The 58,335-nt window shown below is 42.8% G+C and overlaps 1 long non-coding RNA gene across 1 annotated transcript; it reads right to left on the bottom strand.

Moving 5' to 3' along the window:
- Positions 1 to 29,860: 29,860 nt before the first annotated feature.
- Positions 29,861 to 46,731, bottom strand: LOC149465914 (uncharacterized). Its single transcript, XR_016312191.1, has 2 exons — positions 46,600 to 46,731; positions 29,861 to 30,040 (listed from the first exon to the last, which is right to left on the bottom strand). It is a non-coding gene; the product is annotated as an uncharacterized LOC149465914 (long non-coding RNA).
- Between the last annotated feature and the right edge of the window lie 11,604 nt (positions 46,732 to 58,335).

Here is a 58,335-nt window from a genome sequence, read left to right as displayed (position 1 = left end):
AAATATCACACTAAAAATCTGTAATATTTAAATAAGCTTCAATTATTTTGTAATAATTAAACTAACTGGAACAATTTTGTTACAATTAAACAACATTTAAAGATTTTGTTATAACTAAATAAGCAGTTATAATTTTTTTTATAATAAATAGGTGCAATTCATATGAATAAAATGAAAGTTCTCTGATCAATATTTTACAAATGTATTTATCTTTTTAAAAAATTCATATTAGTGGTCCGGGGGATTTAAAATAATGAATTTAGTTGTCCATGTGGTCTGAAAGGTTGGCAACCTCTGGTCTAGACGCATTTTTTTAAGCTCAGCATTAAGAGGCATAAAAAAAACTCTTCTGTTTTGTGTTTTTTAAAGCATTTTTCTGGCAGAAAAAAACGCTCAATGCTCCTAAACGCTGCTAAATGCTACTACAAAAAACACTCAAAATTTGCATTTTTTTCTGCCAAGAGCACTGATGTTTTTTAAGCCAGTTTACATGGACCCCAAATGCTTGTTCACACAAGAACGCAGTGCCGGAAACCCACGTTCCATATGCTTTTCCTGCAACTCGTTCAAAATACACTGCAGTTGCGATCTTCAGCAGATGTCAATGGTAACTTTATGACATCCCTAATGCAGGTCACAAATGCAGTTTTCCTTGCATCTATTTGTTTGACATTACGTTGTATAATTGTTATGAGAAATATAGGGCTGCCACTGGTGATCTACTTCACAGTCTTCATGCACACTGGACGTTTTGATAACGTTGGTAACGTTAGCTCTGTAAAGTCATGTTACAAAAACGTGTGTTTTTCATCTTTTTTTAGCGTTTTTGCATTAGCATTTAGCGGCGTTTTTCCGTGTTTGCATTATATAGTGTTTTTTTTACCCAAAAAAAGTTTTTTTGGGTCAAAAAACATCCAAAAATGCCTGTTTGTGGTGGTTACCGCATTTTACCATGTTTTGCAGTGTTTTTCAGCATTAGAGCGTTTCTACAGCTAAAATACTCCTCCAGAAACCCACTAGTTCCTGGGTTTTTTTTCCAGCTAAAAAATGTCCCAGCCAAAAAACGCTGATTACAGTGTGTGCACGGACACATAGGATAACATGCTGGGGGGTTTACTGGCTGTAGAAAAAAATGGCAAAAGCCAAAAACAGCAGCTGTAAAAATGTCCAGTGTGCATGAGGACTGATAATGCTAGACATATTAAATTCAATGTTTCCAAGCATGTAAATCAGGAGCAAGGCTTAGTTTACAGCTATGCAGATGTGACTGTGCATTCACATTTGTGGTCTGCTCTACATGCGAAAATTGTACAAAAGCAGTGCATGCCTTTTTTCTATAAATCACACTGCACCAAATCGCACTGGTACCATGCATTTGGAATGCAATTTTGCCTGTGTTATAGCAGGGTAAGAATGAAAAGCACCGCCATGTGCCTGCAAAGGGGATGCACGTTTTTAGTGCATTGCAGGATTGTGCATGATTTAGCATGCATTTCTTCAACATACAAATGTTAACCTTGCCTAAGGCTACATTCACACAAGCCTGCACAGTAAAATGCAGCATTTTAACTTGTAGGCCAATTCAAACTCGGCTCCAGCAGGGAGCGGTGTGATGCACATTTCACCAGATCACCCTGCTTGTTTTTTTTCTTTTTTTTTCAACTTTATTTTTAGTGTCACATAGTGACACTTCAGTCATGTCACTGCTCAGCAGCATGATATGTGGTTCCATCCAGTGCAGACATTCTGCATTTTTCTGCACTGCAGGGTACAGCATATCACACCAGCATGTTAGTGTGAATGGGGCTTATAGAAAATATATGTTTTCTATGTGCCCTAGCTGGACCCCATGTTTATCCACTGCATAAAAATGCTGGTCACTACACATATTGTGAACTCCAACTTCTTCTGTTAGGCCTCATTCACATCTCAGGGGTGTGGCAAGACACCTGCGGCCATGATTCCAAATATTCTGATCAGTAGCATCCTTTCAGCCTGTACAACTCCATGACAAACCGAAAGGAGCCAGAGTGGTCTGCAGCTGTAAGAATGTATCCACACATCCAGCGATTACCTGAGGATAGGGACAGATGACGAGCTGTTTGCATCCAGGGTCAGATGTCTGCTACCGCTGATTGGAACTCCTGGGATCCTGGCTGCAGATATATGCAGTCTATTTGCCATACTATGGGTGATTTAGGATAGGAATAAGGCCTTAAGCCAGCCATGCATAGATCGAAATTCGACCAGTTCAGCAAGGACCAGCCGAATTTGAACCCATGTATGAACACCCTGGTTGTACATAAGTAGATCTATTGACCAATCTCAGTAAACCACCCTGTCGGGTTTTTTCCGAGTGATCAGTGACACCAGCTATAACCTACAACACTGATCTTTGTGATCTGATGGTGGGGAATGCTCCCCGCTGTGAGAAAACAACATCACAACAGGAGTGATTGGCCCATCCACCTCGAATATGTGTATGGGGGAATCAGCACATTTTTTTTTGCTCAACCACCAGGTTGAGTGAAAAAAATATGTATAATGTATGAGCTACCTTAGTTACTGGCCTAGGTGTGAGGAAGTGTGAATGACATTAGCATCTCTCAATCTAAAGTCTTCCCCCTCCAGGTGGATAAGGAACCAAAGATTTTACAGGGATTTGGGTCAATAGCTCCATCTATATACTAGTTTGTAGAGTTTGTGACCGTCTGGGTGCGTCTCTTAAGGCAGCCTTATATACAGAGGTGCCAGCAAAGGGGGTAGGGGCATTTTATGCATTCTGATTGAATTTAGGGCCACTCCACAGCCCCCTTTTACTGGATAGAGTGGTGTGGGGAAAGACCCCCTGTCAGGTTTTTATATCTGTCCATGTCCTCGTTAGGAAGGTTCACTCTCTTGCAATGTCACTGGGAATGAAAGTTAGGGTAAATGTAAAAAATAAACAAAAAACAGCTTGAGGGACATAACTTAAAATAACTTACAATCAGTAGAATGTATCCCTTTTTCTGATTCCTTTTCTGTTATTATACTGTAAATCTTCCTCCGTCCATGCCCAACTCACCCCCATACTCTTTTGGTGTGGGGGAGGGGGTTCATACAACTAACTAGTAGCTGTCACAGCCTCTAAGCAAGAGTGCCCAACTATCCTGCCCTTTCTGCTCAGCTCCGCCATTCATGGAAGCTGTACTACACCTCCTATGAATGGAACATGATCTATGAATGGAGCGGGTGGAACTATCAATCATCTTCCCATCTTCCATTCTGTTTCATTCTCTACTAACAGAAGAAGAATCAGCACAAGGGACACAACCTACTGACCGTAAGGTATGTCCCTTGTACTGATTTTTCAGTTTTTTATTTTAGCTACATGTTGGGGTGGATTTACTAAAGGCAAATAAACTGTTCACTTTGCAAATGCCTTTACTAAATCAACCTCTTAGGCTTTATTAGCAATCCAACCTAAAATGCATGGTGCTAGAGTATTAATATTTTCCTGCATACAGCTGCCCATTGGAATGAAAGGGCTGTTCTAAACGTGATGCACAAAAACACGCATGCACCATCGCACCTGCATAGGTGTGAAAAGAGCTGAAGGCAAAGGGAATCTCCTTAATGAGATAGAGAGGAAAAAAAATAAACTGACAACCAGGGGCGGACTGACAACTCATGGGGCCCCTGGGCAATAGGGGATCATTGGACCCCTATGTCCTTGCCCAAACTCAAAAAAGCCTATGAAAAAGGTACCAGGGGCATCTCATGGGGCCCCCTACTGACCCCGGGTCCTCAGGCAGTGCCCGAGTTTTCAAATGGTCAGTCCACCCCTGCTGACAACAGTTTTATTTCTCCTCTATTCATCCCAAATAGAGAAAAAAATTCCTTCAGATATACTGTACTTTAAATAAAAGGACAATTGTCTCCTGTTTGTTTGTTTGTTTGTATCTACAATAATGTTGATTCTAGTCCAGTACTGTTATGTGGTGTAGAAATGACATTAGTAGCAACATGCACGTTAGGTATTTGCCGTCTGAGTATTTCAGGAGCTCAGCCTCCAACTGTCAAACTATTGTCATGACTGAGCTGTGTTGTGGTTTAAATATCATGAGAAGACGTCAAAGAGAAGCCGGAAATACACATATTTGCAGAAATTCCTCCCGTTCTCCTATCTGGGGTAGAGCTGCCAGAAGTTTTGGTTGTTATATGTTGGTAGAGCTGTGAAAAATCCTTCTTTTGTTTGCATGTTGTGACTGAAAGAGGATGGAAACACAAAATATAACAGATCTCCTTTTTACGAGTATATTTATTCTACTGAAGTTTATTAATCTTATTTAAGTGGGCTTATCTTTAAAATCCACACTTCACATCAGTATACCACACATAGCTATTTTTAAATCACATTTACGTTTTGAGCTGATTCTTATGACCTGAAGCCAAGAAACCCCACTTCACTTGTTCTCTGGCTACCAGAAGCATTGTGGGTATTTCATGGCATTAGGGACTGCAGGGAGTCATATGTCTTCAGACAAACCCTCTCTTGTAGGCTTGCAGTAAGAGAAGACCATCAGAATGAGTTAGGAAATGCAGATAATACTGGGGTGTCGTGAAGAGGCTTTGCAGCTTACGCATGTATTTGCAAATGTGTGCAAACTAAACCCTTGGTTTTAACATGAACTGTTGGACAGGACAATTCGGTTGGCTGCAGGCTGGTTGGTAAGTTGAGCTGGGACCTTTTGTTTATTGCTGTTTGACATGCATCGCCCTTCCATGTCCTCCTTGCCCTAAAGGACAGCTATAGGTTGGTGCAGATGCCGTTTGTTTGTACTGTTGATATACTGGTGAAGGGGTGCACTGGACACCTTTGCTGCCATTGTGCTATATGCTGGGTGTCCAGTGCGCCTCTATGCCTTTAAGGAGGCTTACCTGCCCTCAGTCTATCTATTACTATACATGTGCTTCTACTAATTTATAGAGTTGGGAACTGCAGATAATACTGGGGTGCTGGGAAGAGACTGTGCAGCTTTTGCATGTATTTGCAAATGTGTGCAAACTAAACCCCTGTTTGTAACATGAACTGTTAGGATAATTTGGTTGGTTGCAGACTAGTTGGTAAGTTGGGCGGGTAATTTTCATTTGTTGTTGTTTGACACAAGAATGTACCATTGTGACTGTATCATAAATCACAATCAGCAAATATGGCTGCTCCCATGATATATGCAATATATATATACACAGTATAATGTATAGATATCTATACATCTATTTCAGGTACTTATATAGCACTGTAAATTACGCAGCGCTTTACACATATATAGCATACATTCACATCAGTCCCTAACCCTCAAGGGGGGTACAATCTAAGGTCCCTAACTTACATTCATACATACACATATTAGGGCCAATTTAGACAGGATCCAATTAACCTACCAGCATGTCTTTGGAGTGTGGGAGGAAACTGGAGCACCTGGAGGAAACCCACGCAAGCACAGGAAGAACATGCAAACTCTGTGCAGGAGGTGCCATGGTCGGGAATCCAACCCATGACCCATTTACTGCAAGGCAGACGGGCTAACCACTAAGCCACTGTGCCGCCTATCTATCTATCTATCTATCTATCTATCTATCTATCTATCTATTTATATATATATAACAGTAGACGATAATCTTCCTTTAACATAAGCAATCTCCTGCACCTGCCATCTCCAGTTGCCTAAGCATCAAAGATGTCTAAGGGTCTATTCACACAAGCCGCTGCGTTACAATGCAGTGGCTTGTGTGCGGTGTGATGTGGTGGGATAACTGCAGTGGCAATGTGCACCTGCAGTGGTATTTCATTAAAGTGCTTGTAAAGGCTCAAGGTGTTTTACCTTCATGCATTTTATGCATGAAGGTAAAAAACCTTCTGTGTGCAGCAGTGCCCCCAGATCCCTCAATACTTACCTGAGCCCCATCGAAATCCAGCGATGTGCACGACAGCCTCGCCTGCCCCAGATCTCTGCCTCCTCATTGACCATTGTCTCTCACTGCTGTCAATCACAGCCAGTAAGCCAATGGGGAGAGGGGACTGGGCCAAGCCACAACTCCGTGTGTGAATGGACACACGGAGCAGCAGGTGCCCCCATAGCAAGCTGTTTGCTATGTGGGCAACCAACAGAAAGGAGGGGCCAGGAGAACCTGCAGGAGACCCAAGAAGAGGAGGATCTGGGCTGCTCTGTGCAAAACCACTACACACAGCAGGTACGTATAGGTAAGGACCTTTAATATCGCTTTAAGTTCTCTTGGTTGCCACACAGTAGTGTGAGGCTGTGTTTTGCCTCACACTAGGCTGTGCTGGAAAAAAGTATGACCTGGGCCCTAAAAGTCACTTGCCTGCTGCTCCAGGCTCCTTTTGGCCATGGTAGCAGTCAGTATAGGTGTTGTTGAAGGTATTGAAAAATACAAAAACCTCAAATGGAAAAACTACTGGGACGTTTTAGGTACTATACCAGGGGTCTGCAACCTTTAAGACATAAAGAGCCACTTGGACCCGTTTCCGAAGGGAAAAAAAAGACTGGGAGCCGCAAAACCATTGCAACATTTAAAACAAATCCGACACTGCATATATTGTTTCTTACCTTAATGCAGTGGTGGGCAACCTTTTTTTTCAACTGAGCCAAATCTCGCCAAAACCACAATTGAAATTTATTTTGAGAGCCACATTTTTAAAACTGAAAATACATCCCCCATATAGTAATTCATCCCCCATAGTAATTCATCCCCCATAGTAATTCATCCCCCATATAGTAATTCATCCCCCATAGTAATTCATCCCCCATATAGTAATTCATCCCCCATAGTAATTCATCCCCCATATAGTAATTAATCCCCCATAGTAATTCATCCCCCATATAGTAATTCATCCCCCATATAGTAATTCATCCCCCATAGTAATTCATCCCCCATATAGTAATTCATCCCCCCTATAGTAATTCATCCCCCCTATAGTAATTCATCCCCCATAGTAATTCATCCCCCATATAGTAATTCATCCCCCATATAGTAATTCATCCCCCATAGTAATTCATCCCCCATATAGTAATTCATCCCCCATATAGTAATTCATCCCCCATATAGTAATTCATCCCCCATAGTAATTCATCCCCCATATAGTAATTCATCCCCCCTATAGTAATTCATTCCCCATATTGTGTCAATTCACTTACCTTTGCTCCGCGCGTTCCTCTCGCCGTGTTCCCGCGCCGTTCCGGTCTTCAGGGCGGACTGTGAGAGGAGAGGAGTTCGTCACGCTGCCCCGCCTACATCCTGACAGCCAATGTTTGCCACGCTCCGCGGGCCGGATTAAAAGGTCCGCCGGGCCGTAGTTTGCCCATTGCTGGGCTAGCTGCAGAGTCCTGACTTTTGGGGCGGCCGCCCGAGAGGAGGGAGAGGAGCGGGCGCCGGGCACACAGAAGAGCCGCATTAAAATGTGTAAAGAGGCCGCATGTGGCTCGCGAGCCGTGGCTTGCCGACCACTGAGCTACGGCAACCCTATTGCCTGTCACCTGGTGCGCAGTGTGCTCCGGAGCTGCAGCAAAGGTGAAAAAGAGCCGCATGCGGCTCTGGAGCCGCGGGTTGCCGACACCCGTACTATACCAACAACAAAACATACAAATGTTATAAAAGTCATAACTTTTTGCACATGATTGTAGTACAAAAATTAAGCATCAGCAGGCTCTCTAAAATCATATACCATTGCATGTTGTAACAATACAAGCATCAAGGCTGGTGTAAATTGCTCCAAAAAGATCACATCACAAAAGAAAGTACAATGTTTCAGAACCATGCAGGACCCTTTTGTCAGTCATATCACATGCCTGATGAAGGGGTCGTGCGCGGCTCCGAAACATTGCACTTTTTGTGATGTGATCTTTTTCTAATAAAAACCTCTTTGGACCATATATGTACATTTGCATATAGTGCAAGCTGACACAGTTGTACCCTTTGCCTGACGGTCAATTTGAATTTGTCTGGAAGTTGATTGAGGTTCTTTATCCACCAAACAATCCTTCATTGCAATCTTTGATCAGTTTTTCTCTTTCATCCACGACCAGGGAGATTAGCTATAAGTGCCATGGGCTGTAATCTTCTTGACAATGTTGCGCAGAGTGGACACAGGAACATTAAGATCTCTGGAGATAGACGTGTAACCTTGAGATTGTCCATGCTTTTCCACATTTTTTGTTCTCAAATCCTCAGACAATTCTTTGCTGCTCTTTGTCTTCTCCATCTCCATATGGCACACAGCAGAAAGTTTGAACCAATTGTTCACCATTTTAACTGGTTGCCGGAGTGATTTCTATATTGTCAGCACCTGTTAATTGATACAGGTGAGTTCAATTACAAATTACGGGAGCATCACAAACTTGGAATACAATTATTTCTTACAATTTTGAGAAGGTGCTAATAATTTTGCCCAGTCCATTTGGGAGGCTTTGCGTGGAATTTGTCAGATTTGGCTTTTTCTTTCTCCACTTTTTTTTTTTAAATTGCAACAATTTTCTGGGAAAAGTTGTGCATTATCTGACAGAAATGCAGCAGTGTCAATATGACTTTATGTAGCTAACTAACTCGTTTTCGAATATGATCCCTTGTTTCCCTCTATAGTTTAAGCATGAGTATGCTGTATTGTCTCCCGTTATATTGTAAAGCGCTGAAAAACTGTTGGCGCTATATAAATCCTGTATAATCATAATAATATATTATACTGAGTTTACAAGGAATCAGAAGATTCCTTCTGCTACAACTCACACTGGCCTAACTCACCAGTGTGAATATAGCCTAATAGATTCACCCCCTGTGCTGTATAAACTGTATGTAGCACCAGCTACATATAGTATACAGCACTCTGTACCGGCAGCAGTAGGGGGACTTTCTGTCTGCTTCCGGAAAACATTTGGGTCATGCTGAGCGCTGCTCAACCATTTAAATGTAGCCTTGTATTTTATCCAAATATAATATTAGCTTGGTCCAGTTGAGCTATTTAAAGTAAAACGTAAACATGGAGTTAGGCTTTAAAGTATATGTAAACCCTCACTTTGTAGAACAACCCACTGGGTTTAAAGTAGACATGAAAGGCAAAACATTTGTGCATAGATTGAAAGGAAAAACATTATGAACACCTTTACCCCCATTTTTTAAGTGATCACATACCCTCTGCTATAAACTGCATACGAAACGGGGGAGGAGAAACAGTAGCACACTGATCTTCCCAGTGAAAGGCTGTTTGTGTTGGGTGGGGAGGCAGGACAAGTCTGATCATTGGAGTAGAGCTGGCTGAGTTCCCAGCACAGCTAGAGAATTGAACATACTGGGCTCTCCTGCCTGGTGTAGTTAGTTTTTAATAGGAAAGTGGTTAGGGACTGGTAGAAACACCAGGGATTTCACACAAAAGAAGCAATACAAAGAGAATAGGATATATTTTTATACAAGCACATAGTACAGCAGGCACATATCAGGTATATGAAATGTTGGGTTTACAAATTCTTCAAAGTTTGTGTATAGCCCAGACGTTTTATTTTTAGATTTGAATAGGGTATGGAAGCATTAGAACCTCTGTCAAGTTTCGATTGCTGTCTGTGCCCTGCTGAATTACCCTCTTTATTCATGCTGGCGACTATAGTCATTGGGACAGAAAGTGATGGAAAGTCCTACATTTTACAGTTGTCACTATAACAGAAATGAAAGTGAAATCCTTCAATGGGGACATCTGTTCCTGTGACAACTATATTACAGGGGAATTCCCCTCACATGATAGCCAGTGAAGGGGAAATCTTCCCTACAGGAACAAAAGGTTAAATAAAACTACCTGTCAGGGGTGTTAAAGTGATTCTAAAGGCTTACATTTTGTTTTTGACAACAAAGATGTCTATACTCACCTGCTGTGTGCAGTGGTTTTGCACAGAGCAGCCTGGATTCTCCTTGTCTCAGGTCCCCCACTGGCTCTACTGGCCCCTCCCTCCTGTCGGATGCCCCCACAGCAAGCAGCTTGCTATGGGGGCTCCCGAGCATGCGCACTCCTCAGCCGCTGCTCTGTGTGTTCATTCACACACGGAGCCATGGCTCGGTCCCACCCCCTCTCTCTTCTCATTGGATCACTGGCTGTGATTGACAGCGGCGGGAGCCAATGGGAGTCCCGGGATAGCCAAGACTCCAGTGCACATCGCTTGATCGAGAGGGGGCTTAGATGAGTATTAGGGGAGGCTGGGGAAGATGCTGCACAGAGAAGATTTTTATACTCCATGCATCGAATGCATGAATGTAAAAAAACCTTGAGCCTTTACAACCACTTTAACTCTTCGATACTGTACCTACAGCTAAAAAAAAAGTCACAGTGCATCACTACAATGTCACAAACGATATCCATCACTACAATGTCACAAACGATATACATCACTACAATGTCACAAATGATATACATCACTACAATGTCACAAACAATATACTCTATTCAGTATCATCATTAAAGAACAAAGTATATGTAGCACAGACCCAGACCGGGCTGGATTATTCATTTTAGGTTCCATTCCCTGATAGCTACACGGTAGTTTACAGTCACTGAAGTCAGGAAACAGGCCATGCATGTCTTTTTGCAGTTTATTTACTGGTTTGAATTGGATGGGGTGAGGGTGCGCCTTGAGGTACTCCAAAATGAGCTGGCAAAAATGCAAAAGAGGAAACTAAGGCTGATCTGCTCCTTCAGAGAGCAACCACCCTTCTGAACATGAAGGGTGAATTGAACTTCAGAGCAGGAACTCCTCAACAGGAATACAGTTCTGAGGCAAACAGTAATAAGGTGGCAAGAACAGTCTAAAGGATTCTTAAGGCTAGTACTTACTGTACCCTGGTACTGTAATGTCTCCTTTAGAACCAGTCTCTGTATTTGGTGCCTGTGGCATGGATTTCCGGTACAGCTTTCTGCACTGCTTCAGGATACTCTGAATGGAGATGCCCGAGCTCTAATGGGAGCTAGGACCCTAAAACGATTTCTTCATTGCTATATCTGGCAGCCCAGGGGTGCCACAACCCTCTGGCTGGGTCTTACTCCTCCAGGAAGAAGAGACTGACGTTTTAGGCTCCAGCCTATTTATACCCCTCTCCGCCTCCTGCTGGTCACTCACTCTCCTGACCAGAGATTGGCTGGGAGCGCATGAATACGCAGGTCAGGATCAGACTCTCCCACCCACTATATCCCAGAATTCAGTGGGATAGAGGGGGGAGAAATGTAGCCTGCACCAGCAGAGCCCAAAACAGCAGAAAGCAAATAAACACTGCTCCCCTGCTACAGCTTTGCCAAAAATTAAATTAACCTAAAACACTGGAAGTCTAACCTGGAAGGTTCTACATAGATTTTCAAAAATATATATTTTTTAAGAGGAACTCATGGTTTCCAATACTCTCCTCCACCTGCCTCCTCCTATCCCCCAGAGGCCCCCCATTTTCTGCTTGCAGGTCTGATTATGTTGCTGGCACTTCCTCTTCTTCTTCCAGCGATAGCGGGGTGGGCATTCATCCAGGACTGAGTGGTACCCACATAATTAAATATGATTACTGGTCAGTCTTGAAATAACATAACAGTAAATGGACAGAATGACAGAGTGTTGTTCTGCCCCGAAGAGGACTGTCAGGACTGGAACAAGGAGGAACTGGTGGCAGCACTGAAGCATGGAGAGGGTAGGTAGAAACTGGGATTGCTGGGGGAGAGATCTAAAAAGAGAAAATTTAAAAAAATTCCCAAAGTTTCACTTTAAGAGTTCCGTTACTTGAAGTGATATTTTCATCTATGGGTTTATTTATAGATATTTATATTTTTACTGGTGTTATTCCCTGTAGTTTGTCTGCCTCTTCAGGCTGCCTGATCTGTGCTCTGGGCCAATGTCCCAGCTGACCTCCAAGGTATGTAAACCTCTACATTACACTGTATAATAATAAAAATCACATGGAAGGACTGGGCATGCTCATTCAAGAACAATGTCTGCCTACAAAGTTTATGCAACAGTCCTGTCTGTACTACGTCCGCTGCAGGATTTACATTCAAACAGGAAACAAAAAACCAAACTAGTACAAGAAGCAGAGACACAAGAGGAGGGAAAGAAAAACAGTGGTACGAATCAAATATCTAAATAACTAGTGACATCCAGCTGTAGATCCAAACCATCTGCTTGTCTTAGTTATAAATTACAGAGAATGTCCAAGCAGACCAATCAACAGGAAAATGTGGTCATTTTTCATTGTATCAAATAACACATTCATAAGAACAATTGAAGAAACATATTTAGTAGTAGAGATGTTCCAATTTATTGTGTAGAAGTGGACAGCATTGAACAGCTGCCCCCATTACTGGTGCTAAACCAGGCTATAGATGGTTTGAATTTCGGCCTGTTCAGCAGGGACCGGACATAAACCAAACCATCTATGGGCAGGCTGATTGTACCTAATTTGATTGTTGTATGACTTGGGTACAATCAGCCTGTCAAATTTTTCATGCGATTATTGCCTGCTGGGCACCACCATCTTGAATGTGAAGACAGCAGCCACAGCAAAGTCAGGGCAGTCATTCAAGTGCCACGCTATAGTGTTCCCCATACCTCCTACCCCAGCAGCTGTAGACAAGGCAATGTAGGACAGAACACAGCTATTGGCAAAAGGGGACACCATCATATATGATGGGGCCCCATACAGCTTACCTGAGAGGTAAGTTGTCAGGTAAGCCATTCCAAACAGCAGCAGGTAAGTGATGCCCACAGTTTCTAGTCCAACTCAGTGGCTTGAATGGCTATCCTCACCCCCAGTCCCCTCCTCCTCAAATCCGCAGCAAGTGGACAGCGCCCAGAGTTTTTCATTCTGCTCTAAAGTTGTCACCAGGATCCCTGTTGCCACCATTACAAACTGAGCTTTCTTTTGGTGGTAATGGATATCTCCTGATTTTTTTTATTATCAAAGGAAAACTGTCCTAAAATAGTAAAAAAAACATTTTTTTTTTAAATGTAGCTGTTTATTTCTTGCTACTATCATAACCTACCACCAAAGAACCCAAAATAAATTCCCTGCTCCTGATAACTGCAGTGATACCACATATGTGTGTATATTATTTGTTGTTTGTACCCATAGTATAGCCCAGAAACAACGTTGTGCCTTTTGCTTTTTTTATCCTACCTAAAACACACTGACACTTGCTGACACAGATACTAACTTAAAAAATGCTTTAAAAAATTGGATTTTTTTTCTGTAGTAGTCAAATTTTCCAGCAAGTTCAAAGACACACTGCAAGTGAATAATGAAAAAAAATCCACAAAAAAAGAAAAAACATTGCAAATAAGCCCAAGCGCTTTATGCACTTAAACGTGTTTGCAAAAATGTGTCTTAGATGCGTTTTTGAAGTTTCTTTTCTCCTGCTAGGTGAAAAGCGTTTACCAAAGCCCCAGTGTGCAAGGGTACCTTGAAGCAGTAGTAAACTTGGGGGAGAAAAAAAACTTTTTTTCCTGCAAGGCAATAATATACTAGCACATTATGTTAAACTTACCTTAAAACGAAGCCCTCCAGTGACACGCTGTCATCGCTGACAGGGCTTCCATCTTCACTCTTCACCTGGTCTTCCTTCCCGGTTCGTGGACTCCGGTCCTTTGAATGGACAACCTGCGATGATGTCAGTGGGTGTCATTGTTTATGGCACAGGGCTCTGAAGGAATTCCAGGAGTATTCCGTTCCTTCAGGGTACATGTGCCAGTAATGTCATCAGTGACTTTACAAGTAAATATTTCCTAAATAATGCATGTCTAGGAGTACTTATTATACAGTACATAGTTACATAGTTAGTCTGGCTGAAAAACGACAAAAGCCCATCCAGTTCAACCATTAAAAAAAAAAAAAGTTCTAAACCTATACCCACAGTTGATCCAGAGGAAGGCAAATAAACAAGCAAAGGATGATCCAATTTGCTCCTGCAAAACAATTCCTTCTTGATACCCCAAGAGGCAATGGGATATTCACTGGATTAACTTTACCTATAAATGTTAGTATCCAGTTATATTCTGTGTATCTAGGAAAGAATCCAGGCCTTTTTTAAAGCAATCCACTGAGCTGGCCAGAACCAACTCTTGAGAGAGTCTATTCCACATTTTCACAGCTCTCACTGTGAAGAAACCTTTCCGTGTTTGGAGATTAAATTTCTTTTCCTCCAGACGTAAAGAGTGCCCCTTGTCCTCTGTGATGACCTCAGGGTGAATAACTCTACACTGAGTTCACTATATGAACCACTGATGTATTTATACATGTTGATCATATCCCCCCTTAATCTCCTCTTCTCAAGAGAGAATAAATTCAGTTCCTCTAATCATTCTTCATAGCTGATCTTCTCCATGACTTTTATCAGTTTGGTTGCCCTTCTCTGCACTTTCCCCAGTTCCCCAATGTTCTTTTTGTGAATTGGTGCCCAAAATTGAACTGCATACTCCAGATGAGGTATTACTAATGATTTGTACAGGGGTAAAATTATATGTCTCTCTCTGGAGTGTATACCTCTTTTAATACAAGAGAGGATTTTGCTCGCTTTAGAAACCGCAGCTTGGCATTGCCTCCCATTATTAAGCTTGTGATCTACCAGAACTCCCAGATCCTTCTCCACCATTGATTCCCCCAGTTGTACCCCCCCCCTTAGTATGTATGAAGCATGCATATTCTTAGCCCCCCAAGATTGTAAACATATTTATCAACATTAAACCTCATTTGCCACATAGTTGCCCAATTTAACAGAGCATTGAGGTTGGCTTATAAATTGGAGACATCCTGTAAGGACGTTATTCCACTGCACAGCTTGGTGTCATCTGCAAAGACTGAAATTGTATTTATAATCCCAGACCCTATATTTTTTATTATTAGGCTTTCCTTTATGTAAAAGAATAAACAAAATAATTTACTACCACTTTAAATACTAGATTTTTCAGTTCTTTTACCTGCAGTCTGTCAGGGTCACTTGAAAGCATGGAGGTATGTGGATGGCCGCCCTCGCTCCCATTCATAATGGTGAAGCACATTGTACAGCCAATAAAATACGAGCTTGTCCTTCATGCGGCAATGCATAGAACATATTTGTTTCCCATTCCCCAGTAGTTGTTGGTAAAGATTTAATTGTATTTGATTTAATTTTTTGTGATTTATTTTTTATAGTTATAGAAATCTACCTTTTGTATATGTTTCCCTGGGGACCAGCTAGGTCACAGGCTGCTTTTAAAGGGGAAGTATCACATGACCTCTAAGGACAAGGATCAAGGATTTCCTGCTCAGTGGAAGAAGACTGTCTTATTCTGTAGCTTGTTCTGGCTTCACACACATTCCTTTCTGTGATATGGTTGTGTTTCAGCTCTCTGTAGGTCAGCAGGAAAATTTCTACAGCGTCTTTGTTTTTCCTCAAATGCATAGATACTTCCCCTTCTCAGTGTGATTAATGGTGCAGCCTTGTGACGCTGCATAACATGTTATGTAGGATGAAGTGACTAAGGATATTAGTCAGGGAAAGGTTAGGTCATGGTAAAGAACCAAGAAGGAGAGGAGCTTCTATGTCTACAAGTACTTTTCTAAACATGGAGACAAACCTTTCCTCCCCTCACTTCCCACTAACTCAGCCAAACCTTCCAGTCATCTGAAGATACTTTACATAAGTATCTAGGGCTTCAAGTGTCTAGATGTAATCAATTAAGGGCTCATTTACACCAGAAACTGCAGGTTGTTGCATGCGTGTTGATGTGGGTTTGACGCATGGTTTTATTATTATTATTATTATACAGTGTTTATATAGCGCCAAAAAGTTTGCTCAGCGCTGTAAAATATAGTGGGGGACAGTACATGAGACAATACAGTAACAAAACAATATACGAGAGGTTCGAGGGCCCTGCTCTTTCGAGCTTACAATCTAGGAGGGAGGGTATAGTGGTACAGGAGGAAGTGGCTGTGGGGGATAGAGTGATAGGAGGATTGGAGGAGATCGGCTTTAATGTGAGGGTGGGGTAGGCTTCCCTGAAGAGATGGGTTTTCAGGGTGCGCCTAAAGGTGAGGAAGGTAGGTGACAGTCTGATTGATCGGGGTAGTGAGTTCCAGAGGATGTGGGAAGTCCTGGAGAAGTCCTGCAGTCGGGCATGGGAGGAGGAGACCAGCGAGCTAGAAAGAAGGAGGTCTTGTGAGGAGCGAAGAGTACGTGTAGGGTGGTATTTGGGTATCAGGTCGGTGAGGTAGTTCGGGGCAGTATTATGAATGGCTTTGTATGTCAATGTTAGTAGTTTGAATTTAATGCGTTGGGCAATCGGGAGCCAGTGGAGGGAATGACAGAAGGGGTGGTGGATACGGAGCTGTTGGTAAGGTGGATGAGTCTGGCTGCTGACTGAAGCGGGGATACCCTGTGTTGGGGTAGGCTGGTGAGGAGGGAGTTGCAGTAGTCGAGTCGTGAGATAATAGTGAATGAGTTGTTTAGTAGAGTCTGGCGTTAGGAATGAACGTATTTTGGAGATGTTGCGGAGGTGGAGCCTGCATGAGTTTGCCAGCGATTGGACATGGGGTTGGAAGGCCAGATTTGAGTCTAGAGTGACACCTAGGACTTTGGCTTGCGGGTGGGACTGATGGTGGCGTTTTATGCATGTTTACTTGCTTTTGCAATGTGTTTTTCCTATGTATTTGCCTGATTGCATTTCTTTTGAGATCACAACCTTTTTGCGGTGTGTTTGCATGCATATACACGTGCTTGCGTGCATTTTTTAGCCTTTTCCGTGTAAAAAAAATGCAGTTTGCTATACGTGGACTGTCTATGCAGTGGGAATGCACTCAAAAGTGCATTCCACATGCCTTGGATCAATGGAGCAGGATTTGGGAGGCTGCTTCTAGGTCTTCTATTTGTGTAGCATATAAAGAAAACACTTCTAAAATATTGATGTTTTGGTATAAGACCCCTGAGGTTCTCCATGCTCGCAATCCGAGTACTTCTCCTGACTGCTGGTGATGTGGAAACTGGCACCCTTTTCCACATTTGCTGGGCCTGCCAACGCATTGCACCTTTCTGGAGAGAGGTCTTTAGCCTTTTTCAGCTACTTTTACAGGCTCCTATTTCATTTGAGCCCATCCACTTTTTACTGGGTCTACTTTTTCCAGGCCTCTCCAGACCTGCCAAGAAACTATCCTCTCATGTTTTAACAGCGGCCAGGAGAACCATTCCTATGCATTGGCTATCTCCTACACGGTCGGAATTGGTAAAGGTTATAACAGAAATTAGAAGAATGGAGTACCTCACTACTATGCAGGCTAGCTCTGTCCCCATCTTTGAAGCAGTTTGGGAACCGTAGGATCTTTCTATTTTTGATTTGTCCACTCAGTTGTCTGAAAATACTGACTAATTCACTGTTATGCACTGACATTGTCTATTCATTTGCCTTTCATCAATGAGTCTATCTTTTTTAGTTTTTTCATTTGATTTGTGATTGTTATTTTGCATTTCTATGCAACTTTGGTTGTTGTAAGCTCTTTGAAAATCAATAAAAAGTAAATTGTAAAAAAAAAAAGTGCATTCCACTGCATCTGGTGCAAATGGGCCCTAAATGAACACTCAGGGTTGGTTCACATTAATGGGGTGCGGGAAATGCACAGGAATCACTGCGTTTCTCTCATCGCACTGCATAGCAGTCGCACTGTGTTCATGCGATCTGTTTCGGGTGTCATGTACAAATTAACAACATCCCAAAAGCAGGTTGCAGAAATCAGTGTGTTTGCCTGAATCAGATTGCATGGGTATGAACACCCATACAATCTGACTCCGGTTTGGCAAAAAAATGTGCCTGCATCTTTTTTCATGCGAATGTGGAGCGATTTGAGCCATACGAAATGATGGGCTCAAATCACACAGAATCACACATGATTTGTGCAGGAGTGTGGTGTGATTCGTGTGCGAATTACATACGATGTGATAGTGTGAACCAGGGCTGAAACTAAAGCCAACCATAGACAGGTTGAATCTTGGGCCATTCAGCAGAGACTGGCCATGATTCGAACCATGTATGGGCAGGCTGAATGTACCCAATTGATCGATCAATCAATTTGGGTTCAATCAGCCTGTCGGATTTACATGCAATTATTGCTAGCAGCTATTATAGGCGCTAACAGTAATCACTGTGTTCTCCTGAGTGTGGCGGCTCCATGGGAGGGATTTCCCATCAGCACTTATTGTGCTGATGGAGAAATGGAGTGATTTTCTTTCCTGCAAGCTTTAAGGGCTGGTTCGCACTAACCCGCATGGTAAAATGCACTGTTTACTTTTTTCTTTTATTTATTTGCAGTGTCACAGTGGCATTTTAATAATGTTTTCAGTCAGCAGCATGGTGCATTGCACTGCAGTGCAGTGACATGCAGTGCTGTCCAGTACCCATTGCAGGCATGCTGCAGTTTTCTGCACTGCACATCACACCAGAATTGCGGTATAAACAGTTTTCTACGTGCCCTTGTGATAAACTGGCTTTAAGGGCTCATTCACACTGCCCCAGACAACTGACACTCAAACCGGTTTAGCATGCGGCAGCTGTCCGTTCCAACTGCAGTGAGCCAGCAGTAGGGAGCAGCGTGATGCACATTTCAGTGTACCACATGGCTGCTTTTTTTCACTTTACTTGACGATATCAAAGTGATACTTCATTAATGTTACTGTACAGCAGCGTGCAGTGTGGTGTTACTGTACTGTTACTGCCCCAGAACACTGAGAAAAAATGAAGCATGTATGCATTTTATCACAGCTCACTGTAACACAGCAGGGAGAGCAGCCAGGACTGCCGTGGGGAGGGGGGGGACCTAAAAAAAAAGGATTGGGGCTGCTCTGTACAAAACCATTGCACAGAGCAGGTAAGTATGACATGTGTGTTATTTTTTAAATATATTTTTCCTTTAAAATCACTTTAAAGCCTAAGTTTAGTCAAAAATTTAAAAAATAAATCAGCACAAGAGACATTACTTACAATCAATGTGAAGTGTCCCTGGCTTTGGTTTTAGTTGAATTCCTCTTTCCTCTGAAGCCCCCCAACCTCAGGGCCACAATCTTCCAGTGCTGTGGGGTTTACTATGAGCTGAGGAGCCTGTCATGTGCACTCATCAAGAAAAACTGTAATTATTGTAATGAGCTTGGAAAACTTTAAAGCCCCTCTCCGGGATAAAGTTGCCGCTCTCCCATGTCTCCCTCCCTGACACACTATCTGATCACTTAAGAAAAAAAAACATGGACATTTCCTATTGCATGTCCAGTGGCATGGCTCTCACAGGATCCTGAAGACTATTGACTATTATCAGCCCAGGGAAGCAGAGAGGACCAGTGGTCTTGGGCAATATCGCAGGGCTTGATCAGAGGTTCCGCACACCTAGAAACACTGGCTTCCGGTGACCAGGATGGGGGTCTTTGGTGAATATATTTGGCTACACCAGATAGGGAAAAGAACAAACACTAGTAGGATGGGTTGGAAGGGTGAGGGATGGGAGCCCAGAATGGGACTTTAATCTGGAGCTAGAACTTTCAATATCAGGAACACATGTTTATCCATCTAAATCAGGGGTCTCCAAACTATGATCAATGAGCCACATCCAACCCATGACATGATTTTACTTGGCCCACGACAAATGTCTGTGAAAAAAAACCTGTCTCATCCACCATTGTTGGTTGTTAGGACTGCCAGAATCCTAGAAACGCATGATGTGTTTCCCTTCCCCATTCAATTACAGGAGGAGCGGACTTCCTCCATCCAGACCACCTCTCAGCTTCCACCCTGCTTCTCTGCACCCTGAAAGAATAGGGGGGGACTCTGCTGGTAACACATAGATGTTGCTGCCTGTGTCTCCACCAGAGAGGTTGACTTTTGTAAAAGTAAGGAAACATTTACAATTTTTGAGTTTTCACCAAGAATGAGGAAATTGGTCAGTGACAAGTCCTAGGAATGAGCTTGCGTCTGTACAGAATCAAGTTTGGGAATCGCAGCTTATTGGACCAAGAGTGACAGCTGGCTTCCTGGTCCAGACGTGAACCTGGTTCTAAACCAAAACAAGCTCATACCTAGTGACAACTGTCAAAGGTGGGATTTGCTCTTCCTTTTAGGAACTTTCTTCCCATTTCCTATTGTCCCTGGGAGAGAAAGTGCGGCAGATTCTCCCCCAGGAACAAGCAACAATAAACACTTGACAAAGGTTCTAACTTTTCTTCACTCTATTCTACACTACATAAAGTTATGACTGTAGTCCCATTTTTATTCTTATCTGATCAATTGAGTGCCTTGTGAACAGGTACAGGGAGTATTCTCTTTTTAGCTGTTTCATACAACCCATGTAATGGGCCTGTCATTTCTTTGTTCTAGTTTTTATTTATTTAGTTATTCTGTTACTTAGGCAGGCCATAGATGGGCCGATGAACGAAAAATCGGTTGGCCACGTTGCCGATGCTGCCACCAATGTCCACGAAAAATGGCCGTTTTTCCAGCATGAATGATTTTCCAGCATGACTGATAAAAATAAATGTCAAGATCCACAAAAAACGGCCGATGGGCTGGCCCCACCAACGGCGTGAATATTTTTCGTGCAGACGAAATTCGTCCGATAAACGACCCGTCTATGGCCTGCATTAGGTGATTTTTATATAGATGTTGTAATGCCCCTACCATGTAAAATTCTGTCCAGTCACATTTCCAGCCTTGCTTCATAGGCATATAACAAGGCAACACAGAAATCCCAATAAGTAAGAGATCATGCAGTAATTTACATTATTAGTCACTTTCCACAAATACTATGAGGTTTCAGTTCCTCCATCAACACTGCCAAATGTGTCCATCAGAGCTGCTCTGGACTCAGATTTCCACACACAAGCCAAAGCAGACACAATGTTTCCCTTCTGATGTGTTCCATTGTGAGAGCACTTTTCTACATTGGGAATTATTAGACATCACAGTGAATATGAAGAGTGGTCACATAGTGGAATGTTTTTTTTGAAAAGCGTAAATTATTTCAGGGAGATGACAAAGAGCCTTTTATTTGTCAGTGTAAAGCTTTTTATGATGGTAAAGATTGCCCATCTTCAACCTAAAGTGTTACTAAACCCAGGACCCTGCATTCACTATAACTGGTCTCCCACAGTACACAAAACATGGAAATGCAATTATTTTAGTAAATATAAACTGCTAAATACCTTTTTTCATCAACAGTATATATCAGTCTTGTGACTTCTATAAGTGTCCAGCAGAGCACTGGTTAAAGCTTGTAGGAGGAGTTTTCTTTCTGCTCTAGGAGGATGCAGACCCCCTGACCTCTGTGTGGCCCTGTGCTGATCACATGCACTCTCCCAAGAAAAAAAAAAACCTCTCCAGCAATACACACCAAACTGAGCATGTGTATGTGGCTACAGGTTCAGTCTGTCTTATCAGGTGGATATTTGAACAAGAGGAGGGGCAGAGAAGTCAGGATCAAACAGCTTTTTTACACAATGCAGAAGATTAACCAATTAGGTTCCACAGTGAGTATAACAAGCATGCTTTACTGCATATACAGACTGATTTTACTGTTGTGGGTTTAGTAACCTTTTAACAAATGCCAGTGTCTGCTTTTCTTACAGATCATATTTTGGTTGACATTTGTTTTTGACTGCAATGTCAAGAAAATTAGGATGAACAGGATGGAAACAATTTCTTGAACTTCTGGCATCCTAACAACCAATGATGTCATGTCTGTGCCCCTCAATGGACATCACAGGAGGACGGAAGTGGAAAGTCCCCTGTCCAGACCTCCTGGCTCTTGCCCTTTGCCTGCCAGGCATTAAAACGTATGGGGACACCTAAATTAACTTTGATGGGGACATCCAATGTAAGGGGGCACTGTGATGGGCACACCTGATCTAAGAGGGCATTTTCATGGGGACACCTGATGTAAGAGGGCACACTGATGGGGACACCTGATGTAAGAGGGCACACTGATGGGGACACCTGATGTAGGGGGGCACACTGATGAGGACACCTGATGTATAGGTGAACTCTGATGGGGATATCTAATGAAACAGGGCACTCTGATGGGGACATTTGATGTAAGGGGGACATCTGATAGGGACACCTGATGTAGAAGTGAAGTCTAATGAGGACACCTGATGTATGGGGGAATTCTAATGGAGACATCTGATGTAAAGGGGCTTTCTGATAGGGGACACCGGATGTAAAAGGGATGTCTGATGAGGTCACCTGATGTATTGGGACATTCTGTTAGGGACACCTGATGTAACAGGGCACTCTGATGGGGACACCTGATGTAAGAGGTACACTGATGGGGACACCTGATGTAAGAGGTACACTGATGGGGACACCTGATGTAAGGAGGCACACTGAAAGTTTGACAATAAATATTATTGAAATGCTTTGGAAATTGCTTTGAAGATGTAATTATATCTTAAAAATTGCTTATTTTTAAGATAAAATGCCATCTATACTATACAAACATGAGATTTGGACCTCTGCTGGGAAGAAATGTAAGTGATCAGACCTCACTGAAATTTAATTCATTACCTCTAATATACACACACATCATTTTTCAGCTTTGAAATACAATAAAATCTGCAATATAGCTCCCCATTATGATTTTACATCTGACCATATATCGGGTGACAAGAATCCTTTATTAGCTGATTTATTCTTCACACTCATATTTTCACAATTCATATTCTTAGAAACAATGGATATTTTTTACACTGTGCTAAATATTTTCTCGGTAGTTATGGAAACTCGTAAGTTAAAAAGAAAGAGAGGAAAGATTGAAGTGACATCAGGTCATTGCTCACTTTAGTGGAAAGAAAAAAGGATAAGAGGTACATTTCCACAACTAATATATTCTATTTATGACAAGTAAAGAACATTGTCCTCAGTGCTGGTCCTGTACAGAGCACTGAATGTGCTGTATCATTACAGCAAGTCGTGTTTATTACAAGCTGTGTATGTATCCTGAGTACATCCCAGAGTTGAATAATGTGGCAGACTCTGATTGTTCATTGGGGCTGTGAGTATGTGGAGTATGTATGATGCAGACATTCCAGAGAAGTTATGCCACTGCGTCTAAACTGCTTTCCCCTCCACTCTGGAATGTGCTCCCTGATCTACAGAGAAGAACAGAGGTGATAGAGAACACGGAACATTCCTGCACTGATCGCCTGTTTTCCTGCACAGACTGAACCTTGTCTGGGTAACACAGGAGATTACATGTGACAAACACCCTTATACAAGACAGCGCAAACCACTTACATGTTCACTGGGATGCAGCCATGCATGATATTGACTCCTGCTATTATTACTGTATGTTCCACTACAGCTCAGCCTTGAACAGGCAGGCCACACATAACATCCATGGGAAAAAAAGGCTCAGTGACATTGAAAAATAGAAAGCTGCAAAGGAAAGAGATGATTTTGTGTGTATTTTTAAATATGATATTGCAGTTTCATTTTGTACCAGTATTTATTTCAGGTACTTATATAGTGCCGTCAATTTATGCAGCACTTTACATATGTGTTGTACATTCACATCAGTCCCTAACCCTCAAGGGGCATACAATCTAATGTCCCTCACTTACATTCATACATACACATACTAGGGCCAATTTAGACAGGATCCAATTAACGCGCTGTCTTTGGAGTGTGGGAGGAAGCTGGTGTACCCAGAGGAAACCTACGCAGGCACAGGGAGAACATGCAAACTCCAGGCAGGTGGTGCCATGGTTGGGATTCAAACCAACAACTCTAGTACTGCCAGGCAGAAGTGCTAACCATTTAGCCACTGTGCTGCCCATAGCCACTGTGCTGCCCATAGCCACTGTGCTGCCCACAGAGGTATGTTCCATACCTGTGAGATCCCCAGAGAAGCTAGGAATCACTGTAGTAGTCACTGCTACTAACTGTGATCTCCACTAGCTTCTGAGTCCAGTGCCAGTGGCTGCCCTGCTGCATTGTGAACATAGGAGGTCTCTCACTCAACATGGATGTCATTCAGAGAAAATTTTGCATTCCCTTAATAAATGCAAAGCATTTGCTGGATGAGGTGGCGATCATGAGGTCACCATGAGCTCTCCACCTTGTACAATCAGTGAATGATTAGCATTCATGGAGAAAATGCAAAGTGTTCCCTGAATGGCATCCATGCTGAGCAAATGACCTCCTGTATTCACAATGCAACAGGGCATTCACTCAACACGGAACTTGGATGCTAGTGAAGATCACTGTAGCAGCAGTGCCTACTGTAGTGATTTCCAAATTATACAGGGATCCCACAGATATGGCACATACACAGGGGCGGACTGGCCATTTGGGTCAGTAGGGGGCCCCATGAGATGCCCCTGGTACCTTTTTCATAGGCTTTTTTGAGTTTGGGCAAGAACACAGGGATCCCATGATCCCCTATTGCCCAGGGGCCCCATGAGTTGTCAGTCCGCCCCTGCACATACATACCTACATTAGTTCAAGCTGGACCAATAACTATGTAAAAATTGCCATACCTAAATTTCAGCTTTAAACTGCATAGGTTGAAGCAAACCTTTATTATGTTCGCTCAGAGCAAATTAAAGATCACTTGATGCATTATTTAAAAAAAGTAATTTATTTATAGCGTCCCTCCAGCATAAAATCATCAACCCTTCCATCCATCCCCTCTAACTAATGGCTATACGAAAAAAAAAATAACAACTCTATCTAAGACCCCATTCACACTTGTGCGACTTTCGACATCAAAGTTGCATGCAGGTTGTACCCCATGTTTTCCAATGATAACCATTCATATCTGTGCAACTTAAAGTAGCAGCGACTTCAAAGTAGTTCATGCACTACTTTGGTCTGATTTTCATGCAACTTGAGTACCATAGACTTCAATGCTAACCCTCCAAGTTGCATGGAAGTCATACCTGAATGTTTTACATGCAACAGTGGTGCAACACTGGGTCTGCCTTTGCAGAGGAACAAGTCATATCCAAGTTGCATCCATCCAAAGTTGCATCAAAGTTGCACCAAAGTTGCACCCCAAAGTAGCACAACTTTGGAGTCATACAAGTGTGAGTGGAGCCTAAAATGCTTTTTACATACCTGTGGCCGTGATCATGTGACTTTCCAGTCCTGCTCTGCTGCAACATGTTGGGTTCTCCATCTCTAACATCATCAAGAGGCGACTGTCTTTTCTTGTAGCTCCAGGGGTTGCAGGAAAGAAAATCGCTTGTTTCCTCCACCAACAGAGTCAGGCTCCATGCACACTGGGCATTTTTATAATGCTGGTAATGTTAGCTGTGTAAAGTCACATTAAAAATGTGAGTTTTTCATCTTTTTTGTAGCATTTTAGCATTAGCGTTTAGCGGCATTTTCCCGCTTTTTTTAGCATTTTAAAAAACGTCCAAAAATGCCGGTTTGCGGCATTTTAACGCGTTTTTCAGCGTTAGAGCATTTTTACAGCTAAAAAACTCCTCTAGAATCCCACAAGTCCTGGGTTTTTTTTTCAGCCAAAAAACGTTGATTACAGTCTATGTGTGCATGGACACACAGGATAACATGCTGGGGAGTTTACTGGCTGTAGAAAAAAACATCAAAAGCCAAAAGCAGCTGCTGTAAAAACGTCTCGTGTTTAAGTGTTGATGGGGAATCACAGTGATTATTGAAGTGACTATAGCTGCTGGCATTATTTGCATGAAAAAATGTAACAGGCTGGTTGTACCCAAGTCGTACAACAATCGACTTGGGTACAATCAGCCTGCCCATATGGTTTGAAATCTCAGCCAGATTCTGCTGAACCGCCTGAGATTCAAACCATCTATGGCCAACTTTATACTCACCTGGCCTTGATCCAGCTCATATATATGAATGGTAGTACACTGTGCATGTGCAGGCCAGATTGTGACAAGCAGCTGTGCTCTCCAGTCTGCGATATCTTGCTGGATCTGGAACAGGTTAATATAAAACTGGGAGGGGTGCTGGGGAGCTCAGGGACAATGATCTAAATGTAATAGTACTTTACTTCTATGTATTGTTTGTAATTTACATGTTCAGGCTCTGTTCCCCTGCTATTACACTGCAAGTCTCTTAGACCATGACCCTCTGATAGAACACTTTCTGCAGTCTCTGATGACATGAAATAACCACAGTGACCTTTTTGGTTACACAAAAGTGCTTAGTAACAACATTTTTCTCTTACATGGCAAACAATGTACTTTTTATTGAAAATAATGTGATTTGTTCATTCTGACATGCAGCCTATTGATTTATGTGAAGTGTGACTGTTAATGGCAGGTCCCATTAAGGCAGTACTTAGAGCCAGACACTTAGACATGCCATGCTTATCACGAAGAAAAGAAGTCAATATGTTAGCTTAAAGCCATTTTGTGGTGAGCCATAAACATTATCAGTTGGGATTTCCTCCACAATGGGAAAATCATTTGTATCATTATATTGGGCATGTGCTCTGTGAGTATATTTAGTGGCTAATGTTTTGTATATGAAGTGTTTTATGGTCATTCAACAGTAATATGGCCGGCACAGAGCTATGGAGAGATACAAATGGTGTATACTAACCCATTTCAAGCTTGTGTTTACTGTCTGTAATCCAAGGGAACCTGTAAGCCATTTTATACATTTTAAAGCCTTGTGTGTATGCAGGACAGAATACCCGCTGTTATCTTTTGTTAGCCAGAAAACCCTCCAGTGTTTGCTTTTTTTTATACTCACTTCTGTCTTTGGGAACTTAATATGTACAGTCTGGAAGAAAGTAGGGAAATGGGAGACATGACTGAAACCTTCAGATACATCAAGGGGGTGAATAAGGTTCAAGAGGGCAGGACTTTCAATATGAAACCAAGATTAAGAACATGGGGACAAGTAGTGAGTCAGTCAACAGTAACATGCTTGGGACAAACTCAGACCTATACTTGGCCAAAAAAAGTAACAAAAATAAATAATAATAATAATAATAAAAAACAACAAAAATATGTTTAAATAAAAAATGTAATAAACAAAAAGCAGGTAAACTCGATAGACCACTTGGTCTTTTTTCTGCTGTCACTTTTCCATGTTTCTAATTTTGGGGCTGATACTGACCTTCAGATGCCAACACTGTAGTAATTTAGGCCAATTTTGACTAGCTTTTGATAGGAAAAATAGTCAACCACATGAAATCAATCTACCATCATCCCAAGTTGATATAAATTACGGTGATCAAATTTTCCAAATGAAATCTTGGGGATACCATACAGACAATGCTCATTTTTGATGGGGGTGGGACAGGGGGAGGAGAGGGATTAATAGCAAGATGCATAACACGAAAGGATTATGGTCGGGATCTCAAGCAGCAACTGGCTCAGCCTGAGAACTGAACAGAAGAGGGGTTAATAGCAGCTTGTGTAGTGCAGTGCGCCAAATGGTGGATGTGGCCAAGTAGTGCTAACAGTAGGAGGAGCCTAAAGAAGTTATGGTTAAAGGATAAGTACAGCTAAAGCCCTTTTCCTATGGATCACCAGGGTGCAGTTCATTCTGCATCTCCATGACCCGTTTTCAGCTGACACACAGCCAGCCCAGGCTAGGGAAGGATCGTGACCATATGGTCGGGATCCACCCCAGAGTCTCAAGCAACACCTGGATCAGCCTGAGAACGGAACAGAGGAGGAGCTAATAGCAGCTTGCGTAGTGCAGTGCGCCAAATGGTGGATGTGGCTATATTGGACTAGGAAAATTGTGCTAACAAAGGTAGAGGCCTAAAGGAGGTATGGTTAACCCCTCCTTGCCTAAGGGTAAAACAAATTTTAATGCCTAAGCACATTTTTGCACCTGACGTGTTAGCAAAACCGTACATATCATCACAACTACTTTGTGCATCCAGGTGGATTATACCTTGTTTTTTTCAGGACAGGTTGTTAGAGCGGGATCGGGGACAGTCAGTGAGACCCCGGTCTCTGTGCTGGGAGTGCGCCGTGCTCCCAATACAAGCCAGGTATGCTAATTTGGTTAAGGGGTTAAGTAAAAACCTACATTGCTATTGGTCAAGAGTGCTTAACACACAGAGTGCAGATACCAGCAGTGCATAGTGCGCAGAGTTCAGGGGTCAAAGTAAGTAACGCACAGATTGCCAGGGTCAAGAGTAAGTAACGCACAGACTGTAGAGGTCAAGAGTAAGTAACTCACAGACTGCAGAGGTCAAAAGTAAGTAACGCACAGACTGTAGAGGTCAAAAGTAAGTAACACACAGACTGTAGAGGTCAAGAGTAAGTAACGCACAGACTGCAGAGGTCAAAAGTAAGTAACGCACAGACTGCAGAGGTCAAGAGTAAGTAACGCACAGACTGCAGAGGTCAAGAGTAAGTAACGCACAGACTGCAGAGGTCAGAGTATGTAACGCACAGACTGCAGAGGTCAAAAGGAAGTACAGCACAAAATGCCTACCAAACAAACAATCCCTCCTCCTCTTTGCAGTACAACCCTGTGCCTTCAATGAGTTGTACTTACCATACCTAGTCATTGCATTGCATCTGCTGGTCAATTCCCTGAGTCCTCCTGACTCCTCAACTGCCCATGTTTTATTCTTGTATGTGTAATTTATGCAGCTGCCGGCTTCTGTCCCTGCCTACTGCCCATCAGACCTGTAGCACTACAGCACAGTCAACCACAATAGCAGCACCCATTAAGTAGTCTTGGCCCCCCCTTCCTCCCCACACACCCAGTCACACATTACAATTCCAGACATCATTGGTTACACTTTTGCATTTAATCTGTCCCAGTACAGTATATAACCCATAGCGATCAGTCAGCTCACACCGGGAGAAACTGGGTTCTGATTAGCTGCTACTTTACCACACCAGGAGAGGCTGGCTTCTAATGAGTTGCTATAGGTGATAGATATACCTACCTATGTGATACCACAAATTCCTCCTAAATTAGGAGCTCCCCTTTACAACTCAGAAGTGTTCCTGGAAATTAATTTCAGAAAACTTCAGTCTTTACGTTGCAGTCACTCCTGTCAATCAGCACTACAGGCAGCTGGAGAACTCAGCCAAGCTTCATAGTGGATTACCAGGCCAGGGATTCTTATCTATTAAACTGAGATATATGTGGGGACACTTTTTTCCAGGAACAGCCTCCTGAAGACAGGGACTATACCTGGAAATCTGGTCACCATAATATTATTGTAATTATATGAACTGATGTTGGTGGGTCATGTGAATACATCTGATCAAGTTTCATATAGGAAAATTGTAAATCAGTTAAAATTGCTAGAAAATTGCAAGCACAACTTGCAAGTCTGCCTGGGGCTGACACGATATTCCCTAGTTCCAATGCCCAGTACCTCTCCATAGAGGCTGGTGTCTGTACTAAAGCAAAAACAGGGAGTCACTGTCTGTGGCAACCAAATTTAAAGTGGTTGTAAACCCTTACATATACCCAGTGAAGTGACTGGCCTCAGGTGATGAAACGAATCCTCTTACATAAGTTATACTTGTCTATCTACAGTCTTCTCTTCTCTATAACCGTTCAAAGCCCAGAATGTATAAAGCTTGTCTGAGAGTTCAGAAAAAAGGGGGCAGAGAGCTGAAATTATACACTGCAGAGCTCAGTGAGGAGAGTTCTGAAAGCTGATTGGGGGGAAGAGACACACAACCGCATCTGCACAGCTCACAGGAACAGAGCTGAGGCTGTCACTCTGCTGGAGGTCCCTCCACTGTCACCATTTTTCTCTTGGTGTCAGGAGAACATATTAGAAGAGACTCATGCTGATAACAGAGGAATGAAGCAGCAGACAGAAATGACACTTAGTGCTCTTAATAAAAGACAAGGACACACTATACAGGGATATGCATTGTTCATATTTCATGTCTGAGATTTATAACCTACTTTAAAATATAATGGCCAGCCTGCCAAAGATAGCCACCTTCTCCATCTTCAACTTAGTGCAGTTCTCGATCTGTTTCAGTGATGCAGAGTGCCATAGCTAGTCTCACGCAAGCCTGGCAGTAGTACATTTTCTGCAATACAAAGGTGCTGTGTTATATTTATATTTGTTGGCAGTGTCCATTGGAGGTACAGTACTGATTTCTCTATAAGAAAACTTTGATTGTCCTTCAACATGCTGAGAACTGCTATACACAGCTAACTTGTTTCCTTTTACAGCAGCTTTTTAGTCTACTTCCCCTTTGACAGATCATGGATGGGAATCCCCTAATTATCCACTAATAGGGAAATACAGTTTACTTTTAGCAACATTCTTTTTGCCATTATTTTTCCTTGAACTAGCTCAGTCCCAGCATTTATATATTTATTTATCTTTAGGGCCAGTTCACACTACATGCGTTTCAGTGTGCTTTTTTTTCTGCATCCAAAATGCACAGAAAGTAGGTTATATGGTTGTCAATGTCAGAGTTCACGTAAGTGCTTGCATTTCAGTTGCAGAAAAAAGTAGAACAGGCTGCATTTTTCCTGCACAGAACTGTACTGGAACGCAGTAAAACGCATCACAAATGCACCGGAATGCACTAGCAACCACCACATGTCCATACTTAAATTAAAGAAGAAGAGACAGGAAAAAGTGAAATGGAAAGCATCAAAAATGCACCAGAATTTGCAGAAAATGAACTGTACTACTCACCTTTTGCACACTGCAGAGCTGCCCTCCATGTCCTTCTTTGACCCTATTTATCACTTTCTAGGTTGACAGATTTTTAATGAAAATGTAGCTTCATATGGTGTCCTAAAGCAGAAATCTCACCTAAGCGATGGGAAATCCCCTCTTAGACAGTTGTCATAAGAAAAGGTTTCCTTGTTGGAAAATTCCCCTCACCTGCTGTTCCTGTGACACGAAAATTTTGGATTTCCTAAACCTTCTGTCATAGAGAAAAAGGTCACAAGGACAAATATCGAGGGTGAATTTCCCAGTGAGGACAGAGATAGCAATAAAAACCTAATTGGAGTTCTAACCCTTCCACATTCTAAAACTAAAAAAATAAAGATTTGTATAGCCTGGCTGGTGGTCCTTTTTACTCTGACCACACAACCCAGGTGTCATCACGGGCCATGTCATGCTATCCCTCTACCCTTCCCTGCTTTTGAGGGATAATTTACCAGGAGAAGGAAGGGGAGGAGGAACCTAATTGGCTGCCTTTCTGAGTCCAGATTTTAGACCCACTGGATCCAAGAGGGAGCCCCAGAGGAACCTGAGTACGTGTAACGGTAGGGTGTCACAGGCTGCAGAGTGGGGGGGAGCCTGGAAAGACTGTGCTGTGGATGAATCTGCAGAGAGAACAGGGCTGCTGTATGGTGCTGAGCTGTGTTCTGTAATCAGAAAAGAGAACCCAAGTAATCTTGCTGGGAATTGGACTGTGGGCTCCCTAGAAGGAGACAGAACAGGCATCAGTGGGGAACCCCACAGTTTGCTGTTATCTATTGCCTGGCCTCCCAGGAAACAAAGTGCTGACCTGAGGATGCCTATACTTCTGCTAGGATTGCCTTGGGACTGTACATCAGATCCTTCACTGGCCAGTGGTGTAGTCATGGCCTTAGAACTATAGATAGCCCATACTGTTATTTTCCAAAATTTGGAAGTAAAGCCGGCCATAGACAGTTCAAATCTCGGTGGGTTCAACTGGGACCAGACGAGATTCAAACCATCTATGCGCAGGCTGAGTGTACCCAAGCTGATGGATCGATCGATGAAATTAGGAACAACCAGCTTGTCAGGTTTTACATGCAATTATTGCTAGCAGCTATTATAGCCGCTAGCAATAATCACTGTGTTCTCCCAACAGGGATGGCTCCCCCTGCGCCCGCGGGGTGAACACTGTGTTAAAGGGGGAATCGAGAGGTTTTCTTCCCTGCAACACATGGTTGCAGGAAAGCAAATTGCACTGTCTATGGCCAGCTTTACAGTGTTTTATGTTAGTGATTGATAGAGTTAACCTTGTTATTGCTACAGCTGTACTCAAAAGTTTGCATACTCTGGCAGAAATCAAGAAATTTTGGCATTGATATTTAAAATATAACTATCCATGCCGAAAAACTGTCTTTTATTTAAGGATAGTAATCCTATGAAGCTGATTATTATCCCATAGTTGTTTGGCTCCTTTTTAAATCACATTGATATCAGAAATCACCCAAATGGCCCTGATCAAAGGTTTTCATACCCTGGAATGTTTAGCCTTGGTACAGATACACAAGGTGACACACACAGATTAAAATGCCAGTTAAAGGTTAGTTTCCCACATGTATGGCTTTTTGAAAATTGCAATTATTGTCTGTGTATAAATAATCAATGAGTGTGTTAGCTCTCACATGGATGCAGTGAGTAGGCTAGATACTGAGCCATGGGGAGCAGAAAAGAACTGTCAAAAGACTTGTGTAACCAGGTTATGGAACTTTATAAAGATGGAAGAGGATATAAAAATATATCCAAAGCCTTGAACACACCAATCAGTACTGTTCAATCACTTGTTAAGAAGTGGAAAATTCAGGGATCTCTTGATACCAAGCCAAGGTCAGGTAGTCCATAAAAGATTGCAGCCACAACTGCCAGAAGAATTGTTTGGGATACAAAGAAAAAAACACAGGTAACCTCAGAAGAAATACAGGCTGTTCTGGAAGAAGACAGTGTGGTTGTTTCAAGGAGCACAAAACGACAATACTTGAACAAAAATAAGATGCATGATCGAGGTACCAGAAAGAAGCGGGCATATTGTAAATGGGCTTTTTGGTGGCATTGGCGCAGTAGAGGTTTCGTTCTGGCAACTCAACCATGCAGCTCATATTTGTTGATCATATTGTCTTTTTCCAAAAGCAGCCTGTATTTAGGACAAGTGAAAGTGTGTGTGTACCTGGCTGTGAAACTACCTTGTGCTTGGCTGCAAAACAAAAAGACCTGAACAGTATTACAGTGGCTCCTACGGGAATGGTGCTGCACATTATTTTATGATACAAACTTATTATTAATAAACATACACTTGAAGTACATGTATTAACTACAATATCAAATAAAGTGACACAGACAGATGTGACAAAGGCTGCTTCCTTTCACAGTTAGGAAGATTAAAAAATGATGTATTTCTGCTTCGTCCTTTCTTTGTCTAAGAGTCACTCAACTTAAAGTGATATTAAAGCTCGCTTTTTATTTTTTAAAAAAATAACAAACGTCATACTTACCTGCTCTGTGCAGTGGGTTTGCACAGAGCAGCCCTGACCCTCTTCTTCTGGGATCCCTCGCTAGCGCTCTTGGCTCTTCCCCCCTGCAGAGCAAGCCATTCCATAAGACACACAGAACAGGGCTCAGCAAGCCCCCCCCCCCACACACACACAAACACACACTCTGATTGACAACAGTGGGAACCAATGGCTCCTGTTTATGTATCTGAGCCAATAAGGAGCAAGAGAGCCGAGACAGCCTCGGCTCTCATGCACATTGCAGGATCGAGATCAGACTAAGGTATGTATTTAGGAGGGCTGTGGGTGAAGCTGCATGCAGAAGGTTTTGTACCTTGCTGCATAGAATGCAGTACGGGGAAAAACCTTCTGCCTTTACAACCACTTTAAAAAGCTTACTGGAAACAAAGCACTGAACCTCTTGCCAATAGTAAGAAGTGATTTGCCCCCACCAAATATAGCTGTTTGACCCCTTCCCACCCACCTTGGCATCCCTTTAAACAGTTTGGAACACCCACTGTCATAGTGGTCACATGTTAGGAAGCCGGTCCTGCTGGCTACTGATCTGTGCGCCGGACTAAGGCTGGCCATACATTATACAATTTTCCTGAGATTTCTGCTTTAGATTTACCAAAAACCGTATAATATGAGGTCAAATCTAAACAACACTTTCAATTGTATCTAATTAGGCGGGCCCTTGCACTACATAGTGGAAGGTAAATCTAAAGGAAATTGGGCAGAAAACTGTAAGAAAATTGTATAGTGTATGGCCAGCCTAAGGTTGGCCATACACGTGTAGATTTTCAGCCAAGAATATTCATTTCAAGAATATTCGTTTGAATCGAAAAAAAATCGATGTTTGTTTTCAACAGCAGTGATGGAAAATTTTGAAGGAGCAGTAAAGGAAAACTTTTCTCGATCTTACGAGTTTTTGGCCAGTGTATGTGGTTATCATTCAGAAATTACATTAATTTTAAAATCGAATGTTAAAAGCAAAAGACAATTTTCGAACAATATTCGTCCATTCATTGAATGTACTACTTTTCTTATGAGTATTCTCGGCTGAAAATCTACATGTGTATGGCCAGGTTTAGGGCTGTCTTAGATAGCTCAGTCTTTGTGTTGGGAATGTGCTCTCAGCACATAAAAACTGGACACTCAGCGATGCATATGTGCGTTAAAGCCCCCCCCCCCCTTTGCTGCTGCACATATGTGTTGAGCGGTCATAAAGGGGTTAATATATTTTGCATTGCTTTAACAATATCTTTATCTCTATATTAAAATTATAAGTTCAGTTGTATTACTCTTTTTTTATACTCCATTTCTCATCTATTCAATGTTACATACTTACCTAAGCGCTGTTTCCATTGATATTTCCTCAAGGCTGGTCCAGTGCTGCACAGCAGCTCTTCTTCCTCTGTACCCAGTACATACTGTACACAGCCCAAACTAAGCTTAACTTAATGGGACTTGATTACCCAAAAGTGGAAAAAAGTTTTGGGCAAAGATCTATTTTAACTTACATGCCTTAAAAAGCAAATATAAGTATAATGGGTTCTCCTCTTTACTTCACAGAAGGGGAACAAGGTTTTCAAGAATAGAATGTGACATGGATCAAGGATAAAATTCTTGGAAGGCTCGAATGAAATAAACGAGCCTGTGCAGATTTCTCACCTCCTACTGTTCTTTGAGATTTCTAGGTCTGACTATAGAAAGAAACCCAACAGCGCACATGAATTTCATCACCATGTTTGCAAAACCAGCCACTGGCAAGGCACTGAACTCAACTTGTCCTTAAAGAGTCACCATTTGGAAGACGTTCAGCTCCGGGAGAACAGAGTACACTCCAACATGTGTGTTCCTAACAGCACAATAACCAAACAGTGCTTGCTGGCCCAGCTTCCCAGCTAGGAAGGGCTGTGATTCAGGGAACGTAAGGTACAAGAAACCTCTGAGTCATATTTTCTGCAAAGGATTTTCCCAGAAATGTCTTCTCAACAGTCATTTTATGTTTTGTTCATGTAACAAGTCGTATATAACAGTCGTGATGGAGCGTGACAATAAAAGCAGTTGCCATGGATTTCAAAATGCAGGGAAACATGGTTTTAAAATAATAATTATATTAAATATTATTGTATATACACTGTGTTTTTATATTGGAGGTAGTTTTGCTTTTTTTGTGTCAGGTCGGTTCAGTCTACGGTGCTAAATAATATTTCCAGGTCCAATTCTTTTAAAAGGAGATTCAGTCCAATGCTGATATATGATGGTGAGTACTGGTGAGTTGAATCTTTTACTGGTTTGATGTAAGCACTGGTGCTAGTGGCTAGAGTCACATGGTACAGTCATTCAAGTACCTCTGTGGAATTGCAGTGGGCAAATATCTCACTTGCTCAGTCAGGATGGGAGCCATTCCATAGTCTCTTAGCGATCCTAATGCTGGCAATTTGATGTTACTGCTCAGATCACACATGTGGCATCTACTGTTCCTGGCACCCTTTTCCCTGTGACTTCCTTCAGTTATTCCATCTCTGAAGGCTGCCCCTTTGCCCTGTTACTGGAATCCCCTCCGCTACACTGCCCCAACCTAATTCTTATAGATTCCTTGATAACGGCCCCAGCTGCACTCCATTTGAGACCCCCCTTCCATGATCTGTTTCCTCGTGCCTCCCTACACTGGTCCAACCTAACTCTTATAGACTTCTTGATGATGGCCACAGCAGCACTGCACTGTGGACCCCCCTTACTTGATCTGTTTGCTGGTGCCTCCCTTACAATGCCCCAACCTAACTCTTATAGACTCCTTGATGAAGACCCCAGCTGCAGTCCATTGTAGACCCTCTTTCCATGATCTGTTTCCTGGTGCCTCCCCTACACTGCCCCAACCTAACTCTTATAGACTCCTTGATGAAGGCCCCAGCTGCACTCCCTTATAGACCCCCTTCAATCACCAGTTAACTGATACCTCTCCTATACTGCCACAATAGCCCTTTCCCCTCACTTTTGTCCCCCACAGTTATGTTCCTTCTGTGTTCTGTTCCATTGCCCTGTTCCTTTAGCTGGCCATACTCGTATAGAGTTCTCTTGTTTAACCTGTTGGGGGATTCATAGATTCCTCCACTCATGCTAAACAGTGTAGATGGACAAATCTCAAGCTCTCGACTATGTATTTTGAGAGCCGGCGCCTGCGTCTGTCAGAACTCCTGTATTGTGACTGTAGCTGGTTGAATACAGTCACTGTTAGGTCAACTTTTTTCCACCCAACTCCTTCAATTTATTATTATTATTATTACTGTACAGGATTTATATGGTGCCAACAGTTTGCTCAGTGCTTTACAATATAATGGGAGACAATACAGCAACAATACAGTTCAATAAAAGAGGGTTATGAGGGCCCTGCTCCTTGGAGCTTACAATCTAATGTTTCCCAAAGCCTGAATTTCACCTGATTAAAGGGAATTGGCTGAAATCTGAGCCATGTATGCCCAGCTTAAGAGGTATTTAATACCTCTTATAGAGATCACAATGGTCCCCCTGGCAATGCCTTCATCTGCTGTTCTCTCTAGAAGGAGGGCATCATCTTTGTTCAGGCATCATCCAAGGTCAGTAGCTTTCTCCAGGACTGAAATGTCCACTTTACTGTTGATATGGTAACATACAGGAATGGCATTTATCTAAACCTTATCACTTATCCAAATCCCAGAACAAAAATGTAATATATTGCTGACAATTTCTTTGATGTAGTGGCTATATTCCTTTTCTTTTTTCAGTCTTTTTTCCTTTATTTTACCCCATGATCCCGGCCAACCACACTTTTCATGTCCTAGGGGTTTAACGATCACTCACTCTACTGTATATATGGTGGAGCAGCTTTGTCACCCTAGGACAGCACATAGAACAGCACATGTGTTAAGACTACAGAACCCTTCCCCATCTACTCTGCTTCATGGTAAATTGGGGAGGTGTTCTGTAGTCCATGAAGTGAAGCAGACTGTATGGGAATTTAGGAGCTCACTGGAATTGTGGCTGAAGCAACAGGTATTTTTTTTTCACTTATCGAACAAATGTAAAAAAACACATGTGGTGTATTTAGCAGAGCAAAAGGGAGTAAAAAAGAGGAATTTATTGTTAGGTTTTACATAAACTTTAAAGAGGAACTTCACTATCCTCTATGTTGTTTTTATTCACTTCTTATCTTTTCAAGGCATTATCCCTAACAAACATACTCACACACCAAACATCTCCAGTGTTGTTCTGTTGTGATCTGCCACTCTGCTGCTGCACGCCCACTCCCTCGCTGCCATCTTGTTTTCCGCTATATCTTTCTGGTTCTTGCAGTCAGCCCCTGTGGTGCATGTGATGTAGATTGACCCAAAGTCTGGGATGCAAGACGTGAGGCAGCTGTGGGCTAGGTCATTCTTGCCTAGGTGAGGCCAGTTACGTACAGAAAAAAAAAGAAGGTATTTATGAGAAAATTTAAAAATGTAATTTAAATTTTGTGTAAGAAAAGAGGTCGAGGTGTAATGGAAAGTGGAAAAAGAGGGTGAAAATCCACTTTAAGTGCTGAAAGCAAGTCGCTGCAGAGATTGGGACCTCAGCTGTCAAAATAATAGCAGGTCTGGCATTTACAGGAGTGGCCTGTCACTGGCAGGGCAGTGCAATAGAACACATGAAGCACCCTATATCCGTAACTGGTTAAAGAAAAAGTCATCATGAAGAGAAAGATTCCCTTGTAATTGCCATTGCAGGTGGCTGGAGCTGGAAACGTCTCCGTTTACACTACTGGCTCAATTCACTCTTTAGTGTTAGCTAACCAAGCCTTCGACTCATGTTACATACACTCACATTGTTGTCTATGACACTTGGGTCCCTCCACTTAGAGAGTAATAAAGATGATGGAAACCATAACTGATTGACAATTAATTTGCTAAAGCTCTAAGCATTATAAGCAATTGCTATTTTTTTCAAATAGAATACTTGATTTAACCTTTTTGCATGCTTTGTTGCATGCCAGAGCTGCTGATGATCCCCTACATGCTCTTTGTAACCACTTCATTTATTTATTTATTCTACTTTCATGGGGGTCCTGATGGTGACAACTTTGGAGTTAATTTACTAAAGGCAAATAGACCGTGCACTTCGCAGTTGCACTCTGCAAGCAGTGGTGTATTTAGCTTTTGTTCTGCCCTAGGCAACACAAAAATCGGCGCCCCTCGCAGAAAGAGCCTGACATTGACCAACAACACCCCTGTCTCCCACCCAAGAGAGCCTTCCACTACCACTGCCCCCCATACACCAGCCACCATCCCCCCTGGTGAGAGAGAGAAAGACACTTACTTTCACAGCTCTGGACATCCCCGGGAATGAGAGTCAGGTTGTGCATACATCGTCATGAAACCTGCAGCCTCTCTCTGAACCCACCAGGTCCCCATGCTGCGTGTGTCCCTTCTTCCGTCCCTTCTTTCAAGGAGCAGTGCTGCCCACCCCCCTTGAAAAATGCCTCCCTAGGCAAATGCCTTGTTTGCCTTGTGGTAAATACACCCCTGTCTGCAAGAACAGTTGCTCCAGAGCTTAGTAAACAAACAGAAGTTCTGCTGACTTCCATTATCCAATCACATGCAAGCAAAAATGCAGTTTTTTTACACGTAATTGGGTATTCTTTTCAAAGTGAAGCTGTACCTCATTTACTAAGCTCTGGAGCAACTGCACTTGCAGAGTGCAAGGTCTATTTGCCTTTAGTAAATCAGCCCCAATGTCTGAGTCAAGTATGTTTAAATCACCGCTTAGCCCTGGTTCATATTATTAATTGCATAGGAACACGTTCCTGTTCTGTTTACATGCTATTCAGTACAGAGAGCTTTGAGCCTATTCATTTTTATTGGGCTCAAATTGCACTGCATCGCACCAAAAGTAGTACATGCACTACTTTTGGAAAACCAGACCACATGGTACTTTTATACCAGGTGCTCTGGTGCAGGCATACGAACTGCATTTGGGGTGTTGCTAACTTAGCATTGACACTCCCGCTCAAGATCGCAATTGCAGTGCATTTTGAACTCTGTACAGGAAATGCAACCGGATTGCATGTTTCTATCCTTATAGTCACCTTTGGAAGTCCATGTGATAGGGTGACAATGTAGGAGCACAGCTAGGAGACAGAGCAAAGTGTTGTCACCCTATAACAAGAATTGCCTGAACAAGGACCTTGGCAGCATTACCAGATATTATTTTTATGAATGTTTCAGGTTAGATTGTAAGCTCGAAAGAGCAGAGCCCTCGAACCCCTCATGTATTGTTTGTTGCTGTATTGTCTCATGTTCTGTCCCCCACTATAATGTACAGCGCTGAGCAAACCTTTTTGGCGCTATATAAATACTGTATAATAATATAATAATAATAAATAAAAAATTACTCTTGAAATTATGTTAACATATTAAAGCTTATATATGATTTTAGTGATAAAAAAATAACTGGTCGTATCCCAGGTGCTGGAATCTGTCCTGTATGCAGTGCCAGTGTGTACAAGACAAAAACAACTATAGTTAGCAAAACAGCTTCCCTTTACTGCACACTGCTCATATTATCTATTACTTGCAGCACGGGAAGCACCTAGTCTCACTTGTAATGTCTGACTCATTGTATGGGCTGTCCTGTCTGAATGTACTTTTAAGCAGTCTCTTCTGCCATTTTAACAACTGCAATATGGGGTTTATTCAGGCTTCATACATGTTTAAATCCTGAAGAAGGGATTTAAGTTATCCAGAGAGTTTGCATCTTTCATACCTTAAAGAATATAAAAACCCAACATTTCATATTCCTGATATAAGCCTGCTGTACCATGCACTTGTATGAAAAAGTATCCTGTTCCCTATGTATTTCCTCCTTTGTGAAATTCCTGGGGTCCCTGCCAGTCCCTCTGCCTTCCTATTGAAAAAAAAAACTGACGACACCAGGCATGAGAGCAAAGTGGGTTTAGTTTTCTAGCTGTGCTGATGTTTCTCCTCTCCTAGCTCTCTAAGCTTGTTCTGCTCCTGAGAGGGTATGTGATAACTTTTATAAAAGTGGGCAAAGGGTATTTATTATGTTATTTATATCTATACACAAATGTTTTGCCTTTCATTTCTATTTTAAACTGAATGGGTTGTTTTTACAAAGTGAGGGTTCACATATACTTTAAGCTTGCCAATTAAATGTATCACTTAAATTCAAACTCTCTGACTCTGGAAGAATCTTGACAATAATGTCGAAATCCACCCAGATGCCTGATTGACAGCTGGCTTCACCTCTCTGAGCAGAAGCCATCTGCATCAGCCCCCACTCCTGCCTGGCGATCCAATGAGCACTGGAGGGGCAGAGCAGAGAGCGGACCGAGAACTGAGTGATCAGAATTCATGAAAGTGCTCAGTTCTTGGGCTTAGTGCCAGCAGGGGACAGCTGCAGCATCACACCAGTGCTGCAGCATGGAGGTGAGTATGTATGTTTGTTTTTTTTTAATAAACCCCAAACCTCTTCTTTAATGATGAGTTAACACACAGAAATGACACACACTGCTTACCTAAACTCCAAAACAAACATTTTTTTTTTTGTAGCTTACCACTTCTTAGATGCACTGGCTACATTTTCTTTCTTTTTTTTTTTTACAGCATTTCCTTTATTGTACCTGGTGATCATGCCAGTAACACAATTCCTGGCCTAGGGGACAACGATCACTCACTGTACCTATAGAGGAGCAGCATTGTCGCCCTGTTATTAATGCATTTCACAATGTTAAAAAAAGATATAAAAAAAAAAATGAAGTCACACCTTTAATTTATTGTGTATTTGTCTCACACCAATCACTGGTAGTGCCGTGCCACTGTTAACTAGAATATCCTTAGTTTCAGTGACTTCCCTTAACTATTTTATAGTTCTATAGTGTTTTTCTCCCTGGGGACTTAAAGTGCCTTTATCTGTTGTTGGAGCAGATGGTGAGGAAGCTATTATGGGCACACTCAGTAGAATACCATTCTAGGGTCAATTAACCTACCAGTATGTCTTTGTAGTGTGGAATGCAACCCAAGCAAGCCTAGGATGAACATACAAACTCCATGCAGACAGTGGCCTGGTTGAGATCCAAACCAAGAACCAACTTCTTTAGCAAATCCTCCCCATTGTTTTAGTAGTAGTTGTGTAACTAAAGCCGACCATAGATGGAGAAATTTTCTTTCCTGCAACCAAGGGTCTATGGCTGGCTTAAACCAATCTTCTGGTTTAATGTTTTTAGCCATTTTAGGCAGTAGATAGGTCCCCTGCTGTGTCTTTCAAAGAGTTGCTCAACAGGAACTCAGTCAGGTAGAGCTGGCCACTGACATCAGAGTTCACACAGACGCGCAGACCTGATCCAAGAATCTTGCCATGTCTTTCAGGCAAACATTGGCTGTAAAGAGGTCCTCTCTGGTCTGGTCACATAAACTTTCTTCCTTAGGGACGATTTAGATGGGACACCCATCATGAGTACATGAGCCCCAAGCTGCGCACAGGCAACCCATAGAGGTGGATGTAGATGCAGCAGCTGCATAGACATAGATGCATGTGAGAATTTGACAGGCAGGTGCACAGACCCAAACACAGACGGTGTGCATTCAGGTCCGTGCACCCGTTCCTTCATGCTTGTCAAATTTTGTCATGTGGCTGTGTCTGTGAAGCACAAACTTCCTTAAGTTGCCTGTACACAACTCAGGGTGGATGCAGACACAAAGAAAAGGCTGCTCATGCACACAAGATGGGTGTCAGCTTCTGTCTGAATGTGAATGATCCCTTTAGCTCAGGGGTGCTCAACCTGTTGCCTGTGGGCCACATGTGGCTCTCAGAACCCTCTTCAACGTCAAACCAGGGAAGTGCATGCCTTGGTTTGGCAACCCGTTGAATGCGATCTGGGTTTGTTGACCCGCCTTCCCAGAGCATCGGAGTGCAATGAGCCGGCGCGGGCAGCAGAGGAAGGAGGCGGCCGTGGAGGGATAAGGAGCAGCGCTAAGCCGATGCTTCTTCTGCAGCATCGGCTCCTGTCCGAGGTGGAGTGATACCAAGTGCACTTCACCTGGGACCTTTCTAGCAGCCTGGAGAGCGATGCCAACAGATGCTGGAAGAGGAAAAGAAGGTAATTGTAGTAAACAACACATACACTGCACATTTGCAATGGGCATATTAGCACTTATTAAAAGGTTAACAACTATCAGGCTGCTTTTACTTTGCACCTGCTGACCAACTTGTGCTGTACCGAATCACAACACAGATCAGGAGGGGGGCGCCTGCACCCTATACCCAGAAATGCTGGATAACATACATATACATGATCCAGCATAGTCGGCCTGCCCGCATGCAGTGAAAACAGTGGGCAGTCCAGAAGCGGATAAGCTGTGTTTGATACATTCTGGGCATTTTTGATACATTTTGCTACATTCAAGATATGTTCCACACAGAAAAAATGCATTACCTTCCACTTTTGTTTACTGCACTGATGTGTAATAGGGCCATTGGAATACATGGAAAACACTGTGCATACATTTTTGATGCAGATTAATTTACATGGCTTCATTCACACTGGCATGTATTTTCTGCATGGAACGCAGATTCTTGCTGGCAGAGGTAACAGAAGATCTTGTGCAAAATACGCACCTAAAATTCTCACTTTTTCCTGTGTACAATCCTTCTAATAACAATACGTTTGTATGCGTATACAAGTTTACATGTATTTACACACATAAAATCTGCAGATGTACTCTATTGCCAACAGTATTGAGACACCCCTCCAAATCATTGGATTCAGGTGTTCCAATCACCTCCATGGCCACAGGTGTATAGAATCAAGCACCTAGGCATGCAGACTGCTTCTACATACATTTTTGAAAGAATGGGTCGCTCAACAGGAGCTCAGTGAATTAAAGCGTGGTACCGTGATAGGTTGCCACCTGTGCAATAAGTCCATCCATAAAATTTCTTTACTGCTAAATATATCACGGTCAACTGTTAGAGGTATTATAACAAAGTGGAAGCAACTGAGAACAATAGCAACTCAGCCACGAAGTGGTAGGCCACGTAAAATGACAGAGCGGAATCAGCGCATGCTGAAGCACACAGTGCGCAGAAGTCGCCAACTGTCTGCAGAGTCAATAGCTAAAGACCTCCAAACTTCATGTGGCCTTCAGATTAGCACAACAACAGTGCTTAGAGAGCTTTATGTAATGAATTTCCATGGCCAAGCAGCTGCATCCAAGCCTTACATCACCAAGTGCAATGCAATGACCTGTTTTATGGAGTGAAAAATCATGCTTCTCTGTTTGGCAATCTGATGGACATATCTGGGTTTGGCGGTTGCCAGGAGAATGGTACTTGCTTGACTGCATTTTTCCAAGTGTAAAGTTTGGTGGAGGGGGGAATATGATGTGGGGTTGTTTTTCAGGGGTTGGGCATGGCCCCTTAGTTCCAGTGAAGGGAACTCTTAAGGCATCCGCATACCAAGACATTTTGGACAATTTCTTGCTCCCAATTTTGTGGGAACAGTTTGGGGATGGCCCCTTCCTGTTCCAACATGACTGCGCACCAGTGCAAAAGCAAGGTCCATAAAGACATGGATGAGCGAGTTTGAGGTGGAGGAACTTGACTGACCTGCACAGAGTCCTGACCTCAACCCGATAGAACATGAATGGGATGAATTAGAGTGGAGACTGTGAGCCAGGCCTTCTCTTCCGACATCAGTGCCTGACCTCACAAATGCTCTTCTGGAAGAATGGTCAAACATTCCCATAGACACACTCCTAAACCTTGTGGACAGCCTTCCCAGAAGAGTTGAAGCTGTTATAGCTGCAAAGAGTGGGCCAACTCAATATTGAACCATGCTGACTAAGACTGGGATGCCATTAAAGTTCATGCGTGTAAAGCCAGGCCTCCCAATACTTTTGGCAATATCGTGTATGTACAGCCTTAAATGTATCTGTGTCCTCCTGTTTTTGTACGCCGCTAAATGCAGCACACATTTTAGTTTGCAGATGCAACTGTGTTTTTGTTCCCATTGATTCCTATAGTGCTGTGTTTAAAACTATTCGCTATACCCATGGCATGTTCTTCTACACCTGAAGCCCTCAGGACTCACAAAACACCAATTCAAGCTGGCTACTTACGTACTATTGGCAGCGAAACAAACTATTGCAAAAGCCTGGAAACAACAATTCATATCCTTCATGGAAGTCCATAGCCGTCTAGATTTTTTCCTGGTTAACAAAAAACTCTCTAGCATTCTTTCCTATGCCCATGAGAGATTCCTCAAAATATGGACTCCTTGGATTCAATATGCCCATCCTGTTATGCCAACAGGCAGTGTCACCTCCCTATAACTTGAGAAGACTCATAACTCAGGTTTCAGTGCTTTCGATGTTCTCGTTTCAACTCTTTCTTGCTTCCCCCCCCCTTTTTTGGGGGGCTCTTTCGCAGTGCTGAATTATGATGTTCTCTATCTGTTCTTTGCTTTGACTATACACCTTGTGCATTTTTAATGCCTTTATTTCTTTTGTTATTGCCAGAAGTTAGGCAATAGGTTGTATAGCCCCTTACATGTTCCTTTTGCTGATATTACTGACACAATAAAGTTGATGTTATTCTTTGACATACCGGTTACATTGTCACCAATCATAGATATGTTTTTTCTATGCATGACTACTTTTGCACTGTTGCCTCTTCTTGTTATACTTTACTTATACAGAAGACAGCAGTTGCGTTTGTACTCTCCAAGCTTGTAAAATCTTCAATACAAATGTATTGAAAGGAAAACTATTTGCTGTATGCATCTAAATGCAGGGATTTAGGCACTCAGTTGAATGAAACCCTATGCAGAAAGTTAGCCAACGAAGGGTGTCACCTAAACTCCAAGCTTTCTGCAGGCCTGTCATGAGAATGAAAACTGCAAGCCTGTCATGAGAATGGACACTGCAAGCCTGTCATGAGAATGAACACTGCAAGCCTGTCATGAGAATGGACACTGCAAGCCTGTCATGGGAATGGGCACTGCAGGCCTGTCACGAGAATGGACACTGCAAGCCTGTCATGAGAATGGACACTGCAGGCCTGTCACGAGAATGGTCACTGCAGGCCTGTCATGAGAATGGACACTGCAGGCCTGTCACGAGAATGGACATTGCAGGCCTGTCATGAGAATGGACACTGCAGGCCTGTCACGAGAATGGACACTGCAAGCCTGTCACGAGAATGAACACTGCAAGCCTGTCATGAGAATGGACACTGCAAGCCTGTCACGAGAATGAACACTGCAAGCCTGTCATGAGAATGGACACTGCAAGCCTGTCATGAGAATGGACACTGCAAGCGTGTCATGAGAATGAACATTGCAAGCGTGTCATGAGAATGGACACTGCAAGCCTGTCACGAGAATGGACACTGCAAGCCTGTCATGAGAATGGACACTGCAAGCCTGTCATGAGAATGGACACTGCAAGCCTGTCACGAGAATGGACACTGCAAGCCTGTCATGAGAATGGACACTGCAAGCCTGTCACGAGAATGGACACTGCAGGCCTGTCACGAGAATGGACAGTGCAAGCCTGTCACGAGAATGGACACTGCAAGCGTGTCACGAGAATGAACACTGCAAGCCTGTCACGAGAATGGACACTGCAAGCCTGTCACGAGAATGGACACTGCAAGCCTGTCACGAGACTGGACAGTGCAAGCCTGTCATGAGAATGGACACTGCAAGCGTGTCACGAGAATGAACACTGCAAGCCTGTCACGAGAATGGACAGTGCAAGCGTGTCACGAGAATGAACACTGCAAGCCTGTCACGAGAATGGACAGTGCAAGCCTGTCATGAGAATGGACACTGCAAGCCTGTCACGAAAATGGACAGTGCAAGCCTGTCACGAGAATGGACACTGCAAGCGTGTCATGAGAATGGACAGTACAAGCCTGTCATGAGAATGGATACTGCAAGCCTGTAATGAGAATGGACACTTTAAGCCTCTCATGAGAATGGACACTGCAAGCCTCTCATGAGAATGGACACTGCAAGCCTCTCATGAGAATGGACACTGCAAGCCTGTCACGAGAATGGACACTGCAAGCCTGTCACGAGAATGGACACTGCAAGCCTGTCATGAGAATGGACACTGCAAGCCTGTCATGAGAATGGAAAGCACATCCCGGGTACTTTCTTGCCAGAGAGAAGTTTTTATGTGTCATGTGTTAGCAGACAGCTGTGGGGTTTCCGATAACCTCTTCAGTTCCCCTCTGTGGGCGCAGCGTCTTCTTAGGAAACCAGGAGCCTGTCATTTACTGTGGTGCTGAGCTCACGCTCGGTCTGGGACGGCCTCTCACTACTGTTTATAATCGACTTTCTGTTTTAGTCTATTACCTCAGCATGCAGTCAGCGTTCCTCCCAGTTCCTGGAGACATGACAGGGAGTAGCAGTTCTCTGACTTCCTCAGTTTGTTTTACACAGAAATACACCCCTTTATGTGACGACATTATGATAGATGATGGGAACGTAGACTGTGATGTGCCACTGGCGGCGTCTCAAAGGAAGGAGGGACTCCACGTCGATGACAGCCACTGCAGGAAATATAAGGGCTGTCCTCTTAAAATAATTCCGCTCTCACGCGGGGTGCAGTAGTCAGCAGGGTCGTGGTCACTGCAGTCATGTCAGTGTAGACCACAATGTGTTACTACGTTGAGTAAGGATGGGAAGAGTGGTTACATTTCTTTTAAATATTACGTGTTCAATTTCAGCTAAAACACAACTCAGGTTTTACTGGTGGGAAGGGTATTCAACAAATGTGATCAGTAAGACTAAAGCCGGGCCAAAGATGGAGCGAATTTATTTCCTGCAACCACAGTCAGTGTTGATGGGGGAATCCCTCCTGCAGAGCCATTGTGCTTTCCTGGCAGGGGGGGTAGGACTGCCATCCCCACAGGGAGAGCACATTGATTACTGCTAGTGGATATAATGGCTGCTAACAATAATCACATGTAAAATCCAACAGGCTGGTTGTACCTAAGTTGGTCGATCGATCGATCGACTTGGGTACATTCAGTCTGCCCATACATGGTTCGAATCTTGGCTGGTTCAGCAGGGACTGGCTGAGAGTCGAACCATCAATGGCTGGCTTAAAGTGGAGTTCCACTAACTGTAAAAAAATAAAAGTCAGCAGCTACAAAAACTGTAGCTGCTGACTTTTAAAAAACAGCCACTTACCTGTCCCTTGGTCCCGCGTTGCCCCGACCGCAGCCGTTTCACCGGCCGTCCTGTATTACAGGCGCCGGCATCTTCAGTGTGGACACCCGGCTGTGACAGCTTGTGGCTTCACAGCCGGGTGTCCACTGCGCATGCGCGAGTAGCATTGCGCTTCCTGAATGGCTCCATCGTCTTCTGGGACCTGTCATGTGTCCCACAAGACTTCGAGGAGGGAGGGTAGGAGGACAACTTCCATTTCTGATCGCCTAGGCAATCGCAGCGGAAGTGGGAGCGGGTACCTGTCACATTCGGGTACCCGTTCCCCCTCCCGCTCCCCAAAGGTGCCAATCCTTAATGGGGAGTGGGGGACCAATCTTTAAAGCGGAACTTCTCCTTTTGGGTGGAACTCCGATTTAAGGCTTCATGCACACAGGACATTTTAAGCGCCGCTTTCAGAGGCATTTTGAGTTTTTTTTCTGCCACTAAATGTTCCTCAATGTTAGCCTATGTATCCATGCACACACAGGCATTTATAGGTATTTAGAGGTATATTAAAGCCCCAGGGCTAGAAATTTTGACCCACCTAAAAGCTACGTTTAGTGCTCGGCTATTCAGGCATTCCAATAGTCAGAATAAATTAATATTTTTGCCAAAGGAATGAATGAATGCTTTTGACATTTTTGACATTGCTTTCCTCCCCCCCCTCTCGAAGCATAGGCAGTCAGGGGAGGAAAAAAAACATCCTGTGTGCATGGAACCTAAAGCTGCCCATAAATTAGGAGAATTTTGTTCCAAGTTTTTCATTTTAAAGTGGTAGTAAACTGCCAAAAAAAAAGAAAAAAAATGTCCCCTCTAAAATAATGTCATGTGCATGCGTAGGTTTCCTCCGGGTACTCTGGTTTCCTCCCACACTCCAAAGACATGGCGGTAGGTTAATTGGATCCTGTCTAAATTGGCCCTAAAAGGTGTATGTATTAATGTGAGTTAGGGACTTTAGATTGTACGCCCCTTGAGGGTTTGGGACTGGTGTGAATGTACATATGTAAAGCGCTGCGTAAATGGACGGCGCTATAAAAGTATCTGTAATAATAATAATAATGTGCTAGTATACTTCGCATACTAGCACATTATGAAAGACTTACATTAGAACAAAGCCCTCGAGCGGCATGCTGTCAACACTGACAGGGCTTCCATCTTCACCCGGACTTCCTTCCAGGTTTGCAGGCTTTGGCCGCTTGGTTGGCTGAGCTGCAATGACGCCACGGCCACGGCACAGAGCTCTGAAGGAACGGCAAGGAGAGTGACAACATCGGCTGCAGGGACACTGAACATCTAAACGGTGCATGTTTAGAAGATATCCCTTGTACATACAGGTAAGCTTTATTATAAGTGTCCAGTAGGAGTTCACTTGCACTTTAAGAACGTTCGTTCAATTTTCTAATTATTAGTGGGGGTCAAATCAACATTCGTTTTCAACTATAGTGATGAGAAAACTCAAAGGAGTAGAATGGAAAATATTTGTCATATGATCAAATTACTAAGGCCTTGTGTACTACAGGGGTACTACAGTACATCTGTGCGAGGGCCACGTTTACCTGGACAGGGAAGCACAGGTGTTCTGAACCTCCCTGCCCACACTGTCTGCGTTTGGGGCCGAGCACCCTCACGCATGTCAGATTGGGAGCAACAGCTGTGTCGGTGCAGTCGCTGTGTTCCCATTGACATGAATAGGACTGCCTGCATGGGCATGCATAGAACACCTGTGCAGGTAAACACAACCCTCGCTCGGGTGCCTCCTATAATATGCCTATGTGAATGAGGCCTCACAGCACATGTGATTTCTGTGTGGAAAATTAGATTAATTTGTAGCCTCCCTGGCAGTATTCCCGAGTGTAGCTCGGGGTAAAGTTTCAGCACCACAAGCGGTAACCCCGAGCTACACTCGGGAATACCATGCGGCTATGCTCCACGATCCCTCGATCACTTACCTTGTCCTGCGCTCCAGCGATGTCCCTCCTGCAGTGTCCCCGGCAATGTAATCCGGCGGATGCCGGCATCTGTCATCTGGGTTCTGTCCTCTGTGAGCGTCGGGACGTACGGGGACGGATCGGCGGTATATTTGAAAAGGACATTCACAAAAATCACTAAAATCACATAGTAAAACATTACTGTACCAAACCATTTCACATACATTATGTCCCTCTTAGAGGGAAGTGACGTCAGACGCAAACGAGGAACCGGAAGTTGAGTGGCGGCCATCTTGGAGAGTGGAATAGAGACTGTGTGTAGCGGTCTGGACTTTCCTGGACGGACGGCATTAAGGTTTTCATACTTATATCATGCGATGAGAAAGATTTTTATATTGTAAGCAGCACCATTAAAGTTTGTGATTCGAGTGTGTGGCGGTATTATACTATATTTTTTTTTATATATATATCGATATCGGGATGGCGGTTATGATGGAGTCTGGTCTGAGTAACTAGTGTGGATGGATCCACATTGGAGTATAAGGTGGAAGTGAGGATACTGGCCGAATACTATTCATCCTATCATACAGTCCACTTGGGGATTATTATCTAAGGCTTAAAAGTGATTTACACATTGGTAAATCAAGTTTTTTCAAGACATTGAGGAGATTATCACTTTGTGGACATTTTGGACATTTTTGGATTTTTAAAGGGACATTTGTTTTTTTCAAAAACTTTTGGGTTATCTGATTAAGGACTTTCTGATTTATATGCACCAACTGGGGGCAAAGGGTTATTATTTATTATTATCACTGAGCATATTATTTGTATATTTTGTACACCTCTAAGGGTAGGGGTGAAGTGTGCTGATACGGGATTTTTTGGTTTAGAGTGATTTACTAATATTAATACAGCAACAATACAGTTCAATACAAGAGGGTTAGGAGGGCCCTGCTCCTTGGAGCTTACAATCCAAGATCACGTACAGTCATGGCCGAAATTGTTGGCACCCTTGATATTTTTCCTGAAAATCAAGTATTTCACACAAAAAAGGTATTGCATTAACACATGTTTTGCTATACACATGTTTATTCCCTTTGTATGTATTGGAACAAATATAAAACAGAGGCAGAAAAGCAAATATGACATAATGTCACACAAAACCCCAAAAATGGGCTGGACAAAAGTATTGGCACCCTTAACTTAATATTTGGTTGCACACCCTTTGGAAAACATAACTGAAATCAGTCGCTTCCTATAACCATCAATAAGCTTCTGACACCTCTCACCCGGAATTTTGGACCACTCTTCCTTTGCAAACAGCTCCAGGTCTCTCTTATTGGAAGGACACCTTTTCCCAACAGCAATTTTAAGATCTCTCCACAGGTGTTCAATGGGATTTAGATCTGGGCTCATTGCTGGCCACTTCAGAACTCTCCAGCGCTTCTTTGCCATCCATTTCTGAGTGCTTTTTGACGTATGTTTGGGGTCATTGTCCTGCTGGAAGACCCAGGATCTTGGACGCAAACCCAGCTTTCTGACACTGGGCCCTACAGTGCGACCCAAAATCCTTTGGTAATCCTCAGATTTCATGATGCCTTGCACACAGTCAAGGCACCCAGTGCCAGAGGCAGCAAAACAACCCCAAAACATCATTGAACCTCCACCATATTTTACCGTAGGTACTGTGTTTTGTTCTTTGTAGGCCTCATTCCGTTTTCGGTAAACAGTAGAATGATGTGCTTTACCGAAAAGCTCTATCTTGGTCTCATCTGTCCACAAGACGTTTTCCCAGAAGGCTTTTGGCTTACTCAAGTACATTTTGGCAAACTGTAGTCTTGCTTTTTTATGTCTCTGTGTCAGCAGTGGGGTCCTCCTGGGTCTCCTGCCATAGCGTTTCATTTCATTTAAATGTCGACGGATAGTTCGCGCTGACACTGATGCTCCCTGAGCCTGCAGGACAGCTTGAATGTCTTTGGAACATGTTTGGGGCTGCTTATCCACCATCCGGACTATTCTGCGTTGCAATCTTTCATCAATTTTCCTCATCCGTCCACGACCAGGGAGATTAGCTACAGTGCCATGGGTTGCAAACTTCTTGATAATGTTGCGCACTGTGGACAAAGGCAAATCTAGTTCTCTGGAGATGGACTTGTAACCTTGAGATTGTTGATATTTTGCCACAATTTTGGTTCTCAGGTCCTCAGACAGTTCTCGTCTCCTCTTTCTGTTGTCCATGCTTAGTGTGGCACAGACAGACACACAATGCAAAGGTTAAGTGAACGTCTCTCCTTTTTATCTGCTTTCAGGTGTGATTTCTATATTGCCCACACCTGTTACTTGCCCCAGGTGAGTTTACAGGAGCATCACATGCTTGTAACATTCTTATTTATCCGCAGTTGTGAAAGGGTGCCAATACTTTTGTCCAGCCCATTTTTGGAGGTTTGTGTGACATTATGTCGAATTTGCTTTCTTTCCTCCCTTTTTTTGTTTTGTCCCAATACACACAAAGGGAATAAACATGTGTATAGCAAAACATGTGTTAATGCAATACGTTTCGTGAGAAATACATGATTTCCTGGAGAAATATCAAGGGTGCCAACAATTTCGGCCATGACTGTATATATACGTGATTTGAGTTTCCGGGTAGAGAGCCACCCTACCTGCGCCACCATTGGGGACTGGTCCTTGGTGAAAATTTCCCACCAGCATCCGGCGATCGTCGGGGAAAGCTGACAGGGAAGAGACCTGTGTGTAAACAACACAGGTCTCTCTCCTGCCAGCAATGATGTGCTGGTTTGTATTTCTCTGCATCGCAGAGAAATACAAAGCAGTATGTTGCCCTAGTAAAACATACACAGCACATAATGTAAAGCAGCACACAGCCCCAGATGTTAACTCCTTCCTGCTCAGTGTCATTAGTACAGTGTCAGTGCTTTTTTATTATCACTGATCACTGTATAAGTGGCAGTTAGTTAGTTCCCATCAGGCGGACTGACAAATCATGGGGCCCCTGGGAAAGAGGGGATCATGGGGCCCCTGTGTCCTTGCCCAAACTCAAAAAAGCCTATGAAAAAGGTACCAGAGGCATCACATGGGGCCCCCTACTGACCCTGGGCCCTCGGGCAGTGCCCGAGTTTCCAAATGGTCAGTCCGCCCCTGGTTCCAATCCAGTGTGAGAATGCCCGCTGCAGTCCCGCTATAAGTTGCTGATTGCCGCCATTACTAATATAAAAAAAAAATCCAGTATATATACCACCACTTGTACACTATAACTTTTATGTAAACCAATTAATATACACTTATTGGGATCTTTTTTTAGCAAAGATATGTAGAAGAATACGTTTTGGCCTAAATTTATGAAGAAATTTGATTTTTAAAATTTTTTTACTGAATATGTTTTATAGCAAAAAGTCAAAAATATTGGTTTTTTTTTCAAAATTGAAGGTCTTTTTTTGTTTATAGCGCAAAAAATAAAAACTGCAGAGGAGAAATACCACCAAAAGAAAGCTCTTAAAGTAACACAGAGCCATATTGCAAAAAATGGCCTGTTCAGGAAGGGGGGTAAATCCTGTGGAGGGCAAGTGGTTAATAGGAATGTTCTGAAATCTACTAGTGTATGCCCAGCTGTAGTCCTATTTACTGTACAGCCCTGTACAGCGAAGTTGTATCCACTTTTTAATAGAATGGGTTTTAACAGGATAATTGTAACAGGGTAATTGTCAGAATAATCAGACAGAGAGTAACTGTAAGTTGCAGTTTATTCCTATACAGGTGCAAAGTTAGAAGCAAGAATGCAAAGCAGGGTCAGTATCACAAAGAACAACCATACACTGCAGAGTTAAGCTGGCCATACATTCTACAATTATCTTGTTCAAATTCCTTTAGATTTTCCTTCAACCATGTAGTGCAAGGGTCTGCTTGATTGCATACAAATTGAAAGTGTTTGGGTTTAACCTCATATTACATAGTTTTTGGTATATCTGAGCCCCGGTTCATATACAAGCTAATTCAGATGTGTTTTGAACTGCACAAATTCGCATGACAGGTGAAATAACATTGTTTTCTGTGGAGGCCATTCACAAACATGGGGTCCAACTGCAGTGTGATTTTGAAGAGGGTCCTGTGTGATTTTCAGTGCTGTGTAAATGCGATTTCCAGCCTTTTACACTTGACAATTCACATTAGAATCTCACCTGCACCGCTGAACAAAATCGCAGTGAAAGCAGTCATCAAAATTTCTAAATTTTTGTGAACCAGGGATAAAAGAACATTATAATGTATAAGGTATGGCCAGCCTAATAAAAACAGATACTGTAAACTGCATAGACAGCAATTTCTCTGTGACTTAATCAGGGCGATACCTAGCATAGTCATTGTGAGACTCGAGAGAGCAACAGAGCGTTTAGCGGTGAATCATTTCTTCAATAAAACAGTACAGATCACAAAAAGCTACTTGCAGTTATGTTCATGAACATTGAAGTCCAGGGTAGCTCTGGTAACACAGGAGAACAGCTGGAAAGATCCCAGGACAGCACAGTGGCTAACTGACTTGCACTCCTGTCTCGCAGCACTTGGGTCATCAGTTAAAATCCCATCTACGGCACTACCTGCATGGAGTTTGTATGTTCTTCCAGTGTTTGTGTGGGTTTCCTCCCACACTCCAAAGACATTGACTAGCACCTGTCTACATTGGCTCTAGTATGTATTTATGGGAAGTGGGGATCTTAGATTGTAGGCTCCTTAAGGGTAGAGACTATTGTGAATGTACACATGTGGCTAAATGGTTAGCACTTCTGTCCTGGTAGTACTAGGGTTGTTGGTTTGAATTCCAACCATGGCACCACCTGCCTGGAGTTTGCATGTTCTCCCTGTGCCTGTGTCGGTTTCCTTTGGGTACTCTGGTTTCCTCCCACACTCCAAAAACATGCTAATAGTTTAAATGGATCCTATCTAAATTGGCCGTAGTATGTATGAATGTGAGTTAGGGACGTTAGATTGTACACTTCTTGAGGGCTAGGGACTGATGTGAATGTACAATATACAGGTGAAACTCGAAAAATTAGAATATCGTGCAAAAGTTCATTTATTTCAGTAATGCAACTTAAAAGGTGAAACTAATATATGAGATAGACTCATTACATGCAAAGCAAGATAGTTCAAGCTGTGATTTGTCATAATCGTGATGATTACGGCTTACAGCTCATGAAAACCCCAAATCCACAATCTCAGAAAATTAGAATATTGTGAAAAGGTGAATATTCTAGGCTCAAAGTGTCCCACTCTAATCAGCTGATTAAGCCATAACACCTGCAAAGGGTTCCTGAGCCTTTAAATGGTCTCTCAGTCTGGTTCAGTAGGAATCACAATCATGGGAAAGACTGCTGACCTGACAGTTGTGATGAAAACCATCATTGACACCCTCCATAAGGAGGGAAAGCCTCAAAAGGTAATTGCAAAAGAAGTTGGATGTTCCCAAAGTGCTGTATCAAAGCACATTAATAGAAAGTTATGTGGAAATGAAAATTGTGGAAGAAAAAGGTGCACAAGCAGCAGGAATGACCGCAGCCTGGAGAAAATTGTCAGGAAAAGGCCATTCAAAAGTGTTGGGGACTTTCACAAGGAGTGGACTGAGGCTGGAGTCAGTGCATCAAGAGCCACCACACACAGACGGATCCTGGACATGGGCTTCAAATGTCGTATTCCTCATCAAGCCACTCCTGAACAACAAACAATGTCAGAAGCGTCTTACCTGGGCTAAAGAAAAACAGACCTGGTCTGTTGCTCAGTGGTCCAAAGTCCTCTTTTCTGATGAGAGCAACTTTTGCATCTCATTTGGAAACCAAGGACCCAGAGTATGGAGGAAGAATGGAGAGACACACACTGCAAGATGCTTGAAGTTCAGTGTGAAGTTTCCACAGTCTGTGTTGATTTGGGGAGCCATGTCATCTGCTGGTGTTGGTCCACTGTGCTTCATTAAGTCCAGGGTCAACGCAGCTATCTACCAGGAGATTTTGGAGCACTTCATGCTTCCTTACGCAGACGAGCTTTATGGGGATGCTGACTTCATTTTCCAGCAGGACTTGGCACCTGCCCACACTGCCAAAAGCACCAAAACCTGGTTCAATGACCATGGGATTACTGTGCTTGATTGGCCAGCAAACTTGCCTAACCTGAACCCCATAGAGAATCTATGGGGCATTAACAAGAGAAAGATGAGAGACATGAGACCGAACAATGCAGAAGAGCTGAAGGCCGCTATTGAAGCATCCTGGTCTTCCATAACACCTCAGCAGTGCCACAGGCTGATATCTTCCATGCCACGCCGCATTGAGGTAGTAATTGCTGCAAAAGGGGCCAAACCAAGTACTGAGTACATATGCATGCTTATACTATTCAGAGGTCCGATATTGTTCTATGTACAATCCTTGTTTTATTGATTGCATGTAATATTCTAATTTTCTGAGATTGTGGATTTGGGGTTTTCATGAGCTGTAAGCCATAATCATCACAATTATGACAAATCACGGCTTGAACTATCTTGCTTTGCATGTAATGAGTCTATCTCATATATTTGTTTCACCTTTTAAGTTGCATTACTGAAATAAATGAACTTTTGCACGATATTCTAATTTTTCAAGTTTCACCTGTACAGCGCTGTGTAAATTGATGGCGCTATATAAGTACCTGTAATAAATAAATGTACATTATATGTAAACTGACTGTGCTATAAAATACCTGTAATAATAAATAAAGGTCCTCCTCTCTGGAACTGGAGTACTCTGGTACCAGTTGGGGAGATGTTCATCGCAGTAGTTGGGTCTTCTGGAGAATATTTGGCTCTGGCCTGGCCTGCTGGTTCTGGAGGGCCTCTCACTTGGGTGCAGACACTTACCCAGCCACCTCTGGTTATGGTACATGACATTAAAAGGCAACTGCACATGAGCATGATGAGTAAGTGAACACTGCATTACAACTTTAAATATCCAATTGTGTGCAAGGGAGATAGAAAACAAGATTTTTGCTTGCCAATGATTGGATGATTGTAGTGAATACAACTTCACCTCATTCACTAAGCTAAGCAAGCTTTCATTTTACTAAGTAAAGGACTTTAATTCCTTTCATAAATCAATCCCAATGAGTGTGCATATTATGCCACATTATCTATTGATGGTGACATTTATATCATGTCTATGGATGCTTTATAGAGTAACTCTCCTACATTACAAACTATTCATCTAACACCAAAATTAAAAAAAAAACCCTCTCTATTCAAAAATTATATGGAGACTGTTAAAGGAGAACTTTGGGATAAGCAAATATTGGCTAAATACAAGAGTCATGTGTATTCTTACTGGAATCTATATGTGATTTGTGTATTTCCTCCAGATCTGTGCAGTAATCCAGTGGGAAACTTTGCTTCTGTGCAGGAGCTTCCTGTAATAAAGACTGGTCACTGTTGCTCTCTTTCCTTATGCAAGATGACTGGTCTTGTCTCCGCCCCCTTCTACAGTTTTCTACAGGCAGTCTGTAATGGGTGGGGCCTTATGGGTTTCCATAGCTCTACTCTCTGCACAGGTGATGAAGTGGCCAATAATTTTACAGGGTAATATCTTGGTTTGTAAAGGCAAGTAGTGCACATAAAGTGGATTTATATCCTTTGTAGCTATTGAGAAATAGATTTAAATGTAGGTTTTTGTACCCAGAGTTCAGCTTTAACGCAAAATCCCAAGCAGATAAAAAATATACTACTGCATGAATGTGTTTCCAGATGCAAGCAGTGCAAGTACCTGCATTTCATTTGCTTTTAGCCTCTTGCAGTCCCTGTACAGCAGATCTCACACTGTGGAGGAAGAAGCAGCACAGAGCCAGACAGTTGTGCCGCAGTGCTCATACACTAAAAAGGAACATGTCAATAGGAGGAGAAAGCAGAGTGATAGAAAGATGAACTGATTATTCTGCTGCTTCTTCTTCCCTGTCCAGCCACCTAACAGCAGCAAAGAAAAATCAGGTCTTCTGTCCTGTCAGATAGGACTGTTCTGTGTGACAGAGCTGTGTAAATCTCAGGACTGGATGGACAGAAATCCTTTGTCAGGTAAAACAACTCTCTTCTATGTGTTTCACTGTTTGTCTACCCCTGGAATTCTCCTTTATTGGTGTCTGAACAGCTGTTAATACTACTCTAGTGCTGCTTAGCAGGCGCACTGTGGTGTGAGCTTGTGGTGATGGCAATAAGCAGGGTTGGCTATGCAAGAAAGATTCACTAGCCACAAGCATTCAGCACTTACCCACCACACCTCCTCACAGTTCACTGTTCACATTCACATTCATTTCTGTAAATCAGAAACTGAAACTCATATGTTACACACCTTTCATCATTCCTCTGTGCCCTGGAAGCCACAAAATCCAGCCCTGCCTAATATACAAATTGTGACTTTATGGATGCTTCTACTGATTCCCTATTGGACACTGAGGCAGCCCATCATGCTGAAAAACTAGTAGGGTGCAGCAGCAAGGCAAAAGTCAAAATTTCCACATTAGAACCAGCAGAAACTGAAGCCAATAAAGGAATTAACTGCAGATGCTATTTAAAGAGAAAAAATGCTAAACCAGCTGTGATACAATGCAGATGGCCAGAGTTCAGCTTTAGGCTAGGTTCACACCTATGCAGTTTGCATTTGAGCCGTTTCTGCAGTGCTTTATGTGGTGAGTTTTGCGTTTTATTTTTGCTGCCTTTTTGCTTATTTTTCTACCTGTTGCTGGGCAGAATATAAAGCAAAACACATCAAAAATGCATAAAAAATGCACTAAATGCTTTTCTGCAGTGTCTCCATTGACGTCTATAGAACCAAAAACACAACATTTTGCGTTTAAAAAAGTCCTTGACCCTTTCCAAAAAACACACCGGGTGAAAACACGAGATATGAACCTGTTCCATAGATAATCAATG

This window comes from Staurois parvus, unplaced genomic scaffold (genome assembly GCF_062004578.1).
Source record: "Staurois parvus isolate SC_StPar_1 unplaced genomic scaffold, SC_StPar_1.0 ptg000136l, whole genome shotgun sequence".
In the NCBI taxonomy this organism is placed as follows: domain Eukaryota; kingdom Metazoa; phylum Chordata; class Amphibia; order Anura; family Ranidae; genus Staurois; species Staurois parvus.
This window is presented reverse-complemented; position numbering and strand designations above follow the sequence as displayed.